Raw genomic sequence first — 72,089 nt, forward strand, 5'->3', positions numbered from 1 at the left:
TCTGAGTGCACTTCACCAACCTCACGGAGATCAACGTGAGGCCACAGGTGTTCCAGGTGCTGCCCAGAGATGCAGGCAGGTGTGTGTTTGTCAGTGTGCAGATCATTAAAACATGCCAGTCAACCAAAAGTTTATATTTGGTAGACTGGAAACACCTGTAAAGGTAATCAGAGGCTGCCCCAAAAGCCTCCATCCCTCTCAGAGACCCGACAATCTACCGAGAAGTATCCCGCCCACATGGCAGAGCCTGACAAGCTACATGTGGTGTACTCGATATGCCAAAAGCAGTAATGATGAAGGTCCTCATTCCCCTGACCCCCAATACGCCATCGGGTGAGAGGGACAGATGGAGATGTTTCTGGCACTTGCTGGAGCAAATCAATGAACAATGTGATGGCAGTGATACAGTGATTTGCACAACCCACCTATGCTATAATAGTTGTGAGAATGCTTCACAAAATATATCACTATATAAATTATTTCTCAAGGGACTACAATGATAGTGCAGAGCGTAGGGCACTTGCGTTGCATGCTGCTGACACGCTTTGATCTTCAGAACCACATATGGTTCTCAAGCACTTCAGTGAGTGATCCCTGAGAGCATAGCTAGAAGTGAGCCCTGGGTATCTCTGGATGTGGTCTGCAAACAAAAACAAAACAAAAATTTCCAAGTATTTGCATCTTATAAATATGTTACCCTAGCATGAACTCACAAATCTCAGAGGATAATGTATTGCGTAATGGAAAAAATAATTTTAGTTACCATTGTTTCTTCATTTTTAGAAAATTTCAAGATATAGAAAACACCTAACTGAAACAAAACCTATTTGTTTACAAAAATCAAAAGATCTAACTTTATTTAGTCTTTTGTAAATGGGAAACAAAAATGAATATTTGTGGTGTATTCATATGCCAAATACAGTAACAATGATGGGTCTCATTCTCCTGACCCTGAAAGAGCCTCTAATGCAGCACCATTGGGAAGGAAAAGTAAAGAGAGGCTGCTAAAATCTCAGGGCTAGGACAAAGGGAGATGTTACTGAGACTGCTGGAGCAAATTGATGATCAACGGGATGATAGGGATAGTGATAGTGATTGATTATTAGGAAAATATAATCAGGAGCAATTAATTTACAGAGGTTAATATTAATGTTTTCTATTAATTAATATTCCATTTCTATTCTTCCACTTCCTTCTCATACTTACTGTGTGTGTATGTAAGTGTGTTCAACTTCACACTGAGGAATTGGAAATTTTAGATGATGTTCCAATTTATACTGATGAATATATTTGAATATTTGAAATACTTGAATTCCCGAGACTAAGTGTTCATGTTGTCTGAAAGATTTAATTATATTATTTACAAAACATTCTTCTTGATAGGATAACATTTAATCAAATTGAAAGTTTACAAATTACAATTTCTATTCAAATATTATAGGACTTATAAAATACAGCGTAGTAAATAGGTCAGTTGTTCAATAATAAAAAAGCAGTAGTTCATTTTAGTGAATAATTCTTTTGCAAGCTTATTAATAGAACCTAGAGAATAAAAGAATGCACATATTCTTAACTGATTTTGTCTTTGTTTTGTGGCCACACCTGGTGGTTCTCAGCGCCTACTTCTGTCTTTTCACTCAGGGTCAATCCTGCCAGGCGTGGGGAACTATATAGGGTGCCAAGGGTCAAACCTGGGTCAGCTGTGTCTAAGGCTGCTTATCTTTGTCCCAATTCTGGACTGATTATAAGGATATTCCTGAAATGACAAATATTATCACAGCTAGCATGACAATGTTCCTTTGTTTCATGCAAGAACATGTATTTCTTCAGATTGCCACAGTCTAAGATGAATTTCTTCTGATTATACAATATAATATGAGACTGACATAATCTAGTAGAGAGAGAATTCTGAAGGTGGCAAATCAGACTCCCAAGATTTTCCATGAATACTCTGCTCCCATGCATCCATGATCACTATCGTGAAGTCTTCACCAGACTATCCTTGATTGTTATTGATAAAATTTCACTAATATTCATCATCATCTGACATGACACAGTTGGCCTTTAGATATTTGTCCTAAATAATAGGGATCATGCTAGTTGTATTATTATGTAACTTTTGTATTTTCCTCTCTTTTGTATGATATACTATGACCATTTTCTCAGGCCATTAAGCATTTATTGTCAAATAATAGACTCAGTTTTGTTCTACTGAACTGTGCATGCATTTCTACATACATGTCTTAGAGTTTTAATATTACAACTTTAAAATGAATTTTAAAATATTTTAAAAACAGATGCCTAAATTTTTCATCTTTATCTTTATATTTATGGACACTAATTTATTTCAAAAAAGCATTAAGTATTCTCTATTAAGCATATAGCTTTATTGTTACGTACTATTCCTCCATCCCTCTCAGAGAGCCTGGAAAGCTACGGAGAGTACCCTGCCCGCACGGCAGAGCCTGGCAAGCTACTCGTAGCATATTCAGTATGCCAAAAACAGTAACAGTCTCACAATGGAGACAATACTGGTGCCCGCTCGAGCAAATCTATGAACAAATGGATGACAGTGATATGATACATTTGTTGTGATTGAAATAACATACATTAAATATTACTTCATAATATGCATATATGTAAGGAAATTATTAGTTTTGAGTGTCTTACCTTTCTTCTTTGCTTAACATTTCTGTCATTTCTCCCAATATTTGTTCTCATTTCTCTAGTATCATTGCTCTCAATGCAAATATTATTACACATTCTTCTATTAATGACCACCAGAGAAATATTATCTCGATGAAAAGAAGTGTGGTCTCAGTTAAGATATATCTTAAAATTTCTGATTTATAAAAATTACATCTTCTGGTCAGGTATGTGTGCTTTGAACTTCAGAAGTTCTGTTTCAATCCTCAACATTACATGACTCACATTTTTATGTATTGCGTTGGAAGTCCCCAAGAGTAGTGAAGATGGTGATAATGTCTCCTAAAGCACATCTGGAGGGCCCTACTGGTTTTCGGTACCACAGAGTCTGAGTTAGCACTGCGTCCTCAGGCCTTACACCAAAATAGCCAGACCTATTGGTCCAGTATCTCTGGGAATAGCATTCTGATTCCCTGACCACTGATTAGAAAGCAATGGCTTTCACACAAAGAAATAAAATAAAACCAAATAAAAGTAACAATTAAATAAAACATCTTTTCTATGTGCTTATCCTGGTCTGCTGTCAGATAGTTTTGACTTATCTTTCCAATTTTATACACATGCACAGAGTGAGAGAAAGTGACAGAGAGAGAGAGAGAGAGAGAGAGAGAGAGAGAGAGAGAGAGAGAGAGAGATCACTAGTACTTGGCTTTTTTTCTGTAACTGTTTTTTCTGGCCTTCCAAAATTATGCACTTTCAAATATTAATTATGCTGTCCATATTATTTAATCTAATGATAGCCTCTCTGATTATAGCTATCTTGGTAGCAAGGAGCTCAGTACTATTTTCTCTTTTCCTAGGCACATTTTTCTCTTGGTGCCACGATTCAACAACTTCTGCCTTCAATATACAGTTTCATTGCTAAGGGAAAACTGTTTGCTTTTCATGGGTGTCCTGAGCCATTCCCTCTGACTCTTGTAGAACTGGTCAACCAGTGAAATTGTGGGATAGCTGACTTTTCACTATCTGACTAAATTACATGAAATGCCCTGCTATAAGCAGGAGGATCTGGCATCCAGGAGGGTCTATTGCCAACCCTTGGTTGATTCATTCCATAAATGGATGTTTCCCTGTCAGCTCACTTGGACCAATAAGAGATTAGCACATAAATAAACCCTCTTCTTTTTTCTCTGATTGACAAGTATGAAGCAGTAACTCACCTTATAGTCATCCCAAATTACCTTACAGTCCTTCCAGACATTTTCTTGTTGGGGACCAAGACGAGAACCATAGGATGAGCCATTTGTGAAAATGAGCCAGTTATTTTAACACAGTAGCCACCAAAGGAATGCACTAGAACATGTTTGCTTGCATCTTATTGTAATTTGATTATAGTGTTTCCTATCCTGTTGCCTTAGATTCTCACCTTCTAAATAAAATCATCAGAATTGCATTTGTTTCAGGATTTGTTTTCTAAAGGATGAGGGTGAGACCCTCTAATTAGACTAAATAATTAGATATGGCATCTAGCACAGAATCAATGTTGCATTATCTTTTATCCACTTATTATGTTTTCAGGACTTATGAAATGAGTAAGTTGTAAAAAAAAGAGCATCTACCATATCCAGGAAACATTTTGTTGTGATGGATACAAAAAGGGGAATTAAAATTATATTTTAGTTGATTTTCAAGCAACATGTGGCTATTTAATATTTATTATACAGATGAAGTTTAGTGACTTAAAGAGGTAAATATGCCCTTCAAGGATATACATTTTATGATTGATTGAGTTGGGAATTATAGACAAAAAATTTCATGTTCTTCGGCAATTTGGTGTTATTTTAGAGTCTTATCTTTATTTCTTATGACTCCTGGTTGGAAATACATGGCTGAAAATTTCTTATAGAGATTGACACAAAATACTCCCATGGCTTCAAGAAAGTCATTTCTACCCCTCTGCTTTTTTATACAAGTTTATATGATATATAAAAAAACCTCATTGAAAAATAGAGCTGTTGTATTTTATCTACTTACTGTGTGACCTTGGGCAAGTAAGGGAAGTACCCCAACCATTTATTTTCCTAAATCTAACAAATGAGTAAAATCCCCTTCAGTAATTTATTGCTAAACATTATAATACCTATCACGAATCTTGAATAAGAATTTCTGCCTTGTTCTTTAATGATAATAAATTTCTTTGTTCTTCTGAAATAAAGAATAGTTTTGTTAAAGTAAAATAAGAATTGGAACAACCTAGAGAAAAATTTAAAACAGTATTTCAAAAAGCTATCAATGGCCCAGGAATCTACTGCATGATATTTTGACCCCCAAATGTCTCTCTGAAGTAAGGTTTTAATTATTTAAAATGTCTCTGAGCTTCCTAAATGAATGCATTCATTAAGGTCGAATTAGAAAATGTTGAACTTACAGTGCTAACAGCTAAAGGTTCTAAGTCAGATAAGGCTATCTTTACTTTTCGAGAAGCTTGGAGATGTTTGCTAAGTAGCTCTACCATAAGATGAAGCACATCAGTTAGGATAGAAGTGGGCAGAGCTGTGGGAGCACCAGATGAATTTCAATTGGTGAATCTGAATCTCACAGGATGACTACTACCTGTTTGCTCCACGCTTTCTTTATTTCAGTACGGACTTAAAAATCTTCTGACTGAAATGCACCTGCAACTTGAGATAAAATATGCAGTACTTTTTCATGCCTATGAGCATCTTTAATTATTTTCTCCCATTTTATCTTATTTTGACATATTTTAATATATAGTGAATATTTAATATGTAATGAGGGTCCTTCATTCTTTGTGTGTGTTTTTGTGGTGTCTCTGTGTGTGTCTGTGTGGTGTGTGTGTGTGTGTGTGTGTGTGTGTAAGGTGGAAGCATTTTGGATCATACCTAGGAATGTTCAGGGCTTAAACTTGATACTTTGGGGGTACTCATAAGGTGCTAGGTAGTGAAGACAACTTGACCACATGTAAAGGAAGCACCTTAGTCCTCATACAATGTCTTTGGCCCAAACCTAGATTTATATTTTCTAATCTATATTTCCATATTGTAAAATATAACTCTTGAAAAAATAATCAATATATTACTTTCAGTTATTGGTTGTATTCCTTTTCTTATTTCTAAGATTTGAATATGCTGGAAACATTCCTTTGGAAACATTCCTTTGTGATGTTTACAACACATGAAGAATTATTTCCAAAAAAAAATTGGGCACTGCTTACCCAAAACACTTTGTTGATTTTGTGAATTAACAGATGTGGAACAATTTCAATTTCATTAACATCTGGCTGTAGGGTTTGTCTTTTTAACCCCGAGCTTGCATGGTTCCTTTATCATGAAATCCGGCAACTGTGACCCTTACAGCTGTTAGAAATTGCATTTGTAATACAGCTGTTCCCTATTTAACAATGGAAGTATTTTCTGAGAACTGTATTAAGAAACTCTACTTTTTAGTTGCTGGAGCAGTAGCACATTGGGTGGGTGCATGCCTTGCACACAGGGAGTCTGGATTCAATCCCAGGTACCACACATGGTCCCTGGAGACCCATTAGTAGTGACCCTTGAGTATAGAGACAGGAGTAAGCCCTGAGCATCACTCTGTGTTCCCTTACACCCCCCGCAACTGAATTTTATTTTAAAGACCAACACAAAATCTAAGAGTGTCTACTGTACTCCAAACAATACTCCTTTGTTTTGGGAGCCTGGTAATACACAAGTGGCTGGGGGGGTGGGGGGAGTAACCACAGACAAAAAAAGCACTTTAACCCCTCAAGAGGAATGAAGTCTTCACTAACTTCAAGTTTTTTTGGACTAGAGGGGAAGTGTTTTCTTACTGATGTGTGTCAAGGCTGGAGATTCTAACATCCATCCAGTTCACCAAGGAATTTTACTTGGAATCTGTAACAGCGACCTCAAAAGTTAACAATTTTCTTATCCTACAAAAGCCTTGAAAACTTGTCATTGATTTGACCTCCTTTTGGAAAGTCCTTTCAGGCATCTATTGCAGGAAAGGGAGGGCTCATCCATATTGTAGATTTGCTTTGGCAAGGAAGTTTCTCCTACAATCAGCATATAGAGCTTCACTAAAAATACCTAGCTTTCTTTCACCCCCACCCAGAGTGTACCCTGGCTTTCCCAGAGATTAGGTGCGTAATGAATACCAAATCTAGAGCTGCTGAAATCACTCAGAGCTAGCAGTGAATTCTGCCACGTAATGCAGGTCCAGCCTTTTCTTTTGACATCACAAGTAAGCCTTTTACTTTGACTTTGATCTCCAAGGTGCTGAAAAGAATATGCACCTCCGTTTGGTCTTCAGACAGTGGTTATAAGTTCTGCTCTTGAGAAGTTTCTGCATCTCTGACATAGATGTTTCTCAAATTTGCCATTCTTATGTTTAATGGCGATATTTTATTTCTAGAAACGCATTTTGGTTTATAAAGAATAAACAGTAAAAAAAGGTTGCATATACTGTATTCTTCACTTTCTTCAACATTGACAGCTATTAATATTTACACTGATATGGCACATTAGTTACAATTGATGAGCCAATACCCATGTGCTATTATTAAGCAAAGTCCATGGTTTACATTAAGGTTCACTCTGCTATAAAGCTCTATGCAGAGTATAATATGTCCACCATTATAGTATCATAAAAAATATTTAGAAGCACACTGATTTAGTGGTATGCATTTAAGGTTGTCCTTGATTTTCCCTGGCTAAATACCTCACATTATTAGTACTGAATAATAAATTTCCTGTGTTGGGGTACAGGATATGGGTTTTCTTTCATACTTGGAGGAGTAATATCTTAGCTACTTAATTTTTTTTGCTGGTATAATAAAAACTTAACTGTTTATTCAAATCTCAGTACATAATTTTGGTCGATTTGCTTTGCATTTACTTGTGATTTTCTATGGTATATTTTAAAATTATGCTCAATTTTATAACAGCTTTAATAACCTATATTTTAAAAATAATGTACATACAGGTTTAAACAAAGCTTTTTAAAAGTACATTTGTTAAAAATGTTGTCTCATTACAAAATATCACAAAATCATTTCTTATAATGAATAGCATATTATAATTTTACCCCTTAATTTCACCAGTTACCATACACTTTTATAGCTCTATAAATATTTAGTAATGTACGGTAGTAAATATTTTTCATTTTATATTATGTATTGATAAGTTGACATCATAATAAAAATTAATATTTTAATTAACATTTGACAGAAATATAATATTGGTGCAGTTAAAGTTCATTCAGCAGATATAAAACCATCAATTTTGAAAACTTTAAAATATATTAAAATTCTTACCAGATTTTTTGTAACATTCTCACAGGACTAATTTCATCTGTCTTCAATCTTAATAAGTTAATTTTTTTAATATTAGAATTGCATTGAAATAAGACATTATTTTAAAACAGTTGCCTTTATTGCAAATATTTTATTTTGAATTATTTTTTTGAAAATATGTTGAAGAGAGTATTAGAAATATATGTTATATGAAATGCATATGTACATATATTTTATTGTTTTGAAAGAAAATTTAGTCAATTACATGATTTGCAATTGTAAATACATACATATAATTGTAAATAAATACATGCATATTTATATTATGTAACACTGTATCACTGTTTTCACATTGTTCATAGATTTGCTCGAGTGGGCACCAATAACATCTCCATTGGGAGACTTGTTACTGCTTTTCGCATATTGAATACACCACGGGTAGCTTGCCAGGCTCTCTTAAAGGGACAGAGGAATCAAATCCAGGTCGGCTGTGTGCAAGGCAAATGCCCTACCCACTGTGCTATCGCTTCAGTCCAGTTCTCCATACCTTAAGGAAGAAATACTTTTGAATAAAGAAATTTAAGATTTCTTAAATATTTTTTAACTAATGCATTTGTGATATCAGCATACTAGACACAGGCTGATATTTCAAATGGTGCCTGCCTGAATTAATCCTCATATTTTTTATTATAAACATACTTATAAAAACCCAGAAAAAGAGAGTATTGATCGAAACTCACTCTGTGAATTACTAAACAATTCTTAGATAAGAAGATTCTGTAAACTTAAATGGACAATAATGCCATGCATTTATAGCAAAATGTCTATTATTGTGAGTCACTGTAACATACAAAGCATAAAAATGAATTTTCCTTTTCACTAAAGATGTGTTTATATAAAAATTTCATTAAACATGGAGAAAAAAATAGCTTTGTATTTTTAGTAATATACTTCAATATATCATAAGATGCAAATGAAAAAACATTAGTCAGAAATGAAAAATAAAAAAAAATAATTATGCACACTGAATTACTATTTACCAATGGATTTTGTCAGGTAATTTTATCAACCTTTCCACCCACATTTGACAGAAAAACTGCTTCTAAAAACTGACAAAACAGTTTTGAGCAGTCTGACAGCATTTGGGTTATTTCAACAAAGAAAGATAAATAATGTATTACCTAAACTCCTGTTGAGGATAATTAGTATTTTCACAAAAAAAGAGTTACAAAGAAAGTGAAATTCCAAGTTATTTTTTGTCATATCCCTGCAGTGCCCAGTGAAATAAAAGTTTATTTCAGCTTGTGATTTTGCTCATACATATATGGATGTTATTGCTTTGGATCCATCGGCTATGAAAAAAATGCAATAAAATATTTTGCAGCAATATTTGAAAGCAAATGTCTAAAGGTGAGTTTATTTCTTGAATTGTATGGAGATAATTTTATCATTAACCTACAAATGAAGAGTTAGAGAAATGAAAGAAATTATTCTGCTGGCCAAATCCATTTCTTAGAATAAGAGACTGCAGTGGAGTCTGTATTTAGTGGTAGAGAGTGGTTTCCAAGTGTAGCAGATGGGTCCTGGGTTCATTGGCCAGAAACAAAAAGCAACATAACCAGAATGCCAGTGAGTATGGTTTCAAATATAATTATGTATATAATATCCATTAGGGCTGTAGCGATAGCACAGCAGTTGGGCTTTCGCCTTTCATGCAGCAGACCCGAGTTCGATTCCTCTGCCCCTCTCGGAGAACCCGGCAAGCTACCGAGAGTATCGAGCCCGCACAGCAGAGCATGGCAAGCTACCCCTGTGTACTGGATATGCCAAAAACAGTAACAAAAAGTCTCTCAATGAGAGATGTTACTGGTGCCCACTCGAACAAATCGATGAGCTACGGGATGACAGTGACAGTGAATATCCATTGCTATTACTTGTAACTTAAATTCCTCCCCACCATTGAAGAGAAAAACATTTGAGTCATTTCCAACAGTACTCAGTATTTACTCCTAGCTGAAAATTAAGGGGACGCTTCCTGGTGGTAATCAGGGGATAATATAGCTCCATGGACCAAATCTAAGCTCCCTGAATTCAGAACATCTCTCAAATCGGTTGAATTCATTCTTAATCTTCTGTGTGCTCATTTATACAATAATTAAAATTTAGATGATTGATTGGTTTTCAAGAGTCTTAGAATTGCTGTGATCCATTCATCAAGCACAGTCTGTTAGCTATCTGATAGTTTGAAATAATGTTAAATACATTCTATAAACCCTTTTGTTTCTATGGTCTTAGAAAAAAATTAGCAGTAAAATCAACTTATATACAGTTACATATAACTACTGTATGTGAATATTAACTGGCACATAGTAGTTGAAGTTCAGATTATGGTTCTCACTTATCTTGAGTAGGATATCAGGGAAATTTGCATCCAGAACAATAGAAACCTTTGTAAGTTTGTATTTGTCCATATCTATTTATTTACCTATATGCAATGTCACATATTTTATAAATATATAACAAGGTAAAATTATCTCTTAGCCACTGTTAATTTTATACTCTTTATCGATCTTGAAATTAAAGAAATGTAACTTGAAGTTTCTGTGCACTAATTGATGATCATAAACTTCAATTTTCAGCTCCTTGCAGAAGGCACTGTAAGTATAGTGAACATTCCGTTAGTACTTTAACAGTTTTGCAAGATTGAAGTATTCTATATATGTGAAGAAATAGGCGCTGCCTTAAGCTGCTTAACTTTGTGTCTACTGATTTAAGTGCTTCCCTTGGCCCCAGATTTCATAGATTTTACATCTGGTTAATTCATGCCACAGTAGGAAGCCTGCATTTCTCTGCTTTAAAACCAGTACTGGTGTCCGGTCTGATTATGTTCTTTTGAATGACTTCCTATCACAGGGTTTAGAAAATTACAGAGAAATGTGGAGAAAATTATATTCATTGCTATTTTTATTAGTGATAGACGGCTTGGAAACTATTCTGACTTCATTGATCATTTTACGTGAGGCATTCTGTTTTGACCATGATAGTTCTCTTTGACCTTAAAATCTAATTGCTTGTAGTCTGTTCTGCTTCAGTTTAACCAGCCAGCTCTTTAGCCATTCAATGCTGCTTAAAGGCAGCCCTTTCAGAAGAGACTTAACCATTAGCAGATTTTGGTGTCTGTGGAGGTCTTGGAACCAGTTTTTGAATAACAACAAACAACTTGTATGGTCAGCTAGCTTTATACCGATGATTCTTGGTCACAGTGGTAGCAGTTAATTATTTAGTGATAAGTCAGCAAATGTTAGACTCTCCAATGTCCCCTTCTTCTCTTTGCCCTAATATAAGGAAACTTTTTTTGTACACTTACAGTCATCTCAACTGGCTTGTGTAATTTGTCAGTAATGCCATATACAATGTAATTATTAACATGGTTGTCATACTATATTGTTTGGAAAAATGACAAAATTCTATACATGCTCAGAAAAGATGTAACCTTTGTAGATCTAACCATATAGTAAAAATTTTGATCTACTGGTGGAATCCATGAACATGGGATTCTGATTCCTAGTTAACCAAGAACCAACTGTTTGCAGCCTCATAATTAAGATGTGGTAATTCAAAACCCAGTGTGAAATTTTGTTGTCAGAGTAAAGGAAAACGGTTATGATTAAACTAAGAAGAGGAATGCTTACATTTTATGCTTGGCAAAATATCGCAAAATAACCTCCATAAACAGTGTCCACAACTGCCTCCTCATAGCAGCGATAAAATATATTTAAAAACTGTGAAAAAAAAAGGTAGTCTTGTAATGGTGGCTTTTTTTTTAATTGAATTACCATAGGGAAAGTTGCAAAGCTTTCAGGCTTAAGTCTTGTTACATAATGCTCGAACACCCATCCCTTCACCAGTGCACATATTCCACCATCAAGAACCACAGTAAACCTCCCCTCCTACCCCCCAACTCCCCATCCCCCCACCCCCCTGTCTATGAATTTATCAAATGCTTCCATTCCAGCAGGTCCGACTCTGGTGTGTGTGGGGGGGAACTCCAAATAATAATAGTGAGCTTTTTTGTTTGAATGTAATGGTAGCTTTTATTCCCCCTGATGTCTGGTTTCTGACAGCTTTGAATATGCATATTCTCCCTTACTCCTTTACTCTGCATCAGGAAAAGCAGGCCACTTCTCAGCTATCCATAATAGTGGAGATCTAGGAACAACTTATGTGTCCAAAAAAAGATTAATGGCTTAAGAGAGTGTGGAAGAAATGGGGTCTAGAGCGAGAGATCGGAAATGGCCCAACACTTCTCTGGTGCAGCCCATCAGGGTTCACTCCTGGGATCCCCCAGTAGGCCACCTTACTCCAACTAGAGTGATCTCTTTGTGCAGAGCCACTGGGAGTAAATTCTGAGCACCTCTGGGTGTGGTCTCAAAATCAATGGGGGGGGGTGAATTGAAAAATAAAGAAAACACAGTTACTGCATCGGGTACTGACAGATAATAAATTAGGTGAGGCAATTGGATTGCAATCCTCTGACCTGGGTTTAAGCCACGTCAAGACTGATCTCTGAGAGCAGAGCCACGAGCCAACCCTGAGCACAGCTGGACGTGGCCCCTCCGCCCACCCACACCTACAGAGAAAAATTAATAAAGTAAAATTATAGTATATAAGCACAATGGAATACTACTCAACTACTAAATAAATAAATAAATAAATGAGATAAATTCATATGGTTTGCTTCGTGGAGTTTTTGTTTGCTGCATATGGTTTGCCGAGTCAGGAGAGGAACAGATACAGAATGATTTCCCTCTTAAGTGGGATATAAAGAAACATAATGAGGGGATAACATATGGCCAAAGGCCATAAGGGGGCAGGGTACCTGAGAATAGGCGTACAGAAGCAGGAGTTATCTCCTATAGCACAGTGGTTGCGCGTTCGCCTTTCATGCTGCCGACCCGAGTTTGATTCCTCCGCCCCTCTCGGAGAGCCCGGCAAGCTACCAAGAGTGTACTGCCCGCACAGCAGAGCCTGGCAAGCTACCCGTGCGTATTGGATATGCCAAAAACAGTAACAATAAGACTCTCAATGAGAGACGTTACTGGTGCCCACTCGAACAGATTGATGAGCAACAGAATGACAGTGAGAGCAACCCTTCCTTTGAAAGTTTTCTCTTTCTACCTCCTTATCTTTATCCCTGTTACTCTTACAATTCCCAGAGAGTCTCTTGCCCACACGCCTGGCTGTCTTCCCCGGAGCCCCTCAGAAGGGATGGGCTCCAGCTTCATTCCTCACCCTGAGTAGACCTCCCAACAGCTGAAGACCACCGGAACCTAGCTACAGCCATGCTGGAGGCCCCTCTCCACACATTCGGACAGGCCTCATGCATGAAGGTACCGATATCTTTAGCCTACTGCTCCCTCTGCGAGAAACTGGCAATCTTCTGAGAGTTTCCTGCCCACATGGGACAGCCTTGCAAGCTTCCCATGGTGTATTCATATGCAAAATCCAGTAACAAGCTGAATCTCATTCCCCTGACCCTGAAGAGCCCCCAGTGCAACATCGTTAGGAGGGCCAAGTCAAGAGAGACTTCTAAGATCTCAGGGAAAGGATGTAATGAGATGTTACTCAACCTGCCCGAGAAATCAGTGATTAACGGGATTTCGTGATTCGTGACTCTTACAATGGTTGGTACTTGCACACATGCCTGGCACATTTAGTTATGGTGCTTGGTGGCGATTACAAATCAGGCTGTGGTGCTACCATACTAGATCATGGTACTCAGAGAAGTCAACTTAATTGCAAAGCTCCGTGTCTTCCTTGAAACGCTTGCATGCATACTTGGCAGTGGTTACACTCCATTTGAAGCCTTCAAGGTTGTAGTGCTCGTCTGGGGTTACACCTCCTGGCCATGGCGCTTGTACAGTTATGGTATTCACTGGGCCTCCCATCCCACCCATGTTCTTACAAAAGCCTGGCTGTGGTCAGTGGGCAATCTCTTTTGGAGACATGATCATAAGCAGCAGAGCTCCGAAATTAAAACAGTAGCACTTACAGGAATAGAACATGTGAACTGGGTATGTGAACTTTTGACCGTGAGCTTATAAGGCAGAAGTTCTAAACTACTGAGCTATTTCTCAGAAAATCGTTACTTTGTTATCTAGCCATATATTATTTTGAATTGTCCAGAAAGGTTTATTGTGCATGGCAGTTTCTGATAATATGAACAGAACAGAACAAGGAGAACATGATTAAAGAGTAAGGAGATAAGAAGATAAACAGATAAGGCAAACTGTTTCAAGAAAACTTTTCAAAGAGTCTTTTAAAAGTATAGCTGTATAATGTTTAATATAAATTTTTCTTAATCCACAGCTCAAATCCTAGCCATATGATTTAGCTGTGATATAATATTTACTTGAATTTTCAAATGTTCAACTCCAGATGACAAATAAAAGGAAAGGGTACAAAGATCTCACTTACACTGTCACTGTCATCCCTTTGTTCATCAATTTGCTCGAGCGGGCATCAGTAATGTCTCCATTGTGAGGCTTGTTGTTACTGTTTTTGGCATATCGAATATGTTCCAGGGAGCTTGCCAGGCTCTGTCCTGCAGGCAAGATACTCTCGGTAGCTTGCCGAGCTCTCTGAGAGGGGTGGAGGAATCGAACCTGGGTCGGCTGAATTCAAGATGAAAGCCCTACCCACTGTGCTATCGCTCCATCCCTACAAAGATCTCACACTGTAAAACTACCCTTGCCATCTCTCACAAGGTGATGGAAACCATTCAAAGTCTGAGATTATTTTATATCTATTTACCCATGGCGTATTGCGTATATGCCAAAAATAGTAATGTCTCACAATGGTGACGTTACTGCTGCCCACTCAAGCAAATCGATGAACAACCCATTGTTCATCGACAGTGCTACAGACTATAGGGCTACTTCTATTTTTCCCTGTAGGAGAACCCAGCAAGCTATAGAGTGTTTCCTGTCCTCATGGGGAGAGTCTGGCAAGCTCCCTGTGGCGTATTCATATGCCAAAATAGTAACAATGATTGGTCTAATTCCCCTGACCTTGAAAGAGCCTCTAATTCAGCACTTTTTGGAAGGACGAGCAATGAGAGGCTGCTAAAATCTCAGGGTTAGGATGAATGGGGACATTACTGGGCCTGCTCGAGCAAATCGATGATCAACGGGATGGCAGTGATACACTGATACCATCCCAATAAAAAGCAATCTCTGTGTTTTTCCAAATTCAGAATTGCTTTATGATTGTAGATTAAAACAAAAATAAAAATCATAATAGAATATTTTATTTATTTATTTAGGCATTGCAGAAACACAGAAACTCAACCACAAAAAAACCTAACACTCACACATAAACCATTAGTTCTTCCTCTTAGCCATATCCAGCCTACCTCATAACATGTTTTAAATCATGAAGCATGTGATTTTATGTGTCGCATATGATAAAATACAGTATGTAACACATAGAAAAAGTATAAAATATGAATTTATAGAGGTATAATTAATGGGCCAAGTTTAAGGATACATAATGCCTACTATGATAAAAATAATCCAAAATAACCATAACTCATAAACACAAAATCAATACTTCAATGTTATCTAACACTAAATATTAATAATGTGAAGTATAGTAAGAAAAAAGTCTTGTATGTATGTATTATATATATTTAAGATATTCCACAATTCTAATGCATTATATAGTTTAAACTCACTTTTTTGGTATTTTATTCCTCATAATCTAGTACCTTTTTTCAGCAAGGATATTTTGATCTTATAAACAAATGTGTTCGTTTGAGAAGGATGCTCAGTAAAACACAAGGAAATATAAACTAGTTTCTTGATTTTCAGAGTGGAGCAGCTAAAATCTTAGAGGGCATATTTGGATTTATGTGAGCACCTGTGAATTTCTCTAATATTGCATATACATGAACTCAATAGCACACAGAAATAAAATATGTCTAGTATAAGGAAAAATAAACCATATGAGAATAGTGACAATCCCTAGCTGCATTTGTACGTATCTGAATATTTACAAGCAAAAATAATTATTACAGTGAATCAAAATAGTGGTCATAAAACCACTATCATAAGGACTGTTTCATTGTACTTCAATTCTTTTCATTTTGCTTACATTTTCCATTCGATTCTGTTTAGCTGAATGTTGAGATAATTATGGTAAGCTATCATTTGAAAGGTTTCTTCATAAAATCACTAATAATTTTAAAGAAAAAAGTGTATGTTCACATATACTCATTGGAATGGTTCTGTATCTTATCTTTTAAAAAATATTCATAGAGTATCAGCAAACACTAATAAGTCTGAGCAGGTGTTGAACAAACAACCCCTTCCATTCTCTTCCTCTTGGCTTCTCTATAAATAAGGAAATTTAGTTCTAAAGAAACCCAAAACCTTTCAAGCCATCTTATTTAAGGCAGATATCTTGAGGATTCTAATGAATTTTGGGAATCTTATTGCTCAAATTACAGTTGAAGTTCATAGCCCACATCAGACAAATGTTCTTTTTATCTCTTTGCACTGGGGCCACTTGGTCATTTTCCTTTCTGCTCCATTTTCCATCTTATCTCTATATACCAACTTTTTTTCTGGAAAAAAAAGATTTATTCTACACTAATGTGGCTTGCACATCACTTAGGGAAGAAATCTCATTATCTTAAAGGTATGTTACTCTCTGTTTCTGAATTCAAAATTCCCATGTTGTTTGGTTAGATGGTGTGAGTTGGTCCTTCAACATATTGTCTCAATTATCTTCTCAATTTCCTTTCACTACAACAGAGATTGAAAACTCAAAAACATAATTCCTCACTTCCTTTTATGTAAGTGTTGCCATGCAACATATTTCTGCCCAAACAAACATAATGTGCAATCTAGTAGGGATTTATTGAAAAAAATTTGCTTTGAGACAAAGGCATTATTGCTTCTGGTTGATGAAAGTAAGCAAGGAAAATGACCATCTGCTGCTAACTCCAGAAATGAACCTGGGCAATCAGAGATAGCTCATCCCTTCCCTTATATTGTGCATTATGGTTTTTGCCTTCAGAAAGTGTGCTCTCTCTCAGAAGTTACTCCGAAGATAAAAAATAAAGAAACCTTAAAAAATGTATTTTAATGTGCAAAGTATTATTGAGATTATCATTTAAAGGGATTCTACATGAAATCACTAATAATTTTAGAGGTAAAAAAGTGAATATTTATATGTACTCATACTCATTGGAACAGCTTTTGTAATTTTTCTTTACTGTATTAATGACTGAGTTCAGTTAAAACATTGAGATGGATTTCTAAGATTTTTTGAAAGTTGAATATACAAATATTTCTCTTATTTTGCACCAAATAAATTATAAATAAATTAACAAACTCATTAAAATATTCATCTGTTAATTCAGCGTTTTCTCCCTTATTCATATGTTAGTTCTTTGCCCCCTGCTTATGGGGCCTGTTTAACATTATATCTTGGGACTCCTGGTACTTTGATTCTATGTTTACTATTTATCTTTTCTTGTTTGAAAAGAAAGCAATGCAAGAGAAAATGCACCTGAAAAAAGATTCTATGTTGTTCTAAGGGATATACACTCACAATTCGAATCAAGAATTTGCCAAACCCTCAGTCACTTAAGGCTAGTAAATCAGACTCTCCTACTACATGTGACTATTAAACTCAAGCTCTGGGTGGAGAAAAAATAGCTGTCATTAGAAAATGCATGACTTCAACCATTTAAAGCTCAACTCATTTTATCTCTACTGTAATAATGATTATTTACTAGTTTAAAAACAATGTGGCATTCTAGTATTTGGGGAAAATGCTGTTTTCAAAAAAAAAAGTCTGGCAAATATAAAGATTTCTGTGTGTCTTTAAAAAACACAAATTGTGCAAGTAAATCAAACCCATGACTTTATATATAGAAGTTAAATGAGCCACTTGCCCTCCAAGTTTAAGATTGAGAAAAAGAAAAACTAAATATTTTACATCTTTTGGTATTAACTTGGGAAGGATTATTCCTGCAGATTCAAGAAGAAACTCACTATAATACTATGCCAAACTTTCATAGATTGTAAGAAAGGAAAACAGAACTATTTACTTTATATTTGCTGAAAACAAAATTTAGCCCATTACCCCTCCTTGGTTACTTATTTAAATATCTTCTCTGAAGTTCAATTTTTAAATGAAAATAAAAATAAATCATTAGTAGAATATGTGATAAACAGTGTACTAATAATAGCAATAACCACCAACAAATTACACAATTCTGTAAAAATGAGATAAAGCATCTATATTAAAAAATAAAAACCTATACATAAAATTAATACATTTGACCTTAATATGTATGATGTTATTTGATTGATGCAATGAGTTGACTTTAAGATTTAAGAACCCTTGAAAAGTTGTTGAGGTGAGGAGGAAGGGAAGCAAAGGTATTCTAAACTAAATGACCTAACTAATTTTAGAGACTTAAAATTACTCTATATGATAAATAGTCAGTTTGTCACCCAAGGACAGTAGATAAAAGCGCCAGGAGGATTGCCCCATAGCTGGAAGACTGCTTCATGGGCGGAGGAGAGAACGTAGGTGGAATAGAGAAGGAATCACTAAGAAAATGATGGCTGGAGGAACCAGTCGGGATGGGAGATGTGTGCTGAAAGTAGATAATGGACCAAGCATGATGACCTCTCAGTGTCTGTGCTGCAAGCCCTAATGCCCAAAAGTAGAGAGAAAGTATGGGGAATACTGTCTGCCATAGAAGCAGGGGGAGGGTGGGAAAGGGGGGCTATATTGGGAATATTGGTGGTGGGGAATGTGCACTGGTGGAGGGATAAGTGTGTGATCATTGTGTGAATGTATCCCAAATATGAAAGCTTGTAACCATCTCACGGTAATTCAATAAAATTAAAAATATATATGTATAATAATAAATCTAGTTAATATGAAAAAAAGAGAAATAGCCAGTTTAGTAAATTTGTCTCTACTTTAGACTTAAAACTTAGAAGTGCAAAAGATTACTTAAAATTTTAGGTGGGCGAATACAAAAGTTCTTGGAGGTCTTATTATGGAGTTAATTCACTCAAATTGTTGGCAGTGGTGAATCTTAGACACAAAACAGTTTGAAAACACATAAATAGAGTAAAACTTAGATATTTGATTTTGCTTATTTTTGGTTCATACCCTGTATTGAGGAACTGCAACCTCCAGTTTTCTGTTCAAAGTTTACTCCCAGGCATGCTATCCTCGGGCCTTGGCCTCCTGCATATAAATTTTAGACTCTTTGCCTCCCATCTAATTTTTAATTATTTTTTAAGTCTTTAAAAGTGTTTTCTTCTCTTCACCACGATATAACCACCAAAAATACCTTTATCTCTGCCTTAAAATACATAACATTCATTCAAAATAATGCATTCACAGCATTATTCACTGCAGTGCTCAGTAAAATAGCTAAGATTTGGAATCAATCTAGATGCTGAAAGACAGACAAATGGGATCTGGATGATGTGGTATGGATATACAGTAGCATACTACATAGTTATAAGGAATGATGAATCGTGCTATTCACAGCAACATGGATGGAACTGAAATACATCATATTAAGTGAAGCAAGCCATAAAAAGAAGAAACACAGCATGATATAATTTATAAGTGGTTTTTAGAATAACTAGAAGAGGGAATGCAATGACTTAAAGGGTGGATGTCCAAATCAACCTTGACTCTAGAGTATAGAAAAGAGAAGGAAAGAAAGAGTGGAGAAAAGGGGAGAGGAGAAAGATGGGAAGCAATGGGAGGAAGAAGAGGGGAGTCAAGTACAAAGGAGATGCTAACGAACGGCACAATCAAATATCCAAACCATAGAGTCAACAATACTGATTTCAAGAGACAATACTGAAGAGACTACAATAACTGAACTTAGAGAAGTGTCTGTCTAGAGGGCAGGCTGGAGGGGGAATATGGGCAGAAAGCTGGCAACATTGGTAGAGGAAGTAATGGGATAGGGATTGTAATATTGTATACCTAAAACTCACCTATGAATGATATTATAAATCATAGTGCTTTAATAACATGTTTTAATGTAAAAAAATACTCTCATCAGAACTCAGTCCTATACTAAATTTTTACTCAAATGGGAAGTCTCTTTCTTTTCTACTTTCCAATAAACTTTCTATTACATATATACAAACATGTATACATAAAAGATATATTATAAAAAGATATAGATCTGATAAAGAATGTATGGATGTATATTTTAATTTCTTCAAAATACTCAGATTCAAATAACTGTTCTGCATATTCAGAAATACATTAAAAATATCACTTATTCAGAAATACATTAAAAATTACCTTTCTTTTTATTAAGATTTTAACACGAGCTAGCTGGAATTTATTCCTAGAGAGTCAACCCCACCCTTTTATAATATTAATACAATCATATTTTTATTTTTATATGTACATTTAACTAATTGAGGTGAAGTTGGTGTGCAAGAATATTAATGTGCATGTTTTACAATTTTGTAACCAAATCACATTCAATAAGCAACTTGCCATTAACCATTCACCACTGTCCATAGAAAACTTAATCTCTATTTTCCGCCATATTTCTCCATAGCTTCAATTCTGTCATCAGGTTTTAAAGCTAATAATCATAATAAGGGATTATAATCCACAGGCCAGTGAGATTACTGACTTCTTGTCTTTGTCCTTATGACTTACCTCATTCATGTAAAAGTGTCATTTCTCTCATGCCCCTGTTAGTACTTGTTATCAAGAAAATTTGATTAAGGCCAATCTCATAGGCAATCTCATTGTTTTTATTTCATCATCATCATCATCATCATTATCATCATCAATCATCATCATCCCATTGATCGTCGATTTTCTCGAGCAGTCTCAATAATGTCTCCATTCATCCTAGCCCTGAGATTTTAAAAGCCTCTCTTTAATCATCCTTCCCAACGGTGCTGCATTGGAGGTTCTTTCAGGGTCAGGGAAATGAGACCCATCATTGTTATTGGCTTTGGCATATTAATATGCCATGGGGAGCTTGCCAGGCTCTCCCATGTGGGCAGGAAACTCACGGTAGCTTGCCAGGTTCTCTGAGAGTGAGAACTAGCCTATAAGATGTCTTGTGGCCGCAAAGCAGCCGCAAAGTGGCCGTGTGCTTCCAGGAAGGAGCTTGGTTTTATAGTCTCTGGATGTTGGCCATTGACTGGATTACATGGTGTCAGGGGGCAGATTCTGGTAGTGACCGTCTAGCTACTGGAAAATGGGGGATCTGTGTGGAAGAGGCCCAGTTCCGATCCGAGCAGGCTTGGAGAGCTCAGCCCTGGGTCCCGCACACCTGGGTTCCTCTGCTGGTTCCTTCATGTGTAAGGCTCATCAGAACATGTGAAGAGGGGCCTTGAGCATGGCTGTGGCTGGGTTCTGCAGGTCTTTGGCTTCCGGGGCTCTGCTTGGAGTGGGGAGGGAAACTTAACCCGCCCCCACCAAGGGGACCTGGTGAAAAAAGCCAGCGGTTTTTATTTCATATTCATTTAAATGAATGATTCAACCAGCAAACTTCTACTAGAGATATTTATTATGGGAATGGCCTTAAAGTCAAACTGGGATATTTGTTTACTGACACTGTCACTGTTCGAGCGGGCACCAGTAACGTCTCTCATTGAGAGACTTATTGTTACTGTTTTTGGCATATCCAATACGAACGGGTAGCTTGCCAGGCTCTGTTGCGCGGGCTCGATACTCTCAGTAGCTTGCTGGGCTCTCCGAGAGGGGCAGAGGAATCGAACTTGGGTTGGCTGCATGAAAGATGAAAGCCCAACCGTTGTGTTATTGCTCCAGCCCATTTGTTTACTAGAAATTAAAAATCAATATAAATTATTTTCTTTTTACCATTCCTTTCGTTAGTGACTCTGCATAACCAGATTAATTATTTTTAACATCACCTAGTGATATTTGGAAAACTACTATGTAAAAAGTCAAGATAAGACTATCTTGCTTGTATGTATTTATTTTTATGTCAATCTAGCTTTAACAGAAAGAACACATTCTTGAGAGTTGTTTATAATTTAAGACTTTGAAGTCTTTTACAAATTTAATGGCTCAATGGTTAAGAGAGACAGCATTTCAAGTTCACCTGGCTCTATTTTCAAGACAGAAATCTTTGTCCCGGTTGTGATTATACAGGTGTAGTATAATCACATCAGTAGTGACAACATTTTTCATGCTTAACTTTGAGTCATTGTTGTCACCACTATATTTATAAATGAATTCAGGAACTTCCCCACAGAGAGGGCAGGTGATGTTGATAGACAAAAGGAAGCAAGTTTTTTCAAAGATAGATAACACAATTTACTTTAAAATAATTTCAATTCTAACTTTTGTCAAATTGGTCAAGTACAATCTCTTCCATATTTATTTAAAAAATGACATCTATAAAAGCATATTTTACTCCAATTTTTTATTTTTCAAAATCTATGTTTGTATATACATATATATGTCGAGTGTATTGTGCATCTATATGTATCATACTTGTAGCTATATATATGTATGTATATATATGTACACACACATAACACACACATACACACAATTTGTGGACCACAGCAAAAGATGCTTAGAGTTTACTCCTAGCTCTGTACTCAGGAATCACTCCTGGCAGGGTTCAGGGAATTAAATATGATTCTGGGGATAAAACCCAGGTCTGCTCTGTGCAACACAAGTGCCTGATCAACTGTACTTAATCTTTCCAGCCCTTAAGTTTCTTTTTTTTTTTTTTGGTTTTTTTTTTTGGAAGAGGGGGTCACACCTGGCGATGCACAGGGGCGACTCTTGGCTTTGCACTCAGAAATTATTCCTTGCAGTGCTCAAGGGACCATATGGGATGCTGGGAATTGAACCCGGGATGGCTGCATGCAAGGCAAATGCACTACCCGCTGTGCTTTGGCTCCAGACCCTAGCCCTTAAATATCTTCACTGTCACTGTCACTTCCGTCCCGTTGCTCATCGATTTGTTTGAGCGGGCACCAGTAATGTCTCTCATTGAGAGACTTATTGTTACTGTTTTTGGCATATCCAATACGCATGGCTAGCTTGCCAGGCTCTGCCATGCAGGCTCCATACTCTCAGTAGCTTGCCGGGCTCTCTGAGAGGGGCCGAGGAATCGAACATGGGTCGGCTGCATGAAAGGCGGACGCCCAACTGCTGTGCTATTGCTCCAGCCCTAAATATCTTAAAAAATGTATTTTTCAGTTTCTTTGCTTTGAAATATCTATGTGTTCCTTAGTGACTTTTATGGATTATTTCCTAGATAAACTCAACATATTTCCCATTTTCTTCAATAAAATATGTTCATATATTAGATCAAAATGGAGTTTGAAAAGATTATTGGTAAGGTAATTTATCTTAATAAATCTTTAGTATAAATAAGCATAATTTTAAGTTATTCCCCAAATTAGTTATTTCCTTAGCATAATAGTATTTAAAAGATAAACATTAGTTGTGAATTTTATTCAAATCTCCTTCTTGCTAGTAACACTGAAGACTTCTAGGGTGGGTTGCTTAAGTACTTAAAATATTCCTAATAATTTTCTGCATTCTTACCCCTCAAATAACTCAAATTTTTGGCTAGAGAGTTTCTCAAGCATATCACTTCTTATTTCAAATCACATTTGTCAACATTTTTAATGTGATGAAAATATTATTTAATCAGATTTTTCTAAATGTATTAATTTTCTTTCTTTTAAAAAAATATTTACAAAGTTGTTCATGATTGGGTTTAGTCAAACAATGTCCCATTATCCATCCTTTTAGCAGTGTACATTTCCACAACCAGTTGTGTGCCCAGTTTCCCTCCAGCCTTTCCACCTGCCTCTATGGAAGGCACATTTCTTCTTTCTCTCTTTCTCACTCTCTGTCTCTCTGTCTCTCTCTCACTCACTCTCAACATTTTTAATATTAATAAAGTATTTGTTATTTTTTTTTGCATTTTGTGATTGTTCCTCAAGTCTGTGTCCTACAAAAACACTGATAGACAAAGTGATAAAGTTTTGATCCTGGAACTTGACTATGAAAGTCAGATATTCTTTCCTTCAAGAATAAATGACCATGACAGACTGTACACTTACAGAAGAAAAGGTTATGTGGCATTGGACATATCTTTTCTTCTTTTCTATTTTATCTTCTCTTCTCTTCAGTATAATACATTTCACAGACACACATGAAAACTTGAAAATAGATCTGTACTTATTATTTCCATGTGTGTGTATAAAAATTGAAGATAAATTCATGCACTTCAATTGAAAAAAATTCAATATTTCCATATCTTCCATGCAGAAAATAAAGATGTGATTCATTATTTTGTGCCATCAAAAGCAGTCATTTTTGATAATTAAGAAAGCACAGTATTAATTTGATGGTTTATATCTCAACTTAATTCACAGTAGACTATTTCAAAGAGTTGTCATGGAATTTAATTTTCTCAAATGACTTAAAAATGACAGCCACATTTTTATTCACAAAATATACCAAAAATGGCAAAATTTTGGTTCACTGTAATAATATTTCTAATGACATTTAGAAGAACCTGAGTAGACTGACGAAGCTCTTTCTTTCCATACTATAATTAATGAGGCACCACAAAAGATCACTCCACAAAGTAAATAACTATAATATTTAGCTCAAAGATGCACAGTGTGAAAGATAGCATAGTTGTTCAGTGAACTTTTTTGTTTGTATGTGTAATATACCTCCTCTGATTTCTATTCCATAGTAATATGCATTATCAACTGACCAATGATGAACTCCCAGAGCCATTCATTTTGATGACTTTAAATGAAACCTCAGTGACTTTTTCTTGGGTGACTCAGAGTTGACCTACATGCATGACAAATGACCTCATCTTCAATTCATATGTAATAATGTAAAACTCCTTCAACCTTCCAGATAATTTTTTAAATACAAATAAGTTCTAAATAATGATTGTTTAAATGGAGACTAAAAGTATGTGAAGTACTTTAAATTATAGGAAATCAATGATTTCTGGTTGTTAGAATCACAATATTAGAATGCCAAGGCTTCCATTGTTATGATTCTCTGAAGAACATTCTTTTCTAGAAGTTTTCACCTGACACTTCCATTCCTTTTTGAAAACTTATAATGGTTTTCTTTTCCAAACCTTTCTGCTCTCCAGTGATAATGACTAACCCTTATTGTTACCCATTCTATGGTGAATTTTTCTACTTTCTAAAATATATTTGTAACCCTGAGCCAATACTTGCTGCATTTTGAGGTTATTCATGAAAATTTTACACAAAATTGAAGTAGGTCAATAATCTGTTTCACATATTCCAGGATGAGATAGAATAAGAACAGGGTGAGTCTCTGTGTGCCAGCCCCAGCTATTGTATTGTTACATGTAACATGTCATTTTTAAAATTTTGAGCAGAACTTGATAGTGCTTGATGCTTAGGACTGACTCCTTGATCTGTGCTTGGAGTTCACTTGGATCAAAGTACAATATAGGGTGCCAGAAATCAAACCCAGGTCAGTCACATGCAAAGCAAGATCCTAATTGATTTGCTAAATATAAGTAAAGAACTCTCTTATTATATTCAAACATATATGTAAAAAATCAAGTTTGAATTCTCCTACTTCCTAAAGATCTTAGTGTTAATATCGGTGTATCCTTTGTCATAGCTGCTAATGTATGTGCATATATACATAGATATGTATCACTGTATCACTATCATCCCTCTTTTCATCGATTTCCTAGAAAGGGTGCCATTAACGTCTCTATTTGTCCCAGCCCTGAGATTTTAGCAGCCTTTCATTACTTATCTTTCCCAACGATTGGAGGCTCTCTCAGGGTCAGCCGAATGAAATCTGTTATCCTTACTCTTTTTGGCATATCATACACCACAGGGAGCTTGCCAGGCTTTGCTATGTGGTCAGGATACTCTCGGTAGCTTGCCAGGCTCTCCAAGAGGCATATATATTTATTTCTTTTTATGATGATGTTTTGCATAGCCACATGTGTGAGGCAAGGCCTGAGCATGTTGAAAGGGGCCTGGAGTGCGGTGACAGTTGGGTACTGGAGGTCAGCTGCTAGGACTGGGTCCCTTGGGGCGGGGAGGGTTCTCCCCCGCCCTCCCCTGGGGCTCACTGAGTACTCATTTTTATGATGTACTATGATTTATAATTCTAACAGTGATAGTGTTATGAAGTTGAGAGAGAATACAAGTGTGCACATGTTTAACTCTCATGCAACCATCCCCAGTTTTCTCTCAGGACATAGACAGGAGTATGATCCCTGAGCACAGAGCTAGGAGTAAGATTGCACCTCAGGGCAGCCAGGTGTGACCCTAAATCAAAACAATGGTGACAATGGCCTACATATATCATTCCAACTGCAGCTACCACAAGAGTTGATACATATTTCCATCACTTGTCATTTTGTGGGGAGTGTAACTCTCATCCTTCCATGTCATAGGTTAAGACAAAAAAAAAATCCACTTAAATAACTGACCACCACTAATAGCCCCTCTTGTGCACAGAATAGGAAGCAGGATGTTTTGTCTTCAACAGGGTCCAGCGGTTTGCTCTATGTTGTGACGTCTCACAGCACTGCTTAACATTCCCCAAACCTGAAGGGGATATCAGCCTGCAACCAGAGTGTCATCTTCAAGAGTTCTGCAGTGCCTTCACAGCTCATGGGCTGCATTTCTCACATTTGAATGATTTATGTATTCCTTAGTGTAGAGAAATAAAACCAACTTTCAATACCTAGCTCTCAGGATCACATGATTCTTCTCCTGCTCAGATCAAGAGCCCACTAACTGGGAGATTATTCTGTTGACACAAGAACAAAAAATTATCTGTATTTCCCACCTAGTTGTAATAAGATTAATAGCAATATCTCTGTTGCCATAACTCATCACCACTGCTAAGCTTAATACCTTTGTCATAGTAACACTCCGGCTTCTCTGTGGATCACACCTCATAGATTACAATGATTAAAGTTAGGAGAAATGGCTTATTCAATTCTTTCAATTCTATCATATTGAATTATTCAATTCTTTCATATTGAAGGGAACTATTGAATTTTCCGACACTTTAGGCTATGTCGAATTTTAAGATGGGTCAGGAGCAAAACAGAGAGAGAAAAATGAAAATTCCCAAGCATGGAAGCAATTGTGTAGTTATCCAGTGAACCAGCACTGCACATTCGATTGCTGTAGTTTATTAAGCAAAACAACACCATCCCAATCCAGAGTCTAAGTTGTTCCAAAATAACTACTTTATTGATTTTCTTTGTGTTGTTGTTTAGTCAACAATCTGGACTGTCTTCATATATTCCAATTCCCCATCCCTCCTGCCTTTATTAACTGGTTTTTGGAACTCAGGTACTACTTATGGTTTGTGCTCAAAGATCACTCCTAGATCTGTGCTCAGGGACCTCTGCTGTAATGGCTTGGGGCAATATTCAGTGCCCAGTGTTAAACCAGGGTGAGCCACATGCAAGGCAAGTGCTAAAATCACTGGACTACACTCTCTGTTCCAAAATACACAATCCTTTTCCTTAAATGGAACTGATAAAAATAGCAAGTTATATATATATATATATATGTATATATGTATATGTATATATATCCAATTTTTTATAAAATTGATTCATCAATGTTTAATTTTTTGAGTAGTTTTCATTTGAAAGTAATAAAGAGAATGGTGACCTAGAAGCAAAACTTTGGAAAATAAGTTTTAGTACCATTTAAAGTTTAATTTATGTATGCACGTTAACATTCCCAAATTCCATATTCTGTTTCTAATTGCTGTTTTGTATTCAGTGCTCAGTATCTTTATATTTAAGCTCATAAGACCTTTTGAATCTCTCCTGAAACTCATTGTTTTGATGTGTTGATGGCAGCCCATTACCTAATTCATCAAAGTGACAGTACATTTTAATAGGGTACAAAAGTATCAGAGCCTTGTTTCATGTAGAGATAAAACACAGATAACATTCTGGTTAGAGAAAATGTTACAGCTTTAAGCTCTCTTGTGAGGTTTCCATGTATGTCAACCTGTCATTTTCTAAAAGCACATTGTAGTAAGTGAAATTCAATAAAGACAGACAGAAATATTTACAAACCTATGAGACTCCATAATATTCAAGTAAAGATAGATAATGACTATATATACTTAATAAATAATTAACTCACTTTGAGGAACATTTTAAATCATATACATAATTTTCCAGTTACATTTTAGTAGAGGAGTATTAATATATAAACTAATGTCTATATCAAAATCACTTCTGAAAAGTGTCAGAAGTTTTGAAAAACTGCTATCCATTACAGTTAGAACTTATTTTTCTTCACAAAACCACACATTTAGAATTTTTGTGGGAATAATATCTGAGCAGATAAATTTGTGAATTCAGGGTGAGCATGCTTTGTGTATACATTATTGAGATAGATGCAACAACTATTTTTTAAGTCATGCATATTTTGATTGCCATCATCTTTTTCTCCTGCTTATTTTTCTCCTGTTTAGGAAATTGAGGAATTGTCTTTTCCCCAAGGTTTCACAATAATTTTTTACCAGCCATTTGACAAAGATGGGACTACTTCACTTTACATCAATCAAGGCCAGGACACACATGTTGAACATTCTATGATATCTCATTGTCTTCAGATGAAAAACCAAAGCACTTTTTAGCAGATTCTGAAAAAGTGGTCAGTTGTACAGCATCAAGTTTACTTTCTAAGCAACCCCAAACTACATTCTTCTCTAACTAATACTTAAAAGTGACCTTTCAGCTAATTTAATTGTCAAACACATTAAGGTATTTGCTCACTTCCTCTGTATACTTGACATATTGTTCTTTCCACACTGATATTGAATCACCACCTAATTACATAGTATTGCTACATTTTGTAAAGTTTATAATACTCTCAGATGACGATGCTTATTCACACTTAGTTTCCTGAGAAAGAAATCATGTCAAAAGAAAAATCGCCATAGCCATATTGTCATTTGATAGTTTTGCTTCGCTCTTCTTACTTATCTATGAACTTCATAGTTTTTCTTTTTCATCTTGAAACATTTACAGAAGACTGCTTATTTGAAATGCATATTTAAATGAACACACATACTCACTTCACTAGCAAAGACAGAAATGTGAAAACTAGAATTCTCTGAAAACTGTTTATTTGACATAAAATACATAAGGACATCAGGATTAATGCAAATTGTTGAAGTTTTCAAAATTTCTACCTTTTTGAAGCTAAATAATATATTATAATATTTAAATATCATAAATTACTACTAAAATAATTTTTTCACTCACATTGATGTTGGTGGGCCCCACGGGTGACTTACGTTAAGTGGGGAGGAGAAAGACGGTCACTTTCTCCCCAACCGCCTCTACCACCCGGGACCCAGAGTTACTGGGTTCTTGTCTCGCTCTCGGAAAAGAATTTCAGGAGTAGACAAGCAGTGAAGTAGCAGATTTTATTTAGAAGGTCTTAGGGAAGGAGGAAGGGATAAGTGGAAAAGGAAAACCAGTAGGAGTGATGTCGGTGGGCCCCACGGGTGACTTACGTGAAGTGGGGAGGAGAAAGACGGTCACTTTCTCTCCAACCGCCTCAAACACCCGGGACCCAGGGTTACTGGGTTCTTGTCTCGCTCTCGGAAAAGAATTTCAGGAGTAGACAAGCAGTGAAGTAAATAGATTTTATTCAGAAGTTTCTGAGGGAGGGAGGAAGGGATAAGTGAGAGAGTGATAGTAAGAATAACACGCTCAAGGGAGAACGCGGGCTTCTCCAAGGGTGGAGGAAGCTCTACACACATCCTAGCACTGGACACGAAAGCATGAAAGTACACATCTCAAGGGGGGAGATGCGGGCGACACATGTGCTCGGCCACATGGCACAAGCAGCACATGGGCTCAGGCAGCATATGCGCGCCCTTCCTTTGTTCAAGGTGGCCTTTATAGGGTTTCTCCAACCTGCTCCCACGTGGGGGCTTCTTCCCAGGTAAAAGTCCGTTGCTAAGGAGGTTACCAGGGAGGTTGGGAGTGGTGATGGCCTTCTTTGGGGAACCCCCTGGGGAGGGGTCCATTATCCTCAGGGTCTGCTGATGGTTTCTTCCGGGTCTTTTGTTTTCTTGAATCTGCACATCTTAAGAGTCTCCTTCCCAGAGACTCTGCTAAATCTCAATTTTCATTGCCAAGGGCCTTTCCCTATCTACCTGCCTACATCATATTCCCCCCTAGAGATTTCACCACCTTAAATCTTTAAGGGGAAAATGGTCTGTGATCCATCTTCTGAATCTGCTTCATGCTGACAGATGGGCGCAGACTCTGCCTATGTAAGGGGTGAAACCTCATGCTACCTTATGTGCCCCAGGCAATGACTTTGTTGGGTTCCTGAAGTTATCTGAAAGAAAAGATCAGATCAATTAGACTGAGGGATGGCACTTTGAAATGATTAGACCCTGGAGATGTGGAAGGTCCTTTCTGACCTAGTAAGGACAAAATAGTTTGCTATCTTAGAAAACATAAGAGTTAAAGCAACAGAAACCAAAGCAACGTAATGCCATACCCATTTCTATTATAAATACAATGAAAAAAGAATAACTGCTTCACCCATGGTTGATAGAAAATGACTTCTTATGTCCAGATTTTTCTAGTGGCATAGAAGCACCAAGCTACTTATCAGACTGGAAAAGCTATCCATCCACTAAAGCTATCAATTGGAAGCGGTAGATGTTTGTATCTTGAATATATGAGCGTTTGATCATTTGCATGTCAATCTGCCAATCCTTTCCTCGGCAAGTTCCTTGAAGTTACAAGTGTTAGGAAAGGAGGCCCACAATTCATTAATGAAACAGAAAGCACAGTTCTGAGTTCCTTCCCATGAAAGATGGCTTTCACTTGTGTTGGAAGCTTAGTATAACCCTTTATCAATTTCCTTTTGAAAACCTTGTTCCAATGCCTATTGTTCCTCTTTTGCAGAGTATCTTAGATGAGTATTCTCTGGATGGGGTATTAATCCCATGATGGAACGAGAATTAAGAGCTGTTAAAATTTTAGTTATCTCCAAATGACTGTGTTCATAGAACTAAAAGTGAATACTTAGAACCAGTTTAGATGTCCACACTTGGCACGGTAGCCAATTGACAGGTTGGGGGAAAGCATTAATTCTGCACTTTGAGCTGAGGTTTCCCTACTAAAGCTCTGGCTTCCAATATCCTGGTCAGACTAGTGACAGCATGTTCAACATTGAGTCCCAAAGACTAGGCTGCTTACTTTACAGTCAGCAAAACACATTGTACCTGAATTACTCAAAAGGGATACCTTTTAGATCAAGATTAGAATACATTTACTAGATCACTCTGTAGAATTTGAATCTGATTCTTTAAAAAGCAAGTTACAGAAACATGGTTTTCTCTCCACCTTCATTTTAAAATTTGCCTGATGGCTTAACAAATCTGACTTGTTCTTTTGCATAAATACAGCAAGATTGGAGAACTCTCCATTTGGGGTACCCCATTATTTACTGAGAAGTCCTGGGGGTTGGCTAAAGACAGGAGGAACACCAATAATGGCATTAATTCTATGTGGCACGTCAGAGTTACCCAGGCCTGGCCATAAATGTCCCACGATGAACTGGATGGTCTCGAGCCTTCAGGTTGAACTGGAGGTGGCCTTGGGCCTCATTTTCTGTAGAGGCATCCTGGCAGAAAGGAGGCCATCCCCTCCCTTCTTCAGGGCTGGGAGAGATCCTGATTTCCAGGGTTTTTCTTGATGCTGAGTAGGCCCAGATTGTGTCAGTCACACAGATTTCTGGATTTCTCATTTTCCATAGCAGTGATGATTTCCATTCTTTCCTTGAGCCAGCCGGCCTCTAGGGTCTCCCTGAGGTTTGTAGGGTACTTGAAACAGTACCTGTTAAATACCTGCTCCTGTCATTTAGACCAATCCCTTGACTCTTTCCCTGAAAGAGGGCTTTGGGGTCCCATAACTGATTTTCCTGTCTGCATGAGGGGTAGACCCTATTACAGAGAGGAAAGACTTTTGTCTGGATTTATGCAAACCAACATAGTGCCATAAAGCATCAAAAACATACTGAAGGTACAAAAGAAGAGAAAAGCAAACATTTCACTTTACTCACAGTGAGATGCAACACACCCATTTGTTGTGGGTCCTAGTCAAAGAAGATAAAATCTGTAGAGGAAAAGTGTACAATTTACATCATATTTAACCCATTCAATTCCATGTCGAAAACCTTGACTTCTCATTAATAAGAGCACTGTACTGGGAGTCCAGTGTACAGTTAAACATGTCTAATTCATTTAATACCATTTGAAAAACACTTGATTTTCCACAACTTTTGAAGAATTCAATTATCTAAGAGCACTGTAACAGGAATCCAGACAATCCATTCAATATCTCTTCCATAGATCCTACCAAAAAACATACTAGAACAATTTCTGCATGTTATTTAAAGAGTTTCTTAAAACAGTGACCAGTTTCTTTCCTTCAAACACAACCTCAAACCTTCTACACTTCCCTTTATGTTCATTCTGTCCTGTAACTTTCCTTCAACTCATTTCAAAATCAACTTCACTTTAACAGGATTCCTTTCCTTTTTCCAACTGATGATATCTGCATCCATTATCTTTCTGACTTAAGACATACATCTATATTCTTTATAGTCCCACAAGTTTAAACTCTTATTTTTACTGAACTTAGTACAACATGATCTTCCAAGTTTGGGCACAAATTACCAATCATTTCATTTAACATGACAAAACTACTTGCAGTGTTATTTCAAAAGCATTAGGTCAGTTCTATAGATATTCAACAACTTTAAAGATGCTCACAACTAAAGTTCTTACAACATATTCATTGGGCAAAGGTTCACTCCACATTAGAAATTAGCCAGGAGACATCTTAGAATTCTGATTTCTAGGAAAACACAAATATAAAGATTAAAACACTCATAGATTACCATAAAACATTAAGGATCTCACACTTGCATACAAACTTCTCTGTGATGGTCAGAGCTAGATATGATACCTGGTGACAAAGCTTTGCAATGAATAAAGTTATCAGAATAATAGCATGCATTTTCATGTACTGGACAGAATGATTTAACAATAGTCAGTAAAATTTCCTACATTTTCCATGAAATACTCCATTCTTATCTCAAACTTTAACCAAGGCACAAGGCTATGGCTTCAGACTATCAGGCTGACACCTGAGATTAATCTATTATAATTCTTTGCTAAGTATCTCTAGAAAATTTAGTTACCAAAAGTCTCAGAGATCAAATAAAATACCAGTAGGATAAGATTTGCAACCAAATTCATAACTCTAGAAACTCATGTTTTAACTAAACTATTACTCTTTGAACCTGCTTTTCCATAATTATTTCAGCTCACATTCTAATAATCCAATGCAGATGCATATGTACACTGACACAACAGCATAAGACCTTTAAACCATCAATTTTTTATGAAACATGAGTAAACCTTCTTTGGCTTAAATCCAGTAGTTCTTGTATCTTAGTTATTTCAAATCATGAGCTCTCTAACAATTCCACAATACAAACATGCTTTCAGACACAAAGAGCCCTTTTTTTTTTCTCTCTCTCTCTTTTTTTTTTTAGTTAAACATTGATAATAGCATAGCAAAAACACTTGGACTGTCAATGTTTATGGAAACATAAGAAAACTTTATTTTGATGGCTTCTGTACCTCTGTTTGTAAACTGGCTAAATTCCTCATTAAGATTGGCTGAGTCTTGTAAGATAAAGCCTTGGATCCTCTGAGCTCTTTATTTCACTTTAGTTTTAGCCGTTACTTCTGCAGCTCTTCCTAGATAGTACAGATTCTGAAGTCCAGAAGAATTACAACTGTTAATAGCCATTAATGTTCTTACAATAAGAAATCTAGATTGAGAATTTTGCATTCTCTGTAGGCTCAATATTCTGATGAGAAATCTTTGTTTAAACCTGGTCTAACAAGTTCCAAAAACCACCTCAACACTTTAAATTGCTTGACTACATACCCGCTTTGATCTCTCTTGTAGTGATCCTGCTTTCCCTGGTCTAATTTTTACTGCTGATTTTCACTCTGGCTCCAACACTCAAGTTCAAGTGTTCCACATAGAGACAGACAGACAGACAGACAGACAGACAATGAACTTACTAACAAAAACACCACTACATGTGCACATGTATACATTTGATCGATCGATCTGACCCTTCAAAAAATGGCAGGGAGAGAACTGACAGACTGAGAAAGGAAGGAGAAGTCCCCAGGGCAAAGTTAAGCCCTGTCGGCCGATTGGGAACATTGCTCCCCGTTTCTCTGCCTGACCAGCCAGTTTCCTGCTTGTTAAAAATGGGTCAAGAAAGCGCTTTTGTTGATACAAGCCGGCAAAACTATGACCAAGTTGTTGAAACTTAAGGTTGCCAGATGTTACCATTTTAAGATCAAGATTACTTCTGAGGCAGGGAGCTAGTATCTTCTTATCAAATGTGGGGATAGACCACCTTAGTGACACACTTCTTCGTTCCTGATATTAAACAGTTAATCACATGATCTTGCATTTTCCTGCCTTCCCTGCTTTGATAATCCTACTTCTTTTGTTACCTGCAAAAGATCGGACTGCAAAATGGTCTGGTCTGCAAACTGCCATTCACTTACTTTCCCAGTGCTCTAGCTTATACTCAGGTCACATGGTGTTACAGAGGTCAACAAGATATTCCTTATTTAAACTATCTAGCTGGAGGCTCTTCCAAATGTTTTAATTTAACAAGCAACCCAGAGGGGAATTTTTAGGTATTGAAGTTGAGTTGCCCATGTTCTTTTGAGTACCAGAAACAACCTAGGGAAGAGAAAAAACCTAAGACAGGATGGTTCTTGAGCAAAAACTACTTTCCAGGGCTTCGCTTCAGCCTCTCCTGAGGGGACTCTAACCCCCCATACATTGGCTTTCCTTTTGGCCTCTGCCAAGGGGACTCTAACCCCCTACATTGGCCTTCTTTTGGCCTCTCCCGAGGGGACTCTAACCCCTCCTACATTGGCCTTTACTTTGGCCTCTCCTGAGGGGACTCTAACCCCTCCTATATAGGCCTTTTCTCAGAGGGTTCTTGGATCTGGACGTCTCCACCAATAGCCTCTGCTTCCACCGCAGGCGTCCCTGGGTGTCCCTGGCACCGGGCAGACCCACAGCTGTGTGCCCGATTCGAACCTAATGCTGTGGTCTTAAAGAAGCCCTGCTCCTTGAAAGAAGTTCTGCCTTTCTTAGCTTGCTGCATCTTCCCTGCTTTTACCTTTTTTTTCTTCAGTCTCACTTTGTCTAGAGCTAAACATGCTGGCTGCCTTCATTAGCATTATAATAGACCTCCAGCTAATCCTTTAATCGGACAGCGACTGGGTGGGGAAAGGATGTTCTACCTGGATGTTGATTCACTTTAGTTTCCCGGATTATTCTCACTAGTGGGCTTCCCTCCCATTCCTCCCATAGTGAACAGTGACGCGAGACAGACAAAGGAGGGGTGCCTCTTTGCAGAGACCACTCAGATGCTTGCCTGGCCGGTGGAGAACTTAGCCATAGTGGTTCAGCATTGTGACTTGCGACCGGCAGCTATGCCAGTGCCACCCTTGACTGTACGTTCTCCGTGGAATCGCAGGCAGCCCACTCGAGCTCCGTGACTTAGAGGGACTTTAAGAGTGCCAGGTCGTGGAGCTACAAAATCACGCCTGATAGGAGGACCTATCAGGGTGCTCATGCACACACACATTCACACAGAGGTTATCACATTCCTCCCTCATCCCCCCTAGAGATTTCCAAGGGAGCATACCTCCACAGCAGATTTTCCACAGATTACCTCCTTCCTCGTGGATTTCTTCACTGCTACTCCTGGCTGGCTCGCCAAAATGATGTCGGTGGGCCCCACGGGTGACTTACGTGAAGTGGGGAGGAGAAAGACGGTCACTTTCTCTCCAACCGCCTCAAACACCCGGGACCCAGGGTTACTGGGTTCTTGTCTCGCTCTCGGAAAAGAATTTCAGGAGTAGACAAGCAGTGAAGTAAATAGATTTTATTCAGAAGTTTCTGAGGGAGGGAGGAAGGGATAAGTGAGAGAGTGATAGTAAGAATAACACGCTCAAGGGAGAACGCGGGCTTCTCCAAGGGTGGAGGAAGCTCTACACACATCCTAGCACTGGACACGAAAGCATGAAAGTACACATCTCAAGGGGGGAGATGCGGGCGACACATGTGCTCGGCCACATGGCACAAGCAGCACATGGGCTCAGGCAGCATATGCGCGCCCTTCCTTTGTTCAAGGTGGCCTTTATAGGGTTTCTCCAACCTGCTCCCACGTGGGGGCTTCTTCCCAGGTAAAAGTCCGTTGCTAAGGAGGTTACCAGGGAGGTTGGGAGTGGTGATGGCCTTCTTTGGGGAACCCCCTGGGGAGGGGTCCATTATCCTCAGGGTCTGCTGATGGTTTCTTCCGGGTCTTTTGTTTTCTTGAATCTGCACATCTTAAGAGTCTCCTTCCCAGAGACTCTGCTAAATCTCAATTTTCATTGCCAAGGGCCTTTCCCTATCTACCTGCCTACATCAGGAGTAATGCGCTCAAGAGAGAACGCGGGCTTCTCCAAGGGTGGAGGAAGCTCTACACACATTCTAGCACTGGACACGAAAGCATGAAAGTACACATCTCAATGGAGGAAATGCGGGCGACACATGTGCTCGGGCACCACATGTGCTCGGCCACATGGCACAAGCAGCACATGGGCTCAGGCAGCATATGCGCGCCCTTCCTTTGTTCAAGGTGTCTTTTATAGAGTTTCTTCAACCTGCCCCCACCCACATGGGGTTTCTTTCCAGGTAAAAGTTCGTTGCTAAGGTTACCAGGGAGGTTGGGAGTGGTGATGGCCTTCCTTGGGGAACCTCCTGGGGAGGGGTCCATTATCCTCAGGGTCTGCTGATGGTTTCTTCTGGGTCTTTTGTTTTCTTGAATCTGCACATCTTAAGAGTCCCCTTCCCAGAGACTCTGTTAAATCTCAATTTTCATTGCCAAGGGCCTTTCCCTATCTACCTGCCTACATCAACATTACCATCCACGTTAGTCAATGAAAGTCTAGATTGCCTAATAAACAAAACTTTGGCAGACTACATCATTATTCCTAAAGTAAACTCTCACAACTTACTTGGGTATTTGTTTATCTGAAATGTAATAAGAATTACATTTTGAGGGAATAATTCACAACTTTCCTTTTTAACTAGAAAAATAAATGTTAGACTTTCCCCTTAGTGTCTGCTACAAAAGAGAGAGGTTCACATGATTTCCCAGAGATACAAGGAAATTTAATGCATCTCAGTTGCTTGTCCTGAGTTAAAGCCTCCTGTTAAGTTCTTTCATTGAACAGATGAAACAACATTTAGGACTTCATTAGGTTTCAAACTCATTTTGTGTACTTCCCACTCTAATAAGTGCAGGTACCCAAATGATTACAAAGCAGAAGATGCAGAACAAATCAGAAAAGTAAACATATTTGTGTTCAGAAAAATCCAGCAAACGTAAATTACTGCTTGTTGGAGAGACAATATAACAAATCATGTAGTTGACTTTGAGACTGACAACTCAGGTCAATCCCCAGCAACCAAGTATGTCCCTCGAACAATGCCTGGAGTTATCCCTAAGGGCAGAGCGAGGAGTAAGCCTTGAGCACTGCCAGGTGTGGTCCAAAAACAAAGACAAAAAAAATGTTAAGATTCGTAAAGTTTTGTTTGATTTTATATATTGTAGGAGATAGGTGTATAGGCATTTTAAGCATTCAAGATCATTCCATTTGTTTTTTTTCTGTATGAAATGATCTCATAATTTTAGTTCAGGCTTTCGTGCATCTGTCAATAAGAATTGTCACGTTGGTGATGGTGGTTTATATATACATGTATATTGTACTGATTGGGACTCTACACCAGGGTGAGAGCCCTCCCCGCCCCAAGGGACCCTGCCCCGGCAGCCCAACTCCACTACCCCACCACCGCCACATTTCAGCCGCTTTCCACATGCTCGGGCCAAGCCTCACGCATGAGTGAAATCCCACAGAACCCAGGTAATGCAGAATTTTGTGACCTTAGACTCTGGGCTCAAGAAGACCCAGGAGCAGAGATCCTCTGCCTGCTTCTCCCAGTCTCCAGTGGCCCAGGGGTCACGCCCATAAGCCACCTCCTGCTGGCGCCAGATAATCTCATCAGCCACCCTCCAGAACTTACTGCTGCTTCTCCCAGAAGGGAGTATAAAATGAGGTCCCCATAACCATGCCACCAGATTCCACACCAGGGGTGTCCCAGAGGCAGGCAGGTGAGAGCTCTCCCCACCCCAAGGGACCAAGTCCCAGCAGCCCACCTCTACTACCCCACCGCTGTCATGCTCCAGGCCACTTTCCACATGCACTGGCAGAGCCAGCCTCACGCATGAGTGAACATATTCCTGGCCATGTGACACATCATCATACTAGGAAAAAAAAATATATATATACATTTATGTCTCTCGGTTCTATTTTATTTCTTTATGTATCATGTGATTGGAACGGTACAGCGTTCATCTTTCTAACAATCTAAAAAACAAAACTAGAAAACTAGAAAGTTTGCAAATAGTTGAGTGCGAAAAATTGAAAAGACACAGAAAACTGAGCAAGCAGAAACCAAGAAGTGTTATTAGTCACAAACAAAGGGTTGCCATGGGTTAAAGAGAAAAGTCACTTGCTATCACAGTAAGGAATAAAATACAGGACTGAGAGAAGGAAAAGTGGCCACAAATATGATTATTAGAATGATTAATTACTTGGAACCACTGGTGCTTCACAATTCTAGGGCTTCATTCCATCATAGCAATGATCACTTAGGCAATTTTTTTCTGAACCCTAGTTTTGGAGGAATGGGTATTACTTTCTTTTCTTATATTTTTATTGACATGCAATGAACAACTTTTAATAAAAGTAACCCCAGTTGTTCCCTATTCACCAAATATATTAAAAAAATAAACTGCTGAGAGATGCAAACTTGACTGCACTTATAAAACAAAGTCAAAGCAAAAGAAAATAGTTGTCTTTTGTTCACTTTCCATTACAATTTCCTCCTTTCTCCTATTTATTTCACATTTTTCTGTTCTTTACTAACAATTTTGTTACTTTTAGTATTATTTCTCAGAACATTTTATTCTTTAGTGATATTTTGGACTAATCTGAAGTCCTGTAATATACCGTGGCACATTCTTTGCTTAAAATTATAAAGCAAATACAAATTGTTCATATCATATCAGTTTCTTTGAGACCATATCAATTGTTTTTCTTTTCTACAATAATATTTAACTATTTCTCATAAACCATTTGATCCTTATAAACACTGTTAATATTTTAATTCGCATTATGGTTGCATTAGTATTAAGGCAAAAATCAGGGTAACTGGATAAAATTAAGTTAAAAATTTTATGATATTGAGCTAAAAGATTATTTTTAAATTTTACGCTATACAAATGATCTTTCAAATTATACAAAATATACACATTTACAATAAAGACCATATCTTTTTTTTTTATTCTTTTATTAATTCACCATGTGGAAAGTTACAAAGCGTTCAGGTTAAAGTCTCAGTTATACAATGCTCAAACACTCATCCCTTCACCAGTGCACATATTCCACCACCAAGAATCACGATATACCTCCCCCCTTCCCCCACCTCCCCAGCCCCCCACCCCGCATGTGTAACTGAAGACCATATCTTATTGTAAGGAAAATAGTTGTCATTCCTAAAAGTTTCCAATGTATATAAAGAAAGCATATTTAAAACTTTTTGCTAATACAAATACTGCTATAAGGCTTCCATTTCAAAATTGAAAGTTTATTATAATGTATCACTTTAAATATTGGCTACTTTAAAGAAACCCTCCTTGGACTTAGTAAGAAATTAAATGCATAAAATACGGGAAAGGGGAGGAAAATGGAGCTGCATAATGTACTATGACTTACTTGCTCATACTTGAGAAGACTTAGAACTTCAGAGGTAGAATCCATTTCAAGACACACTTACTTAACAGACACAACTCACAGGAGGCAAATGGAAACTGACCACAACATAAAAGGAAGATATCAAAAAACAGGCAGAGGAAAGAAAATGAGGCCAAAGAAGTACTACACACTTCAAAAACATAGTTTATCAGTGCTGGAGTGACAGCACAGCATGTAGGGCATTTGCCTTGCACATGGCCAACCCGGGTTCAAATCCCAGCATTCCATATAGTCCCCTGAGCACCGCCAGGAGTAATTCCTGAGTGCATGAGCCAGGAGTAACCTCTGTGCAACGCTGAGTGTGACCCAAAAAAAGAGAAAAAAAAAACATAGTTTATCTTCAAAAAAGATTAATTCTGTTGTCCAGATTGATGACAGAGAGGTGCTTCCCTTGTACAAGGCCAACCAGGGTTCAATCATTTGGACCACATATGAACCCCAAGGTACCACTAAGAGTGATCCCTGAGTGCCTAGGCAGAAGAAAACCGTGAGCACTGCCAGGTGTGACCAAAACCCTTCCCCTCCCCCCAAAATAAATTTTATACGTATCTTTTTTTGATGAATGTCAATGACCCAAACTCACCAAGCCAAAGAATCAGACTGTTCATATGGATCAGAAAATCGAATCTGCCTGTAACAAGAAACAGCCCTGAACTATGGTGATAAACAGTCTTAAAGTAAAAAGCTTAACATCAATCACACATTGAAACAGTAGCCTTAAGAGAGCCAGAAAGAGAGAAAGGCAAACTTGAAATTTAAAAACATCAAGTAGTTTAAGGGACAGATATATATATATATATGTATATATATATATATTATATATAATGATCAAGAAATCTACACATCAAGAAGACAATAGTCATTAACAAGTGGAGGAGCATCAACATATATGAAGCAACTACAAACAATCCTAAGGAAAGATACTTAGTAAGTGACTTGTAATCAGTCAGAAAGTTGTAGTTTAAGTTTCTTTTTGGTCTACAACTTCTGAAAGTTTCACTGAATTATCTACGTATAGGTCAAATGCTAATTAGAGCTTTCTTATCTGTGCTAACACAGATATGTGGGAAGGTGATGACATTAGTTTTCATCTTCTCAGCTTATTTTGCACACAATTTTCTTAAAGTTTTTATAATCAAAACAGTTTTTAACAATGCATCCCATTTGAATGTATTACAATGTATACAACCTGTTTAAGAAACACATAAAATATCATTCACCAGAACTTTTTTTCTTTTGGAACAGGAGATGAAACCCTGCAGTTGCCAACTAAACACTGCATTGTATATTAGTTCTGTTCATACTAATATGCATTTATAAAAGTTGAGATATTGAGAACCAGGGATAAATTATCATCACCTTACCCAGCCATTATATGCATTTTGATTTCAAAATTCACTTCATATAACATAATTTTATTTGTGAGAGACCATGTGCAGTGGAGCATAGAAATAATTTTATTCAACTTAACATACCTCTCTATAAAATAAGTATTTTTTAAATTTACAAACACTATCTTAAAAGATATTGATTATTGATTATTGATTTAACTCACACACATGGATGAATTCTTATAGAAATAGTAGAAAACTGTAGATATATGAATATTCAAATTCATAGTATCTCAAAATAGTACCAGATTTGAAAATATACAAAATGATATGTGAAATTACAGCACAGCCTAAACACACAGTGTAAGAGAGTTTATGTGAGGGTCAATGTTAGATTTTTTTGTTTTTGTTTTTGTTTATTTGTTTGATCCTGGATCACATTAAATGCTGCTCAGGGTTTGCTCTTGTTTATGTGCTCCAGGGTCATTCCTGGTGGTGCTCAGGGATCTCTTGAAGGCTAGAACGTAGCTTGGTCATGTGCAAGGCAATTGCCTTACTCTGAGCACTACGTCTATGGCCATTAAGGATAATTAAAAAGATTTTGACAAACTTAAGATGAATCAGTAAAGGATAATGGAAATTGTTGTTGTTTTTAAACGTAAAGCAAGAAAAGCAGAGTCAGAGATGTAATCATAGAATACAGAAAAAGGTTTTCTGGAAGAAAATGCATCCATGATAAAGGAACTTGGCCACTGTGCAGACACAGCCTGATGAAAATGAGGAAGATAACCTACTGTCCCTCATCCTCTTCTCTTGGACATCCTCTAGCTGTCATCCTTGTTCAAGACTAACTGGGAGGAATAGGATAAAGAAGCTTTGATGTGATACAATCCAGTGTTCTGGAATGCCAAGCAGGATAGAGAAAGGTAGGAGAGAGCCTGGAAGAATAAATGAAAAATATCTAGTATGTATTTTCAGTACAAATTCTTCTTGTGGATTGTAAAATGCAATACAGTCAAGACATCAGGTTTCTTTTTTTTTATTTATTTATTTTTTATTATAACCCGCCCCCCCCCACACACACCCAGACATCAGGTTTCTTTAGTCTATCTACTGATTAAGCACAAAACAATCAAACCTTAGACAAAATACTTTCACAAAGAAACCAACCAAATTCTAAAATTGATAATTACAATCAAATTGGAACATTGATAAAACAGATAAAGAAAAAAATTGAAGCATCAACACTGATATCTGGGTTTCTCCTAAAGCCATTTAACTCGAGGTAATATAGTGTTGATAAAAAGTCAATTAAACAAAATGGAGAGCCAATAGAGACCCACATATGTAACTTCATTTTAGAGGAGCTAGAGAGCGATTTTGGTATTAAAAATTAGTATGTAATAACATACATCTTATCACAGATGATTTAATCTTTGATAACTTTCTATGTTAAATCTTAAATTATTTTATTGGGGCTGGAGAGATAGCACAGCGGGTAGGGCGTTTGCCTTGCACGCGGCCGACCCGGGTTCAAATCCCAGCATCCCATATGGTCCCCTGAGCATGGCCAGGGGTAATTCCTGAGTGCAGAGCCAGGAATAACCCCTGTGCATCGCCAGGTGTGACCGAAAAAAGCAAAAAAAAAATAAAAAAAAATCTTAAATTATTTTATTGAAAATGAAATTTTTCATGGAATTGAAAGACCTTTTCTTTTTCCAAATAATACATATATCCAAAAAAGTTATGATCAAAATAAAACGATTCCATATAAATTGTTACCTATGACACTTACTTTGATATTATATAAGCACTTAGGTGAATCCACAAATCAAAGTGAATATTTTTTTTTACCCAGCACAACATATTTCATTAGTACTTCCCTAAATATCTAAAAATTTCAATGACTTATCAGAAAAGTCTCAGTTATGTATTAATAAATACAAATATTAAGTTTCTTTCAATTTTGTTAAAAATAATTACTTTTGGATAACACAAATAGAAATGTCCTTCGTTACTCATCCATTTGATGCATTTTATTATTTCCTACAAATTATCATTGACAAAAATTACTGGGGGAACAGGATTTTACATGCCATTAAAAAAAAAACTAGCTTTTCTGTTGTTGCCAGGGCTTTAGTGAAGACAGTAGTAGGAAATTAGTACTTTTTTGCTCTTATTATTGCTCTTGTTGCTTTTGTGATGCCAGATGTTGAATCCTGGATCTCATGCATGAAATACATGACTCTGCTCACCAAGTTCCATCGCTGGGTCCCAATAGGATATTTCTAAAAGAATCACTTTATTTCTGTTTATGCACAAATAACATCAGTTTCAAATGGTATATTTTCTACTTAAGAAGTGGAATGTAGGAGCAACAACTTAAAACATCAAGGTGTCAATGAAGTGAAGAAAAAGAATTTCAAGGAGTAATCAACTATGACAAATAAAGTCATAAAAGTGTAAGCACGGAGGTATATGTTATTATATCCAAGTCTGCCCTGCCATTTACTTTGTTTCGTGAGTCTATTCAAGTGACTTTAATCTTTATATGCTTAATCTTAACTTCTTTACTATTATGAAACCTTTAGTTTTCAAATGAAAGTTGTCATAAGTATTAAGTAAGTTAAGATGTTCAATGATAACAAAATACAATTTTAGTGACTATTATTTTCATTATTATAAATGATTTCAAGGCAACAAACTAAAATGAGGAAATGTTTGTTCACATGAAAATTGTCACAAACTTCTCTAAAAATTAATAACTTAATTTAGAATGCTTTAAAATGTTACCATTATCCAGTTTTATTTATAGCCCCAATTATTAAACTTACTATACTCTTATCTATTACTTAGGTTCATGAAAATGAGTGAATATGGCTGTTCCACATTGTCAAAATCAAAAAGTCAGATGTAGAGATTTGGGTTGTAGTTTATTAAACCTTTTATAAAGTAACAACTTAAAATTAATTTTCTGTCAGAAATAAAATTAAAGTGATCTGTTTCTAAAACTGTATATTTTATGGATCTGCTAGAATAATCTACTAGATGAATGTCAATGCTTTTAATTTACTATCAATTGATACTATCAGTCAAGAAAAATTAAGTTTAGATTTGACTCATTGAAACAAATGAATTACAACCTCAAAGAGAAAATACTGTTCCTCGTTCAGGAGCAGCAAAGCTATAGATTATTAGACACCAAACACTGAACATTTTTATTAAACTGGCACATAGTGTGTGGGCAGTCTGCCAAAAGCAACCAACAATAAAACAATCTTTTCCCAATTATAATATTGAACTGACCTTATACTACTTGGCTTAATTGAAAGTCCAACACGAAAAAAAAAAAAAAAAAGAAAGTCCAACACGATGAGGAATATTACTTTCTTGGATGTTGTTATTGCTATTGATAAATGGTCCAATCTCAAGATTTCTAAAATAGCTGAGAAAGAAATGAACATAGCCTAGAGGAGAAAAAAAAACCTCAAGAAAATTAGAGCTGCGATTAATTTTATATAGTACAGTTGTACCGTAATATATTGAGAAAAACCAAAGACAAGGATATGTAAAAGCACGCTTTTATTTTTCACTCATCTAATAAAATGGATATCTATAATACTGTAAACAATTTTTTCATGCTATCTATATTGAAAAGAAACTAATATTGAATTTACATAGACACACTTTCCTAGGACCACATAGATTAAATACTGAAAATCTAAAGGCTGTATCAAATATGCAATAAAATCCGAATAGGATAAAATAAACTCTGAAACAATGTCATTCTCTACTTGTTATGGAATTATTAAACCTCTTATGCAAAAGGAAATAAAAATTCCCTCCTTGATTATGTTTTTCTCACATTTCATTTTTTTAAATTTTCTGAATATTTTCATGGACATGAGCTTTTAAAGAACGCAAGGCTAGGGGCCTGAGCGATAGCACAGCGGGTAGGGCATTTGCCTTGCACGCGGCCGACCCAGGTTCTATCCCCGGCATTCCATATGGTCCCCCAAGCACTGCGAGGAGCAATTCCTGAGTGCAAAGCCAGGAGAAATCCCTCAGCATGGCTGGGTGTGACCCAAAAAGCAAAAAAAAAAAAAAAAAAAAAAAACAAAACAAACAAACAAAACAAAACAAAAAAAAAATGTAAGGCTGCTGAGAAGTTACCAAAGAAGAAGGTAGTTGGGGGCTTGAGAGAGAGCTAGGGATTGAATTAATCTGTGCCAAGGAGAAAATGTCATGGCAAAATAAATAATTGAACATTTAGAGATAAACTTAGTATAGTATATACACATATCAAATTTTAGTAATGTCTATCTGAAATGCATAATGTCACCTCAATTTTTAAAAGGTAAAGAAATAAAATGAAGGAGGGTGGGACTCACATAGTTAAATTGTGATATTGTTTTGGCCCTTTTAAAACTTTTGAAAATTCAGTTTTAAAAGATAATATTGTTTTTATCATTAATTTTATATTTGTATTTTACTAACATTTCAGTAACAATAAATAGATTTGAAGAGATTGGGTCAAAGTGGAGTCTCAACACCTATCTTTTTGCACAGTCCAACATATAAACCTGAACGTAAAAGAAAAAATTCAATTTCTCTGACTGCCTGTAAGCTTAGGAAAGGTTCAGCCTTTTCTTTAAGAACCACACTGTGTCCTGTTTCAAGGTTTCTGCTGTGATTGTTCTTGATCTGGTTTCTCTACCCTGTGGTGTTCAGAGAGATCAATCTTCATATCCACAGGACTGATGCATAATAGACACTCAAGTGCATGTTTGCTGAATAAAAGAATGTGAATCAGTGTCAGTGTGTCCACTGGATTTCAGTATGAGAAGATTTGCAAGTGCTTCATTCTTCTGGACCTGTACTGGTCGAAGAGCTAGTATTTAGTATTTCTTTTAACCATTCAGGTGGATGCTTGCTCTTTTATCAAATCAGTAGGGGAGCTAAACTAATCAATGTTCCAAACGTGTAGAGACAGCGATAGAAAGTATAATGAATAAATGCCTACAACCCCAGCCTCTCAACACTTGGATGTTGCATGCCAAGTTTAGCTTGTCTGAATTAAAGGAACATTTGACCTAGTCAACAAATTCCAAATACTTGTCAATCCTCTTCACTCCAAAGTTTCATTTGAAGACCAGGTTTGTTATTTTGGGATATATAAGTTACTGGATCAGCAGCATTTAAATGTTTCATTTATGCTTTCTGGTGTTGTTTGTGTGTTTTTGTTTGGCTTTGGTTTTTCGATTGGTGGAACATATAGCATTCCTCAGGGCTTACTCCTTGCTCTTCACTTAGGAATCACTTTTGGAGTGGGGGGTGAGGGGGTACCGTATGTGGTGCTGAGGATTAAACTCTGGTCAACCCCATGCAAGGCTAATCTACTAATCCTTTACTATGGCCCTGGCCCCTGATTCTTTCCCCCTTTAGTCTTAACAGGTGCTTCTGTTTCTTTTTTATTGTTAATATACAAGAGTGTGTGTGTGTGTGTGTGTGTGTGTGTGTGACCACGCGCACACATGTGTATGTGTGTACTTTAAAGATGAAGGAAATAGAGCTATAATATAGAAATGCAAAGGAAATGATAAAATATGTAAAACAAACTTGTGAGACTTAATTCTGAAGAAGCATATAATAATTAAATCTAACTTTGGAAGGGCGGTAAATAATAAATCAGAATAAAGGATATTGGCTACCTGAAAACAAAGATAACAATTTCCTATGCCTAACATATGCTACGTCATGGATTTATCACAAAATACACATGAAATAAAGAAAAGCACTTTTTTCATTATTTTCAATTTCAGACGAGATGAATGTATTTTAGAAGGTTAAAAAATTCATGCTCTTTGAATAAGTGGCAGATCACAAATTTTGAGTCAGTAGCAAAAAGTAGCAATGTGCTTTCTTACAATAATCAGTTACTGACTCAAACTTAAGGATCTTCTCTAGTATAGCAACTATTGATAAATTAAATTTTAGCTCCCGATGATTAATGTCTAATATTGAATAAAGGGAGATAATTAAAATGATTATTTTCTAAACATGACTACAGAATCCAGTATCTATGTTCCATTTACAAAACTATGTTCTAAAGCTGCAAATTGTTTCATAGTTACAAAAACCATTTAGTTAAAATACATTTAAAAAAATTCTGTTTGCTGATGGGAGACTCTTGAAAGTGCTTGCTTGTTTTTCACACACATCATTTCATATACTTTTGCTGCCACCTCCAGCAGCCCCACCCCCGCACCCCTTATTTTGTAATTTAGGAACTAAACCAAAAGACATGAGAAGGTTACCCACACTGACATATCAAAATGCTTTAGAGCTTTTAAAAAATTCTGCTTCCTACATAATGGTCTTCTCTTTCATGTATAATTTCTCAGGGAATGGAACAATTTCACATCAATCCCTGTAAATGAGAAACCTGTTTCTGGAGATCTGAAGACGGCCTTTCCCCACTGAAGGTACTTCCAAAGCAATCTCTGACAACGAGTCTCGTATTTCCTTCATGTCAAAGAACAGTTTGTGTTTGATTTTACAAGAAATGTTATAATAAAAAGATGAAAATGCACCCAGATCTCAAGGAATAAATTAAGTGTGGATTTTCCCGACACTGTTCTGTATGAGTTATCACCAATGTTCGCTGAATATATGAGCATTAGGTATTGCCATTTTTGTGCTCCATGTCATTCACCTTTTGATTTTTCGCACTTAGTTTCTATTTTTAATATTGTTAAAGGCAGAATTGGAATTTTATTACCATTTATCCAATTTAAACGTAAATAACACTGCCTATAGATTTGTATAGATTTTGTTTGCTCACTGTAAGTGAAAAAAAAATCCCTTTCCAAATTCCTTGTACTCCCTGCCCTCCTTCACTTGTATCAAAGTATTTTTGGGGAAGACTAGGATTAACCGTTTTATGTTTTTTTCTTGTTTTTGGTATTTATATTTTTATACATATTTTATACATATTTGTATGCACATCATAGTTTCAATGTTTTCCTTTCCTTTTCTTTGCTTTGCAAGAGAGTCTCTTGCTCGCACTCCTGGCTGTCTTCCCTGGGGCCCCTCTGAGGGGATGGGCTAGAGCTTCCCTCCCTGCGCCCAGCAGTGCTCCCAGTGGCCGAAGACCACCGGAACCTAGCCACAGCCATGCTTGAGGCCCACCCCTCCACACGTTCGGACAAGCCTCATGCATGAATCATGAATCGTATGGGCAGAGGAAACCAGCTGTGTGTAATCCCAATAACGGCCAACATCCAGAGACTTAAAAGCAAGCTCCTAGAAGTGCAAGGTAACCTACTTCTCCCTCTGGGAGAAACTGGCAAGCTACTGAGAGTTTCCTGCCCACATGGGACAGCTTCGCAAGCTTTCTATGGTGTATTCATATGCCAAAGCCAGTAACCAGCTGGATCTCATTTCCCTGGCCCTGAAAGAGCCTCCAATGCGGCATCGTTGGGAAGGCCAAGTGGAGAGAGGCTTCTAAAATCTCAGGGATAGGACAAATGGAGATGTTACTGAGCCCACTCAAGAAATTAGACCATCAATGGGATTTGTGATTCTTGATTCGTGATTCTTTGCTTATAGTCAAATCATTTTTCTACGCCCCTCTTGGATAGCCCGGCAAGCTACTGAGAGTATCTCACCCACATGGCAAAGCCTGGCAAGCTACCCGTGGTATATTAGATATGCCAAGAACAGTAACAACGATGGAAGTCTCACAATGGAAATGTTACTGGTGCCCAATCGAGCAGATCAATGAGCAACAAGATGACAGTGACAGTGACAGTGATACTATAATATTTAACCATGATTAGATCCCTCATTAATGCAGTCTATTTTCCTAATATTGAGAAATATTTTACCTTCATACACTTACCTCAGTCTCATGAAATTAAATTTCTCCTCAACCTTCCACCTTAGGTTATAGGAAGTTAAGGTAATTTGCACAAAACCCATATTTTCTCTTATTTCTGATAAAATCTAGTAGCTGAAGCAAGATTATTTTTATGACAAGACGGAAAAGCAAATATGCTTTATTGATATTTTTATAAAATGATTGTCCTTATTCCTTCATTTCATTAGTGAAAAAATATAATAAATATTGTGTACAATTGAAGTGTATAATTATGGGTGCATTATCAAACATACACAATCTATTTATTTTCTTTTATTTTTCACAAGCCAGAAAATGAAATCATTTTTATTTTTGAAGATAGTTCACAATATTTATGATGAACTGTTTTGGAAGACTCTTAAAGGTATATGCATAGATTTTTTTAGAGAGATGAAATATAACAATATATAAGGGTAAAACGTCAACATTTTAAGGGAAAATATTTCAGAAACTACATCTTTGGTCTACTTCTAGCACTCCCAGTTTGTAGCTGGAATTTGACAAATATCTCCATCTTTCTATTTTCTCATTGATTTGGGAGGTGATTTCTGACTGTAAGGGGTCTTCTCTTGAGGTTGACAGCTTTTGATGGAAGTATGAAATTAGAGAAGAATAGCCTGAGATGAGACAAATGGCCAAAGTTATCTAAAACACTGAAAAATATAAGTACCCCAGTTGTGTTTTCTGATTGATTTACTTATCAAAATGCACTAGAGAAAGTGAGGTCTATAACAAGTGATTGAGGATATGAGCATAAAAGATAAAGGGCAATAAATAAATTATTTAACCTCGGCAATATATGCCTACAATGTCCAGTAATATTTAAAAGAAATGAAAAAAGGGAGAATAATAAAGCACCTGTATTCTTTTATACATACAATATCATGAAACAGGCTATGAGATAAAGAGAACATTGAAATATTTGCCTACATTTTAAGATTAAAAATACAAATGAAATGAAATCTATCTATAAGTTAGTTACAGATAATAACTACACATCTATATTAGTTAATTGTATTCTGTTATCTACAAATTCAGAGGAAGGACTGAAATTATAAATAACATATTTAAGTGACAGAAATTTAGTTAGCAAAACCCATAGAACAAAAATTTTATGGAGTCAGTGAAAGTCGGCAATATTTTATTCTACTTCTGGAATATAGAGACTTTCAAATTGGAAAAAAAGAAAGTTAAATTTATTAAGCTTATTTTTATTGTTTGTTTTTGTATCTTCATATTGTTATTTATTTTTTGTATCTTTTCTGTATCTCATAGTGTTTGGCATTATATTGTAAAAAAGAATTGATACCTTGCTTCAGTCTCCTTAATATACCTCTGTATTTAATTTTTATATTTGCTCCTAAAAAATTGGGGGAATGATATACTTCAGTATAATTTATTATTCTGGATTAAATTATACGGTACATTTTGAGCAAAATTTTAATTATGCAAAGTTTTCCTTGAAGAGAGAGAGAAAAATTATCTCATTCACCATGCCTTCAATAATGATATGAAGTATGGTTCTTGGCTTATTACAGACCATCAGATTTTTAAGACTATTCTAATATGCTAGAGAAATTCTAGATTCTCTCTACTATATTAGATAATGCAATGGAAGCTAAGTCTGTGTCATATCTTGAGGAGCATAGCTAATAAAAACTAATTACTAGAGTTAATTATTTGAAACATTGAAAATAAAATATCAGCTTATGTTTAATGAACTATTGAGTAAACTAAGCTATTTACTTTAGAAAACAGTATTGTACGACCAGAGGTTTAATACAGGGGATAAGTGGCTTGCTCGGATTTTCATTTTCCCCCATTCAATCCCTGAAACATATAGGATAACCTGAGCATAGACAAGAGTCATTTCTGAAGACATAGCCAGTAGCCCCTTAGCACCTCTGGGTATGGCTCCTAAAAAACAGAAATAGTAGAAAAAATGAGAAAACAGCATTGTGACCACGGTAAATCTTTTATTTTAAGAGAATAAGATTATGGGAAGCAAGTCTATAGTATTAGAGGTTGACAATGAGTGATCATTATTAGATTACTTAATGGAAACAAGAAAAATTTAAATAAGTTTCTTGTTTGTTATAAACATTTTAAGTATAACATTCATGCTTAGGTATAATATAGTCTATAATTGTGTGTACAGCACTGTACAGCACTGTAGCACTGTCCTCCCATTTTTCATTGATTTGCTCGAGCAGTCACTAGTAACATCTCCATTATGAGACTTGTTACTGGTTTTGGCATATCAAATATGCCACGGGTAGCTTGCCAGGCTCTGCTGTGGGGGCAGGATCCTCTCAGTGGTTTGCCCGGTTCTCCGAGAGGGATGGAGGAATTGTACCGAGGTTGGCCATGTGCAAGGCAAATGCCCTACCCGCTGTGCTATCTCATACATATATATGTATAATGTTGCAGAGTATAGCAAAAGTTCTCTTCTCACATTAATTCAATCTTTATCACTCTGCTGATACATATTTTAACTGTCTCTGTACTTGAAATTAAGTACAAGTTGTTTACTCAAGATTCCAAACTTGATCATCTGTTTTGCCTTTTTCTTAATATTTTACACACCACGGAACTTTTAATGCACACAATGGAATATACATTTCAGTAAGTCCATTGCACATATGTAGATGACTATTATTTTTGTGAAGATAAAATAATAGTCTACTTCACCTTCAGATTTTAAAGGTTAGTTTTGGAATTGGTGAATTTTCTCTTTTAGTACTTCAATAATATAATTTCAAAATAGTTTTAATTTTTTTAAATTATGTTTGATCTCAGATTGTTGTGACCGGTTCTATATTTCTTATACCAGTCTGATTAAGTTTAATGACATTTCTTTAATTTCAAACCAGATTTCTTTCACAAATCTTGTAATGCTTTCAACAGTATTTCTTATGTTTTTTATCATGACTACAGTAACCCACATATTGGCTATTCTCATGGTGTGCTCCACCATCCTTTGTCTTTTGTGTCTTATACTTTGCTTTTACATGCTTTATTCTGCTTGAATTGTTCTTGATTTTTCCATAACAAATTTTGTTTCTCTCTGTTAACTCACTGCTTCTTAGTTTAATTTTAATGTTTTTCAGTAAATAATTTTATTTCTTCTAAGAAATTATTCTATGAAATTATCTATTTCTCCTCAGACATAATGTATTTTTATAATTAGTCTATTAATAAAAATGCTGGTCTACACAAACATATTAGCAATCTAAATGCAGGCTGTATAATATTCCAGTGTACTTGTTATGTAATTATATGCATATATATATATATATATATATATATTGCCAGTAAATATGGCTTTTGGGATTTTCTTTTGGTTAATACACATGAAATATAAATCAGCCCTTATTTTCTCTAAAATTCTGCATGACTTTTTAGTTAGTTGCATAATCCTCTTTCTTTAGTTTTTATTTTTTCAAAAGTTACCATTCTGACTTTTGAAGCTTTACTTTGCCATGAAAATGTTTCTATGTTCTTTTATAAGAAGTTTACTTATCTAATGTTATATAATCACACATATAACTATATTTATCATCTGTCCTCTTTCCAAAATGCACTATTAACTAATATGACTTTGGCCCCGAAATTAATGATTAATGACTTGCTAATAGTAGAGATTTTATACTTAAAAAAAGCAATTTAACCATTTGTTTCCATCATGGCTTTTTTTTACATTACTGAATGGAATATTAAATAAGTAACTGGCCCAAATTCTTAGAAATACTAATGTACAAATAAATAACAAGTTCCATATTATTGCCCAATAAATTTATCTAATTTATTTTTTTCTAATTACCTAATTATCTTTTTTTCCATAATCATGTAGATAAATATCTCAATTCTTTGTTAAAATAAATTATAATTGGAATTATATGAGGAGGAATGAGCAGAACAAAAATAAAATTACTAAAATGTAGAAATACCTTAAGAAAGCAGGGGCTGAAGTGATAGCATAATGGGTAGGGCATTTGCCTTGCACGTGGCTGACTCGGGTTCGATTCCCAGCATCCTATTTGGGACCTGAGCACCACCAGGGGTAATTCCTGAGTGGAGAGCCAGGAGTGACCCCTGTGCATTGCTGGGTGTGATCTAAAAAGCGAAAAAAATTAAAAAATAAAGCATAGAAATTCACAGAACTGATGTTCTTATAATTCTTGCATTACCAGCTTCTAATGATAGAAAGTCAAGAAAACTACTTCAAATTCCTTAGAGTACTGCACAAGAAAGAGACCCCTGACCCTGATTTTACCTTTTTCTTCCTTAAAATTGAAAAAATATTAAGCCATGTTCTTTCTCTCCTCACGGTATCATGACAATCTGATGAAGATCAAAGCTGGGCATCCTAAGGTGCCTGCACTTACACACAGCCTGTATGACAGAGCACTAGCCACTATCCTCATGCCTGCATCATACTTCAGTTAACTTACTCGATAGATCCCCAGTCCATAATCATATATGTTTCCACTTACTCCTGGGATAGATGTGGAATTTACAAAATGTGCTCTTTTGCATTATATGTAAAAGATAAAACCAAGAAGCAAAAATAAAATAGAATTGTCCCTATTAATATGCTTAATAGGCTGGATCGATAGCACAGCAGTAGAGTGTTCGCCTTTCACGTGGCCGACCCGTGTTCCATTCCTCCACCCCTCTCAGAGAGCCTGGCACACTACCGAGAGTATCGCGCCCGCAAGGCAGAGCCTGGCAAGCTACCCGTGGCGTATTGGAGATGCCAAAAACAATAACATTAAGTCTCACAATGAGAGATGTTACTGGTGCCCGCTCTAAAAAAATTGATGAGCAACGGGATGACAGTGAGAGTGACAGTGAATATGCTTAATAACAGTCTAGTAGAGTATGATTTCAAAGAAGTCCCTAGAAAGCATAGGGGTTTCATAGTTTATTTTATGTAATTTTTAATAGACTTGATGTGTTGGGTTACACCTGCAGGTTTTCGGGGCTCAGGGATTACTCTTGGAGATGCTGAGGGACTACACACCGACCACATGGTTCAGTGATCTGGATGGGTCAGAAGTGTTCAAAGCAAGTGACATAACCCTTGTAATACCACTCTGGTCACTCAATCTTCCCTTAAAAAATGTTTTTGCTAACATTTGCATTGCTCTTTCTGTAATGTTGTTGGAAATTAGTATTGTCTGCTTGGTAGTTCCTATGATTTCTCAGTTTCAGACTCATTTCAATTTCAAAATATTTCTACTGTTTATTTTCAGAAATCAATTATATAGAGAAAAAATAGCAGTCTCCCCTGTAGTGCTCAGTAGGTCTGAGGGCTTCAAGCTGATTCCTGGCCAATTTAGCTGGTGTTACAATGCAAGAACCTGAGGTTTAGTGCTCCTCAAGGCTATAAATCTAGGGATTAACTTCTCAACCCCGGGAAAGTTCTGGAAGCCTCCAGGGTCATGGTAGCTAAATTTAGGGGCCTCCAGACTGTAATCTCCCATGCTGGGGGAGGGTGTGGTGGGGTCATGTGATGTGGAGATCAAACCAGGTCTAGCTGCATATATCACATGCTATTATCTCCATTCTCAAAATGATATATTTTTACATTTAAATGCTCCATTGTTTACAGTTCTGTGAAAATCCAGAATTTTACATACGTCAGCCATGTGCGGTGCCCACTGAGTCAGATCCTCATTTCTAAAGGGAATTTAAATTATAAAAACACATCAAGCTGTAGAGAAAGTATAGCTAGGAGAGTGCTTGCCTTGAATGGCGCCAAACCAGATTTGAACCTTGGAATAGATATGATCCCCAGAAGCTTCCAAGAGTGATTCCTGAGTTCAGAGCCAGGAAAAGTCTTGTGCACCAGCAGGTGTGGCCAGAAAAATGTTATTTATAGCACAGCAGTAGGGTGTTTGCCTTGCACATGGCACACCTGTGTTTGATTCCTTTGCCCCTCTCAGAGAGCCTGGTTACCGAGTTACCGAAACTATCTCCCCCGCACAGCAGAGCCTGGCAAGCTACCCATAGTGAATTCAATATGCCAAAAACAGTAACAACAAGTCTCAAGACAGAGACCTTATTGGTGCCTGCTCGAGCGAATCTATTTGTAACGGGATGACAGTGACTGTTACATACATAAATATATAATTGACCTGTTCAAGTCCTATGTACCCATTTTGAGTACAAGAATATTTCTCAATCATACACCTCTATATTCTGCCATCACTTCTTTTTATCCCTGTTATATTTTGGTACCATGACTCTCTGATTACCTCTATTATTTTAGGCCTGCAAAATGTTATTTTGGATTTTAGAGATTTGAAATCATTTGGAGTCAGCAATACCCTTTGATTCTTCACTGTTCCTTTATTGATCTTTAATTATTTTTCTCTTTGCTATGGGTATTCTATTATTTTTAATTTGAAGACAATTATTTTTCACAGAGAAAATAAGAATAAAATGCAGGCAAAGGATGGCCTAGTCAGGCATGTCTAACTAAAAATACAACTTATTCCACAATTTATTTTAGTGTTCAGCCATTCCAATATAGTTGCTTTGCTATGCTCTTTATTTTTCCCAAGGGTTTTAAATAATACTCAGCTTTAACTTTCCAGAAAATCTGTTCTTTGTTCTCCTTTGAAACTCCTATTTGTTAATCTTAGCCAATCTTCAATTTGTAATATTGTGTCCTTCATGGTTAGATCAGTTTAAGGATCCAAGTGAAACATGTAAAGTGCTAAATTGGAATATATAAAACAATAGGGCAGCAGTTAAAATTGCATGTACTACATAAAAACTATGAGCCTTAAAGCATCACTCCATTAGGTAAGACCAATTAAAAAACACAACTCTTATTCTTTCCTGACGGTCACTAGATCAAAGGGTTGAGAGAACAGAAACTTGGTTTGAATTACACTACTCCATTTTTCTGGGCAGAATTGCAGCACCGTAGGACACAGAGCTGTGGTGGCAGTGCGCAAAGTGGCTCACCCATTGTGGGGTGCTGTCAGCCAACCACTGAGTGATCTGGAACTCAGCACAGGCGTTCAACCTGGCACAGACCCTCTGCGATAGGGATAGGGTTATGCTCTGCCAGCTGTTCAACAACCTCTGGACGCACTCCGTCAACCTCCTAGAGATCAACCTGAAGCCGCAGATTGCCCAGAGACACAGGCAGGTGCGTGTTTGTCAGTGTGCAGGTCATTACAACATGCCAGTCTACCAAAAGCTTACATTCAGTAGACCGAGAACACCTGTAAAGGTGATTAGAGGCCACCCCAAAAACCTTCATTCCTCTCGGAGAGCCCAGCAAGCTACCGAGAGTATACCGCCTGTAGGACAGAAGCTGGCAAGCTACCCATGGAGTACTTGATTTGCCAAAAAACAGTAACAAGGATGGTCCTCACTCCTCTGACCCTGAAAGAGCCCCCAATATGCCATCAGGCTACCCTAGCAAGCTACAGGGATGAATGGAGACATTACTGGTGTCCACTCGAGCAAATCAATGAATAATGGGATGACAGTGATTCAGTGATACAGTGATACTCCATTTTTCAAGAAAATAAGATTATTCTTAATAGCACAATATTGCAAATAATATATCTATTATTCAAATTTTTATAAGTATTCAAGAATATTTTTCAAATGTTTAATGGAGGGGCTGGAGTGATTATACAGCACGTAGGTTATTACCTTGCACACGGCCAATCTGGGTTCGATCTCTGGCATCCCATATGGTCCCCCAAGCACCATAAGGAATAATTCCTGAGTGCAGAACTAGGAGTAACCCCTGAGCATTGCTGGGTGTGATCCAAAAAGAAAAAAATGTTTAATGAAATATATAATTCTCTACAGTTACATCTTTCATATAGTTTTTCAACAGCATCTCTTTCTAGGGTGATTATTCTTCAGTGATATAGTCAACAGTAAGAGACCCAACAGAAATTTCCCAAAACCATGATTACTTTCTCACAGGTTAAGCTCTGAATATAATAGAAAAAATACGCATATATAGATATAGATATAGATGTACATTTGCATACATATGTAAAACTATGTCTCTACAAATGTATGTACACACATATTTGCTGTGAGTTAGAAGACAAAGCCATACCAAACAAAAATAGAAGAAAACTAAAATAGGAACTGATAAAATAAGTTAAACTATAACATTGTTGCTTCCAATTCAAGTACTTACATAAAGTAAGAGTAGAAATGAATGAAATATCACTTCTCCAAAATCCTTCAATTTATGGTCTAATTTCATATTATTTTAAGACTTTTGATTATATGGATTATAATTAACTATTTTCAATGTTTCTAAGACTATGGATGCTTGAAAATCTTTTCAGAAACATCTTTTCATGTAATGAATTGATTCAAGTGGTGTCCTAAGTATCACATACCTAATATATCATCTATATAAATGTGGCCCAGTTCTGCTATTTATAAAATATTTATAGTTTTAATTTCCTGGATTTCTAGATATTCGATATGACAAAAACAGTAACAACAATGGGCCTCATTTTCCTGACATCAAAAGAGCCCCCAATATGTCAGCATTAAGAAGGATGAGCAAGCACACGCCTTCTGCCCAGATAAGATCCAGAGGTGTGGTGAGAGAAACGAACCCTCTGCTCCTAAAGACTTTGATCTAGAGGTCTTCTAACCCATTTTGGCACCCAGATCGGCTTCTTGCAGAAATGCATCTAGACTGTGAACTGAGCAAAAGCATCAGAAACCCAAAACTGAACTCAGAGTCTTCACTCTCAGCAATGAAAAGAAATTATTAAATGATGCCTTTTCAGCAGGCCTGATTATTGGGGGGAAATTCCAAACAATAATAGTGAGTTCTCTATTGGAATATTGAATGTATTCAAAGTATAGAGAGAATAAAGTGAAGATTATTAGCTATTTAGGTGGGAGTGGGTGGGAGGGGGGTATATTGGGGTTCTTGGTGGTGGAACATGTGCACTGGTGAAGAGATGGGGGTTTAATCAGTATATGACTGAGACTTAAACCTGAAAGCTTTGTAATTTTTTTCACGGTGATTCAATAAAATAAAAACTTAAAAAATAAAAAAAATTTAAAAACAAGAATGAGCAAGGAGAGAGCAGATATCAATGCACTACATTAGCACGTGACAGGGACAAATGGAGATGTTACTGGCACCTGCTCAAGCCAATCGAAGATCAACAGGATGACAAGTGACAAGTGGGTTTCTAGAAAATCAAGATTAGAAGATTTTAAGTACCTTAAAAATATTGCTTCGTGTAGGTATTCTGCATTCTCCTTCAAGTGAAAATGAAAGACATTTATTAAGCATTATATTGAGAATTATGTATAAAGTTAGTGGGGATTTTTTTGTTTATAACCATTTCCAGATTCTGTCTGATCAGTTTTAATAATTTCCACCTGTTTTAAATGACATTTGATATGTAAGTAGGCATGTCTATGATTAATTGCTTCAAAAGCATAGCCTATGATAGTGGTATTTATATGTGATTTTTTTAGCATTGTCTTAAAAATCACTTCTATGAAGAAACCTAAGTATGAAAAGGAAGAGGCTAAATTATTATAATGATTCAAGAGAACACTAGCTTCATCTGATTCCATGAGCAGCTCTGGAACATAAATCCCATCTGAATACCAAATGATCTAGACTTAGTCATCAATGAGACACATTAAGAGGACGTATAGCCTCCCAACAGTGCCCAACACTGGAAATTCTTGCTGTTGAAAGTCCAAGAGAGAGATCAGCGTCTAGTACCTGTAACAGCTGGTGGTGAGAGCTTCAGGATGATAAAGAAAATGTTGGGCTCTGGGACGCATCAATAATATTTGCTAGAAGGCAGAACAGAGTCAGTTTCAGTTGTACATGACACTGACAAAGACTTCAGAGATATTTCCCTGAAAGGTTATTACTCTAGTGAGTAATTTGCATCTTTGGGCATATAACTGCAGTTAATTATCACTACAAAAATCTGCAGATGGATAGAGCTAGGCAGTCCCGGTATCCTGTTTTATGGGTTATTTATTAGATTTATTCATGACTTCCCTTAATACCACATCATATGATGTCATTTAAATGTCAGAGTAATTATGTGCTTTCTTGCTAAAATCAGGGGCTATATAAACAGAATTTGACTTTATTATCTAACTATATCTGAATCAAAAAAGAAAAAGTAAAACTTTACAATTTAAGAAAGTTAAGCTGAATGATCCACTAAAAAAAAAACACAAAAAAAACAAAAATTACAAATAAAATTCAAAAGAAATGTGGTCAATTTAAGTTTCAAATCTCCTTTTTTTTAATTTGATTTTTTTGCTTTTTGGGTCACACCCAGCAATGCTCAGGGGTTACTCCTGGCTTTGCACTCAGGAATTACTCCTGGCAGTGCTTGGGGAACCATATGGGATGCCAGGGATCGAATCCGGGTCGGCCTCCTGCAAGGCAAATGCCCTACCCGCTGTGCTATTGCTCTGGCCCCTCAAATGTCTTTTGATGACAGAAATACAACACAGGTTTGTATCATTATTTTAGTAATCTTCTTTCATCTGGCATGATAATCTTTGTTGTACATACATACTAACTCAATCTTTCAGATAATTATGGAATTATTGAGAGCAAAAATTTAACCTTTTTTAAAAAATAATGGTTATTAGTCCTCTTTACTTAATAAAAGAAAACAACCCTGCAAAACTAATATTCATTGTGCACAATACACAACATAGAGAAAACACAGGAAAGTTTGGCAATATACAATGGAATAAGAGATTTTCATAATCAAATGTGATCTTAGCACCTCTCAGTGAAACAGATTATTTTGAATAATAATAAACTATGAAGTTACAGCTTTGTATGTACATATATGTACAGATATAAATATATACATTCTCTCTATACATATTTATGTCTATGAAAATATATACACATGCACTTTTAAAAATTGAATTCTGACCATATTCCTCCTAGCAAAGAATGGAATAAACATATCATGAGAAAAATGTTCTTGCTGTATATTCTGGTGCTTTGAAACTGTTTCCTTTAATTAGATCACTGTGGTATACTGTTTCACAGGAATTTAATCAGGTGCACTTTTTAAATGAAACAAAGTGAAGATTCTGCATGCTGACTTTTCCTGAAATTACAGCCTTGAACTATTCAGCATGGCAGTGTCTGTAAGTGTGATAACAGTGCAAGGTTTGAGTTCATATTTTGTGCCACTGGGATCCCCTGCAGCTGTGACTTCAAAGTAGCAGCTGGCACTCTGTAACTGGAGGGAGGAATTAAGACTTTAAGACACTAAAATGTTTGCAAGGACAGCTGTGCTTGGGGAATGCCTGGATACTTCGGGAATGCTTTGCTCTCTCCCCTAAAAATATTTTGTTTGTTTTGGGGACCAAGCCCAGCAGGGTTCAGGACTTACCCCTGGTTCTGTGCTCCTAGATCACTCCTGGCTATCTTTCAAGTACTTGGTGTGATGCTTAGACTTGAACCTGTGTCAGCCACATGCAGGCAAATGCATTCACTGTGATATTTCTCCAGCTCAAGTCTATGTAGCCTGCCTGCCTCCCTTCCTCCCTGCCTCCCTGCCTTCCTGCCTCCCTTCCTCCCTGCCTCCCTGCCTTCCTGCCTTTCTTCCTGTCTGCCTTCCTGCCTTCCTGCCTTCCTGCCTTCCTGCATTCATGTGTGGTGGGATGGAGGGAGATACCCAGCAGTGCTCAGAGCTTACTCCTGTCTCTGCACTGAGGAATCACTCTTGGTGATGCTGTGGGGGTCATATGAAGTGCTTCCCTCTGTGCTTTTTTCCCAGACTCTTTCCTGCTAAACTTCTTGTCTTTCCACACCTATACAAATTGTAAATGGGTCAATAGACCCAACAATTGCAAAATGACAAATACTAAAGAATAATTTGCATCAATTAATATATTCCTAATCAAAAGATGATTTTCCCTTCAGTTTTTGGGGTTTATTTTTATTGGCTCAAATAAGCATGAACTATTTAGGCAGTCCTTAAAATGTTATCATTGATTTCTGCAATCACGTTAAGAAATTAGTCTTTTTAAAAATGGCTTGTTGTGTTTGTTTGGGGATCGCACCTGGAGATATTCAGGGTTACTCCTGGCTCAGTCCTCAGGATTTACTCCTGGCTTGCTCTGGAGACCCTCCTGAGGGTCGAACCCTTGTCAGTGATGAGCAAGGCAAGAGCCCTACTTTCTCTACTAAACCACTAGCCCCCTCTTTAGCACCTTTTATAAAAGTAAATAATATCACTTGTCATTGTCCTTCAACTAGCTGCAAAGACACATAAATTGATAGAAAGGTGCTAGAATTAAAGTATCATATGATAAATTAAATTTCATTGAAGTGAAGTTGTATGTTTGATACCTTTGAATATGATTCCTATATATTATGGTCCTTATACATTTTAAACAATTTTCCTTGGTTATCACTCTGTACTTTTTAAATTTCATTTGCTTTTTTCCTCCATTTATTAGCATTTTATATTCCAAAGTTTTGTAAATAAACACACCTCAAAATTCTCATTGAAATAACTGTTCCTTCCTCATCATGAAAATGTAAAAGTATATAAACAAAGCAGTACTTGGAAAGCCTATCTAGTGAGTCACTGGAAACTACAAGGTTAGGGACATTTTGTCACTAAAATATTTGGCCTTTATTCCTAGTCAATGTGTGGAACTACTAATGCAACAGATATATCTATTGCATAAATGTGCAAAACTTTTTGTGTGTGGCACTTACAAGAAATTCCTTCCACCTCACATTTAGAAGTTTTCTACATTTACAGAAATGTAGAAAAAAATAGTGATGGTGAAAATACATGTTATATTTAACCTGACAACATTTAGCTGCAATTGGTTAACCACTGCCTTCCTTATTTTGCAATATCAAAAACATTTCTTATCACTTAATAAATGCATGTTAACATAAAACCAAGCTTATTTTATCCATTCAAATAGCCAAAAGATATCTACAGAGACATGAACTTGGGAACTGTTTACAAACATATTTTTTTATTTGATCATTTGTTTACTTGCTTTTTCTTCTATATAGTCGGATCGATTTTTGGGCATCAAGTGGTACCATGAACATATATCCAGAAATGTCATCACATGTTTTATTTAAATTTGCTTCATACTGTTTAGTTTTAAAGCTTTTCTTGAGTAGTATTTTATTATTGAAAACAAGATAGGTTGGGAGCTCAATAGATAATATAACAGACAGTACACTTGGCTTGCACATATTTAATCTTGTTTGATCCCTGGCACCACATGTGATCAACTGATCATGTCAGGATTTATCCCACAGTATAGAGACAGGTTCGGCTCCTAAATTAACAATAACCACAATGGCAGTATAAAGGAGAATTTTAGGGCCCAGAGAGAGAATGCAGCAAGACCCAGTGTCAAATATATACACAGTGTCAAAAAATCTAGTCACTGTCATCCCGTTGCTCATCAATTTGTTTGGGTGGGCACCAGTAACGTCTCTCGTTGTGAGACTTATTGTTACTGTTTTTGGCATATCGAATACGCCACAGGTAGCTTGCCAGACTCTGCCGTGCGGGCTCGATACTCTTGATAGCTTGCAGGGCTCTCCAAGGGGGCGGAGGAATCGAACACTGGTAGGCTTCATGAAAGCGAATGCCCTACCGCTGTTCTATCGCTCCAGCCCCCCAAAAATCTAATGAAAAGTATTTATGACATATGAAACGAAAAATCAAATGCTGGTAGCATTACTTCTGAAGGGCAAATCTGCATTTTGTGATCTATTTTCTATTAATTAATAAAAATGCAACATATTCTTGTCTTTTTTAAAGAAAATATTTTGCATTTCTTCTAAGAAAACATAAAATGTGAACTTAATTATTGTCTGGTAATTGATTTAACAACAAATACTGAGACAAATAATGGCAAAAATAAATAAATGAAGTTAAATTTACATCTAGAAAACAACAAAATATTATGTATAACAAAGGAACCACCAAAAAGTTATATGGTAACCTCTGGAGTATAAATATATTTGCAAATATTATATCCAGTAAGAAGTTAATATAGCAATGCATGGAACTCAATAACTTAAAAAGTCCTATTACAAAGAGAAAAATAATTAAGTTGATGTTTTTCAAAGATTCAGATGGCTATCACAGACATAAAAGCATTGTTGAACAGCACTGATCACCAGGTATGTACAAATCAAAACAATGATGTAGTGCTTTACACCTTGAGGAATGTATCACTGTATCACTACCATCCTATTGCTCATCAACTTGCTCAAGCAGGCACCAGTAATGTCTCCATTGTTAGACTTGTTACTGTTTTTGACATATTGAATATGCCACAGGTAGCTTACCGACCTCTGCCGTGCCAGGGAGATATTCTCCCGTGCAGGGCTAAGGAATCGAAGCCGGGTCGACTGCATGCAAGGCAAATGCCCTACCCGCTGTGCTATCGCTCCAGCCCACATGTTCTTTAGAAATGTATATTATCAAAAAGAGAAGAAATTAAAAGTACTAATGAGAATATGAAGAAAAAGAGAATTTCCATGCATTGTTTGAGGAATCCAAATTTGTATATTCATTTTGAAAGAAATATACAATTCCTAAAATATATCAGAACAAATGATTGATACATAATCTCTCTTTCTAGGTATAGCTGAAGAAAATGAAAACACTATCATGTATTAAAACACTGACATGTTATTTGCACGTACACATTCATTGAAGTAATATTTACAATAATCATTACATAGGAACAATGTTTCAATAAGATGGATGGATAAGGAAAACCTGACATTTGTATTTATATGCACAGTGGATTATTATTCATCATTTTAAAAAAAGTAGTCATCTTTTTATGTGGTAAAATGAATGAACCTGGAATGCATGGAGCTAAAGGAAATAATCCAGAGAGACAAATTACATTTTATCAATTTCATGCAGGATGTAAAATAAAAAGCCAAATTTAGGAAAACAGATTTAGGAACAAGGATGCCAGGAGCTGGGGCATCACACCATTTGCCCCATAACCACCAGGGACTCATAAAAGGTTGTGAATATTTTCTTCCAAATGAATCAGGCTTGAGAATATAATATATAACATGGTTACCATATCAAATAACACTACAAAGTATAATTGCAATTTTTGAAGAGGAAAGAACTCAAATATTCTCACTATTTTTATTTTAAATGTAAAGCACACTTTAGAATTCTTAACTGTTTTAACTGTCCTAATAGATTCCATGTTTGCAAATGCTTTAAAATTTTTAGTAAGAGTATAAGAAAATTCTGGAAAATAAAGTATGTGATCAATGATCTCTCTAAGGAAAACTTTAGAAAAATGCAATTAAAACAAATATGGATAAAGAATCGCCATATAAAATAATAAAAATCAGTTTACAATTAAGTGGCACTTCCCAAAACAGAGAGATCACACAGCAGGAATCGGTATGATACTTAGCTTGTTTGCTGACTATGTTGGTTTGATCTTGGCCCCCCGCTGAGTACCACCACGAGTGATACCTGTGCACAGGAGTAATTGTTGAGCAACAAGTATATCCCAATTACACCCTTACCCCCACAATTACATAAATAAAATTAACGGCACTGCTCAGCATGATAATATTTAGTGAGGTGAGATTGTTTTTATGTCTAAATTAAAGGGAGTTAAATTGAATAAAACATTTACTCTCTTAGTTTCACGAGGTGTGTTTCAGGTGCTCTATGACCACACTGCCTCTCAATGGCTGCTGTGTTGCAGAACACATTTACAGATCATTTCCCATAATTGCAGGCAGTATTTTATTCAGACACAACACATTAAACAGAGGAAAGCATCACATCTCTATAGTTAAAATGTCAATGCTAAAGTATTATTTTAAGACTACTGTTCTGAAGAAAAGTGCAAACATAAGAACGCAAAGTATGGGGGGTTAGACAGATAGTATAGTGGGTAACATGCTGCTTGCACATAACCGGTGATACCAGTATTAGATATTTTCTCTCAAGTCCACTAGGACTATTCCTTGAGTGCTGAGTCATAAATAAGCTCTGCACAAATCCAGGTGTATTGCACCCCCACCCCACCAAATAAAGCACAGTGTGCATCATCACAGTGTGCCTTTTATAAAGTACCAGTTAAAACACTGGTTAAACAGGTAGACAGATAGTGAGGAAGACAAGAGGAAGTAAGAGGCAGAGAACGGAGAGGGGCCCTTACAGCATTAAGACACATTATTTTTTAGAAAATTACATTTAAAAGTTTAGTAATTAATATAAAATTTGTTTTTAAAAGTACTCTTAGATGAGATATCTTTTTAAGACTGTAGGATACAAGTGATGGAAATACAATTTTTTTTCCACAATGGGGGGCTCCTGAACAATGCTGGAGGCCCAGGAGACAATCCTGTGCTCTACTGCGTGGCCTGATGGCTCAATGCTCAGGTGCAGGGATTCAGTGCTACTCACAACTTATGGTGTCAGGGGCCACGTGAATTATTTACAATAGTGCACAGGAATCCACGTGATGTCGGGGGATAATGGTATTTGCTTCAGTGCTATTTTATGGGGAGAAAATTCAAGTTGGATCAAAATTGGCCATAAAATCGAAGATTATGAATTTAAAGGCTAGAACATTATTCAATTCTCAGATTTGATATGCTTTCAACGATGGTAACAATTCTGAAGACAAAAAATATACAGTAATTTAAGAACCTACTTAAATATAGTTAACCTTGCATATTCGATTTTCTAAAAATCTCTTAAAATCATTATCACTTTATACTTATGTCCCTTAGAATTGTAGAATGATTTGTTAATTATGTATCATATCATCTATGTATATACAAATACAGATATGTGATCCTTTTATATCCATTAATTGTTATGTGGCTAGAGCAATAGCACAGCGGTAGGGCATTTGCCTTGCACTTGGCCGACACGGGTTCGATTCCTCCGCCCCTCTCAGAGAGTCTGGCAAGCTACCCGTGGCATATTCAAAATGCCAAAAACAGTGACAAGAAGTCTCACAATGGAGACATTACTGGTGCCCATACGAGCAAATCGATGAGCAACGGGATGACAGTTGACAGTAATTGTTATATGAAACTAAAACATGTCTGTACCAATGGGACTTAATATTTATGGTGAATATAAAAATTACTAAAAATAATATGTAAATAAAATGGAGTTAATTTTAGTTTATTATAATGGTATACTTTTATGTTTACAAGAAAAGTAGCAAGATTGGGCAGGGATGCTGAAACAAGTAAATTCCCATATTCCTTGTCCAATTATCCTGATAAGAAGTGGTTGAGTAGATAGCTTGAAGTAAAACATGCCCCTTAAATTAGCATGCTATTAAGTATGAGTATGAAATATGTCTCGAATCAGCTGGCAATTAATCACTGTGGGGAGATATTAATTAGTTCAATAGCAGAATGAGAGGAAAAATATAAAGTGACTATCTTCATTTCCAGTAATTGCAAAGTTAACATATTGCCTGATATGAAGAATTATATTTACTAAGTGCTCAGGCTTTTATAGTCTATAATGTACTTTCATACACATTGCTATTACCGACAGCCAATATTTAAATTAAAGCTAAGAAATGTACAAAGATTAAACTAAGTTCATGCTTCTGATACCTACGATACTGAGTATTGACTAAGAGTTTTTCCTACACATAGTATATTTAACATGATAACATATGTATCTTGGTAAGAAACCTGTGAGAACATATGGCCCGCTGAGCACAGCTAAAACTAATCCCTGAGTGTAGAGCCAGGAATAAACTCCAAGCCAGGCCTGGTGTGTCCCTAAACCAAGGTACCCATGAGAAACAATGAGAAGCATAATTTCCTTTTTAGTTTTCAAAAATATTCATATTTGTTTACTAAAATATATGTTAATTTTTAGTTTCCAAAATTTGTACAAATAAAGATAATTTAATGTAAGAATAAATTTTGTGATTACAAAAATCTACCATTCAATAAAGTTATACTGTAAAAATCCAACTTTATTTTTATTGGCTTGTAATTATTTGTTATTATTATGGAATCACATGAGATACAGTTACAAAGTTTTCATGATTGAGTTTCGGTCATATAATGATTGAACACCTATCCCACCACCAGCATTCATTTTCCACCACCAGTGTCCCCAGTATTCTTCCTAGCACCCCCACCACACCCCTATCTCTATGGCAAATAATTATCTTCTCTCTCCTTTGGGGTCTTATGGTTTTTAGCACAGATACTGAGAGGCCACTATGTTTGGTCCTTTATCTACTTTCAGCACACATCCCTCATCCCAAGTAATCCTGCCAACCTTCTCTAGCCCAGCTGCCTTCTCCCCCAGCTCATGAGGCAGGCTTCCACTCATGGAGCAATTGTCCTGGTCCCTGTCTCTCTGGTCCTTGGGTGTTCATCTCATATTATGTCATAAAAACCCAACTTTAAAGCAATTTTGATTTTATTTTATTTTAATTAATTTATTTATTTACTTATTTTGCTTTTTGGGTCACACCAGGCAATGCACAGGGGTTACTCCTGGCTCTTCACTCAGGAATTACCCCTGGCAGTGCTCAGGGACCATATCGGATGCTGGGAATTGAACCCAGGTCAGCCGCATGCAAGGCAAACATCCTCCCTGCTGTGCTATCGCTCCAGCCCCTGATTTTATTTTCTTAGTTTATTTTAAAGTTGTTTTCTTTTTTTCTGTTTGATTTTGCCCCACATGTGGGTGCATTCAGGATGCATTCAGGGTGCATCTGGGTGCATTCAGGGTTTACTCTTAGCTCAACATTCAAGGTTCACTCTCTGTGGTGCTCAAGGGACAGTTTAGGGTGCCAGGGAACAAATCTGAGTCTGTAACATGCAAGGTAAGTGTCTTACCTACTGTACTATTGCTCCTAGCCACAGTTTTGAAATCTTGAGATGCACAGAATGAGATAATTAATCTGTGCATGGAGTTACTTTAAATTCATATATTTTGAATTTGTTCATATAGGTGTCATCATTTCCTCCATTCCCAATGTTATTTCTTTCTTCTTTGAGGTACTCATCAAGTATGAAGGCTTTCTTCCAACTTATTATTTATACATTCATTTAGAGGTATAGCAGTGAAGTCAACATATTTTCATCAGAAAACATTCTTGTATTTTAAAATAAGAGATGATGCATTAAAGGCCATTTAATTCTAAAGATGCTTTATTAAGAAAATATATAAAATATAAAATATGTTTTTGGGATAAAAGATAAAATATCACTCATCTGTCTGAAGTATTAATATTCGATGAATAGTCCATTCTAATGAATAGACTTTTTTCATTAAAGGTGTGAGACTCTAGAACAAATTCAATGTCTTTGTTAATTCCTCTCACTGCTCTAAAATTTTTCTACATATTTTTCAGATCATAGCAAGACAAGCTTGTTGCATTACAATACTATATGACAGAGTTTTGATAGTTTCAGTTACTAATATCAAGGAGTCAGTGCAGGTATGTTCATTCTGGGAAACTCAGTTTCTTTGTTAATTTGGGTTGTTAGGATTCAGTTGCTGGTTGTTGTCTGCTAATGTTTCTAGCTCCTCACAAGCTCATCTCCTGGTTCATGACTCCCATTCTCCATATGAAAAAGAAAAAATGGCAGATTGAGTCTCTCAAATGCTTGGATCTCCCTTACTACTTTTTATTCCTTGAGGACTATATCAGAGTTTTTAAGTGTCCCTACCATGTTTAGAGTGTAATCATTTGGATTATATAAGCTAACCATCCAATTCAAGATCACGAACTGAATCATATCTGCTGTGTCCCACTGGCTGTGTAAGGCATTCACGTGTTTTGGAGATGATGATGATACTATAAGCATTTGGAAGGAGAACATGATTTAACCCATTTTATTTCCCTTCTTCATCCTCACTCTTCTAAACCTCTTCCTACTCCATCTTCTTCCCCATTAATTCTTAGACTTTATTACCCTTGAATTGCAGACTTTGTTTTGTAGCTAGTTAAATAGAAAAATACCTCATTCTCATATATTATTTTCACCATTTCATACTCCCTACATTGCATTAATGTGCTAAATTTGTTACAATTTATAAACATATACTCAAACACTGATACATTAGTTATGAATACTGATTAAAAACTAAAATCCATAAATATACTTCAAAATTTATTCTATTTAATATTTTAATCAATTTTAACAAATGTATCATGTTATGTGGCCCTCAGTATAATAGCACACAAGAAGTCTTACTTCCTCAAATAAAATTCCTAGGTGGTTCACTTGCAGATTCTTTCTTTCCTCTTTCCAAACATAAACTACCTCTGACCTTTTTTACTGTCTATTTTGCTCTTTTCAGAATGCAATATTATTAGAAACAAAGTATGAGAGCTTTTTAAAGAAGACATCTTTCTCTCAATATGGATCATTTAGTGTTCTTCGGTTTTATATGGCGTAATTTGTTATCAATTTTGATGGTAAGTAACAGTTTATTTTGTAGTTGTTTTCCAGTTGAACCAACTGAAACATTCTTGGTTATCTTTGTGACTTGACTACTATAAATAAAGGTATAAAGTTTAGTTGTTTATTTGAGATATTTTGTCTTGAAATACTCATGTGAAGGCTTTCGTATCAGCATATATTGCTAGCTTGGTTGGGAATATGCCAAGAAACACATTTTTTAGATGTTTCCTATAAAATTATGCTTGATGTAGTAGAAACTACTTACAAAGATTATTTAAAATTTTACCTTTGTTTGACAAACTTTTCAAATTTTTAAATTATCTTCATCTTCCGGTAGAAGAAATGAATTAAATTTATTTAATTATTATCATAGCACTGAAACTATATTTGATAAATCTAATATTATATATTTAATAATTTAATTTGAACTTTTTAAAATTACAGAATTATAAGTTACCATGTTCAAATCAGTAGGGAAAAGCCAACCTTTACATTGATATAAAAAGTGAAGTTTTATGTGTAGTCTCTAATTTTTTTATATTCAGCATATAATATATATGCAGTAATAGTTTCTGAAAGTTCTATAATCATTTAAAAATGTTTATCCTCAAAATCACATCAAATATGTATTTTAAATTCCTACTTCTAAAACTCTTGTTAATGATTTTTATTAGAATAAAAATAATTCAAAGAGGAGAACTTTAAAAGTATTATCAATTTTATTATAAAGAGCATTGTTTTACACTTCAGATTTGAAAAAAAAAATTGATAGTTATAATTCAGTCTCTTGCCCACACGCCTGGCTATCTTCCCTGGGGCCCCTCGAAGGGGATGGGCTCCAGCTTCCCTCCCCACCCCGAGCAGAGTTCCTGGCAGCTGAAGACCACCAGAACTTAGTGACAGCCATGCTCGAGGCCCCTCTCCACACGTTAGGACAGGCCTCACACGTGAAGGTACCGACAGAGGAACCCTGGTGTGTGTAATTCCATCAACGGTTAGTACCCAGAGACTTAAAAGCAAGCTCCCAGATATATTGTAGCCTACTTCTCCCTCTGGGAGAAACTGGCAAGCTTCTGAGAGTTTCCTCCCCACATGGGACAGCCTTGAAAGCTTCCCATGGTGTATTCATATGCTAAATCCAGTAACAAGCTGGATCCCATTCCCCTGACACTGAAAGAGCCTCCAGTGCGACATCATTGGGAAGGCCAAGTAGAGACACTTCTAAGATCTCAGGGAAGGGACAAATGGAGAGGTTACTGAGCCCGCTCAAGAAATCAATGATTAATGGGGATTTTGTGATTCATGATTCGTGAAAATTCAGTCAGCCAGATATCTATGAAGCACTTAAAATTATTGGATTTTTTAAAAAAAGATACCACATCAGTGTAAAGAACATGAATATCAGTGAATAAATGTATAGGATATTGGACAGGGCACTTGCTTTGTGACAAATACATGTTCAATGACCAGCACCCGGCATGGTCCACTGAGAAGCCAAGAATAAACCCTGACCACGGAGACAAGAGTAAGCCCTGAGCACCACAATGTGTGACCCACATACTTCCCTCTGTCAAAAAATAAGAACTTGGTTATCAGCCTACAATACAAACACCGTGATGCATGCACAGCCTGACACATATACCTTACACAACCTCCTTTAAACACATATCCTCACCCACGTGCTTCCAGAAGTGATGAAGGAGAAAAATATTAAACATTCAAAGTTACTTCGAGCTGTGTCTTCTTTCAGTAGTCTCCCTTAACTTTTAGTGAGGCACCATGTTTTTGTTTTTTGGTTTTTGGGTCACACCCGGCGATGCACAGGGGTTACTCCTGGCTCTTCACTGAGGAATTACCCCTGGCGGTGCTCAGGGGACCATATGGGATGCTGGGATTAGAACCCGGGTCGGCCGCATGCAAGGCAAATGCCCTACCTGCTGTACTATCGCTCCAGCCCCCGTGAGGCACCGTGTTTTAAAAGATACTTTAAGCATATATCACTGTGTTTTCAAAAAGTGTGGGTGGGTGCTATGAGTGTTAGGTGCCCATGAGCTGCCTCCCTACCCCAGCCAGCCACCGCTGCCAACAGACGTATGAAAGAGGGAACATGGCCAGCAAGCTGGTTGCTGATCAATCGTCATTTACTCCAATTTCAGTCTCCGTACCAGACTTGCACTCCTCTCATCCCAGTTTCACGCTCCCCAGCCAGTTTCACTCTCTCCATCCAGTTTGCACCCTTCCTGCCTCATTTTGTCAGTTAAGAGAGAGCATATCAAAGGAAGC

The sequence above is a fragment of the Sorex araneus genome, chromosome 2, assembly GCF_027595985.1.
Source record: "Sorex araneus isolate mSorAra2 chromosome 2, mSorAra2.pri, whole genome shotgun sequence".
NCBI classification, from domain to species: domain Eukaryota; kingdom Metazoa; phylum Chordata; class Mammalia; order Eulipotyphla; family Soricidae; genus Sorex; species Sorex araneus.